Raw genomic sequence first — 60,948 nt, forward strand, 5'->3', positions numbered from 1 at the left:
GGATGATCAGTAAGGATGTTTTATTGATATTGTAGTGCTCTATCCATCCATGTCTTTGTTTGCAATTATGGAGCACCCTAGCTTGAGTCAATCGAGCTCTACTTTTGCTACTTCGTGAATCTGGGCAGATTGTCTACTTGTTAGCAATTTTGCCGGGGATGTTGTAGTTGATCCGTGCATGCTATGTTATTGTTCTTGCCATGTCTAGCTTGAATTTTGTGTATTCTTGATGGGTGTATGCTTAGATTATCATGACATGCTCTTAGTGAGTGCATCGAGCTCGTAAACATGCCTACTTGATATCTGTTTTCAGCATGCTCCAGTTTTCACTAAGTCTGTGATCTGATTATGTTTTTGCCATGTTCACATGCTTGCAAATGTATTTTCTAATCCCTTTTGGCTCAAGGTTACTAAGGGACTTTTGTTAAGCTCTTTTAGTAGATCCATGCCATGCTTTAATTTGCCATGTTAAGGTCCTGTAGCATGTAGTTTTGTTGCTCCAAAGAGTGCTATCTGATCTGAAATTCCAGACAAGTGTTAATTTCACTAAGTCTGAGATCTGTTTACCATATGCATTTTTGCCATGCTTGTTTGAACCTGTTAATGGATGAATTGGCCGTAGCTCACTGCTAGACTTTTGTTAAGCATCATGAATGAATACCTGCCATGTATTTTGTTGTCAGGTTTGGGTGCTGTAGCATGTTCATCTTGTTGCATTTAGATGGCTACTTGCTGTAAATCGCAGATCGTGGTCATATTTGAATTGCTTGCCATTTCCTAACCGTAACTCCGATTCCAACGTTCTTTATATCGTTTTCAAGCGAATTCATCTCATCTTTCCAGTGGCACACTTGGATTTCCATGTTGAGGCCAGGTTCATGCATTCCTTGTCAATTCTTGCATATGCATCGCATCCCGCATCCCGCATATCATACCATGTTCATGTGTTGGTTGTTTACTATGTTGTGTGCTTCTTTCTGGTGTTTGCTTCTTCGGGTTGGTTTTGGTAACGTCGCGTTGTGAGGACCTGTTCGTCTACGTCCGTTTGTCTTCTTCATGAACTCGTTCTTTTTCCTTGCGGGATTTCAGGCAAGATGACCATACCCTCGAAATCACTTCTATCTTTGCTTGCTAGATGCTCGCTCTTTTGCTATGCCTATGCTGCGATACCTACCACTTGCTTATTATGCCACCCATATTGTTGAACCAAGCCTCTAACCCACCTTGACCTAGCAAACCGTTTATTGGCTATGTTACCGCTTTGCTCAGCCCCTCTTATAGCGTTGTTAGTTGCAGGTGAAGATTGAAGTTTGTTCCTTGTTGGAACATGGAGATGTTGTTCCTTGTTTGGAATATGTTTACTTATTGGGATATCACAATATATCTTATTTAATTAATGCATCTATATACTTGGTAATGGGTGGAAGGCTCGGCCTTATGCTTGGTGTTTTGTTCCACTCTTGCCGCCCTAGTTTTCGTCATATCGGTGTTATGTTCCCGGAGTTTGCGTTCCTTACACGGTTGGGCTTTAATGGGAACCCCTTGACAGTTCGCTTTGAATAAAAATCCTCCAGCAAGGCCCAACCTTGGTGACGGTGTCCTGGACTAGGGGGTACTCACCACGTCGTCTCCCGATCTATTAGATTGGGCCGAGGACCCCCGTGGCCGTATACTCATGGGCCAGTTCGGACGGCTGCCGCATACAAGGAAGATTCCACAAGACTTGGCGATTAAGACAAGGACTTCTCCCCACCGGCGTATTCGGCTAGGACTCTTGTTATCCTAGGCCCCCTGTGCATTATATAAACCGAGGCCAGGCTAGTCGATAGACAACTTCATCATACATACAATCATACCATAGGCTAGCTTCTAGGGTTTTAGCCTCTTCGATCTCGTGGTAGATCTACTCTTGTACTACCCATATCATCAATATTAATCAAGCAGGACGTAGGGTTTTACCTCCATTAAGAGGGCCCGAACCTGGGTAAAATATCGTGTCCCCTGCCTCCTATTACCATCCACCTTAGACGCACAGTTCGGGACCCCCTACCTGAGAACCGCCGGTTTTGACACCGACATTGGTGCTTTCATTGAGAGTTCCCCTGTGTGATCGACAAAAGGATTGATGACTCGCCGGCAGATCAACTGCGACTTCGGCGTCTCCGTCACCAGTTCGACTGGTCACCTTGGTTCGACCAAGAATTGCGCCCCGTGTTCGGATCACCATGTTCGGACGAGGGCCTTCATCAAACATCAACTCCGATCTCTATCAAGATCATGGAGGAATCATCTATGGAGCTCGGGGGCTCAACGTCAACATTGCCCTCAAGCGACCGTGCTGTTTTTTTTGGACAGCGAACTCGTATCTGCCGCCACCACCCCCTCGAGTATCGCTTTGACGGTTGCTTTGGTGGAATTGTGCGGAATTGAGTCTATAACAACCCTGGAAAATTTCGTCGAGTTCCGATGGAGGAATCTCTGGCAATCGACGATATACCAGAGCCCTGTCAAATTTGGATGGGAATTTGGATGAGTTTAGGGCGTGGTGTCCAGCTTCTAGCTCGGACGTCCTTTGGAAGATCCAACCGTTGATCGGCTGCGGAATTCCTATATCTACCACCTCTCAAAAATTCAGCTCGATCCGACCGTCCAAACTCAGGGAACCTTCCGATTAGTGCATCACTTTTCGGATCTGTTTTCTGCGCGAAAACGAATCCGACCTGAGTTCATCTTTTTTATGAACGGGATTTCGGACATCCCTTTTGAAGGAAGTTTTGTATGGGGTATTGTGTTTTGTTCCCGAACACATCCCACTAACTTTAAGATCTTTTGAACATGATTTTCAACATCATGCTGGTGTCAAACCAGTCCGGCAATATTACTCCACGGCTGCCGACCTGCGCTAGACACGTCGTCACTTTAGCCGAGCTCAACTTCTTCGGATCATCATCTCGGCAAGCCAAACAAGAGTCCGGCATCACGAAGGATAAATCATCATCAACATCGCTGCCCCACGGATTACACGGAGCGGGCATACCGGCATCGCCGCACGGTCGCTTCATCAAGCCGGCATCGACCACGTCACGACTTGCATCGACAGGGCCGCACTATTGCTTCTTCAAGCTGGTGTCCATCACGCCGACCTACTTCGACTCATCGGCTGACGTCGAGGCTTCGACATCTCGGCTGGACCGGGGGCTTCGCCATCTCTTCATCAACCTACTCCGGACACTTCGGCGTCACTAGCCGACCAGCTCCGTCATGTTAGCCGGGCCGAGGGCTTTGCCTCGGTGAGTCAACCTTTACCAGTTTTGCCATGCCATCGTTTTATCGCCCATCAGGCAATGGGTGTGCGGAGGGAGTCCCAATTTTGGGAATCACCTTCCTTCGGATTGCTACAACAAATAAACCAGGTGCTATTAATCCTAGTATTTTTTGCTTGTTTGGGTTCATTTTTCCCAAGGAATTATTACTCTAGTTTGTCCATGATATGTACACAGGTCTATCAAATGGTGACCGCATTAACGACGGTCGCATGGTGGTTCGATCAGTTTCCGTACATAGTCCGGCGAACGCCGCATCCGGAGCTCGGACCGACCTGTGAATTCAGGCTTTGGCACGCCTTTACTACATCACGCCGACGCCCTGCGTCGACATTGACTTCGGCGCCAGGCCATATTTCTTCTATTCCTCACTTTGCATAAATTATTTATTATGCAACATTTTTTTAATTATCATTATTACTATTATCTCTGGTTTGCACTATTTTTTGTGCACAGGAAAATGATCTGGGGACTTCGGCGTCACTCTGCCGGTCTGCATTGACCGTGTTATGTCACCACTTCGGCGTGTCGAGCTCTCCGCTCCGCCACCTCGGGACCAGCTTGGGGGATGGAACCTTGCCCCGCATCAAGCTCGGACCGCGTCATCAATACCGAACACATTAACTAGCTAAGTCGCTTTCATGCTCAAAGCTTTAATTTCTAACTTGCGTTCGGTTCGACCAAGCATTATAATTTTTTGGAAAAAATTTGCTTGTAAAAAATTTCCTTGTCCAAACTTTGTTTGTGACGCATAAATCCAAATACCCCGTTTACTTGGGGGCTTCCTTTATGAAGCTTTTCCTTTTGCATATGATTATACTTGTACGGCTTCGTTCCTTGTTCGTGTATTACGCCACAATATGCACCATATTGACTTAAGCGATTTGCAAGCTGGGTTGCCTCGCTCCTGTGTTTACCCCTGCGTTCCCGATTGTTCGGCTAGGGAGTAAAGGGAGCACCTCTGCGATTGTCACGATCGGGTCACCCGAGCCGGACCTCACTGGGTGAAGCCGAAAGCTAGCGCTCTTATAGTTATTCAATGATGGTCGGCACACAACGGAACTCGTGAGTACAAAAAATCTATTGCACAAGTCTCATAATAACAATGAGCACCGAAGAAAGGTATCAGTGGGGGTACTATTTTCTTCGAAGATGCTTCTTACTCTTCGCAGTAATATAGCATAAGTTCCCTGAGCGCGCTTTGTCTGTTACAGCCTTATGGCCTGATTGCCTGGTTATTGGAAACACCGTCGATATTCTCGACCGATGGAGTACATAACACTTTTCAGTCCTTAACCGAAGAGGGAGAAGCCGACGGTCGGTTAAGACGCGCTTAAAGTTCGGTTGAACATAGATATGATAGAAGTACTTCGGTACATGCAATCATTCTTCTACCCAAGTCACTTGGGGGCTCTTAAGTCCATTTGAGCCGTTTTATAATAAGTGTTCTTCTTCTCAGTCGTTGCAAAGTTCTATTATTATTATTATTATTATTATTATTATTATTATTATTATTATTATTATTATTATTATTATTATTTATCACTCCTTTTTTCGACGCGAGTGTGCGGTCACTAGCCGGGGAGCCTAATTTCTCTCCCAAAGCCGCTAGAGTTTAGTTCGCTAAACTGGCCTAATGAGAAGTACTCCGCCCTCGGGATAGGAGGTTGAAGCTGTAGGCCGACCCACTCGAAGTCTTGAGATAGGATGTGTCATGTTAAAGGACGACAGAAGCACTTCTTTTTTCTAAGACAAATTTTCGGATTGGCACCGAACACTTGATCTTGTTCGGACGTCATGTTTTTACTGATGTTTCTTGGTTTTCCAAGCTTTTTGGCACTTTTAAACTATTTGTGCTTTTCCAGCATTAGTCTCGCAGTGCAACGCCGGACACCTTTAGGGATTCGGCAAAAACATTCTCAGATATTGCTATATATGCATCGGTTTCGAATTGTGTCTTCGGTCAATAGTTGGGTTGCCCGGCTCCTGCACTTGCTTACTACGTTCCGTTTTGTTCGGCTAGGCGTGCAAAGGGAGAACCACTGCGATTGTGCTTCCAGCTCACATGGTTAAGCACCTTAGTGGAGAAAGCCGAAAACTGACTGTCACAATAAGCGTAAACTGGTCAGCGATCCGATGACTATGATGGGCCATTCATAACATTGGCCGAAGTGTTTACGGCTTGACCTCGATTGCCGCCGAACACTACCGGGGGATATTAACTGGCCTCCCAAACTAAATCCTCGATATTTTGCTCTTACATTTGAGCTGAGGTTTCATTATCATGCATAGCATGACAACCCAAAGAAAGGAACCGGTAGCGGGACTATTTTCTTTGGAATACATTTCTTCTGTTAAACAGTAATATAACATATCTCTCTGCGTACCTTTGTTTATAAAACTGTGTGGCCAGATTGCCTTGTTTTTCTTAAATCTTTGCCCTCATAAAGGCTTTATAAAGTAGGACAAACACTCCTCGGCTACTGGCCAAGGAGGTGGAAGCCGATGGTCGGTCAACAAGGTTTTGTACAATGCGGATCCGAGCATTAATGACGTAAAGTACTTGGATACATAGAGTCATTACACATAATTTGTGATTTTACTATGGATATTGATCCTTAATTCGGCCACCCGTGCCCGCATTAAGGCTCGAGGGCTACTGGCCTTCGGACTTATTATTTACAAATATTAAAGGGGTACATCGATCCCCTGATCTGGTGTTGCCACCCGACCAGTGTCTCGGGGGCTACTGCATTGCTTGTCCAATGCAGAAAATTTTATGTGCAATATAGTTTCCAAGGAGATTTTGATCCTCAGGTTGGTCGGCCGCACCCAACCTGAGTCTTGAGGACTGAGCACGCCGCTTTTGTCTCCCAAGTATTCTGCCGAGCTAGGACTTGATCCTCAGGCCGATTTTGCAAATCAACCTGAGTCTCAGCGGCTACTGGGATCAGCGGTCTTATGTCATCCTTCATGTGCATCTCGGGTTTTAGACCGATACACACCTTGAGGGCTACTGGCTATATATCTCGGCAGAGAATAAATTGCACCAATAAAAAATATTAACAAAAAATCGGCCCATAGTCGGGGTGGTGCACCACCTCGGAAGCAGTCCGACATAAAGCTCGGGCGCTAGTGGCTGGCTCCATAGAGGGCATTTCCGGCATTAAGCTCGGCTAAACTCCTTCAAATTTTTTGAACCAAGGTGATATGACACCTCGGATATAGTCAGGCATTGGAGCCTGGACACAGTCCGGCGTTGGAGCTCGAATATATTTCGGCGTTGGAGCTCGGATATACAGTCCGGCGTTGGAGCTCAGATACATAGTCCGGCGTTGGAGCTCGGATACATTCCGGCGCTAGAGCTGGGAAGCGGTCCGGCGTTGGTGCTCGGCTGCAAAAGATACCTCGAATGCAGTCCGGTGTTGGAGCTCGGACGCAAGAGGACCCTGCCTCCCGGGAACAACTTCAAACCCGAGGTCTCCCGTGGCCGTATACTCATGGGCCAGTTCGGACGGCTGTCGCATACAAGGAAGATTCCACAACACTTGGCGATTAAGACAAGGACTTCTCCCCACCGGCGTATTCGGCTAGGACTCTTGTTATCCTAGGCCCCTGGTGCAGTATATAAACCGAGGCCAGGCTAGTCGATAGACAACTTCATCATACATACAATCATACCATAGGCTAGCTTCTAGGGTTTTAGCCTCTTGATCTCGTGGTAGATCTACTCTTGTACTTCCCATATCATCAATATTAATCAAGCAGGACGTAGGGTTTTACCTCCATTAAGAGGGCCCGAACCTGGGTAAAACATCGTGTCCCCTGCCTCCTGTTACCATCCACCTTAAACGCACAGTTCGGGACCCCCTACCCGAGATCCGCCGGTTTTGACACCGACACTTGGTTTTACCATTCGCCACCTAGCCTTTTTCCCTTGGGAGTCGCGCATCCCGAGGGTCATCTTATTTTAACCCCCCCGGGCCAGTGCTTGTCTAAGTGTTGGTCCAAACTAGAGCCCCTTGCAGCGCCACCTCGGGGTAACTCGAGGGCTGGTTTTAGTTGTACGGATTGCTTATCCGGTGTTGCCCTGAGAAGGAGATATGTGCAGCTCCCATCAGGATGTCGGCGCATCGGGCGGTCTTGCTGGACTTGTTTTACCATTGTCGAGGATGTCTTGAAGAATCGGGATACTGAGTCTGATCGGAATGTCTCGGGAGGAGGTCTATTCCTTCGTTGACCGTGAGAGCTTGTGATGGGCTAAGTTGGGACACCCCTGCAGGGATTTGAACTTTCCAAAGCCATGCCCGCGGTTATGGGAAGATGGGAATTTGTTAATGTCCGGCTGTAGAAAACTTTAACCTTAACTTAATTAAAATGAATCAACCGTGTGAGTTACCGTGATGGCCTCTTCTCGGCGGAGTCCGGGAAGTGGACACGGTGTTGGAGTAATGCTTGCGCAGATTGTCCTTTAGTTTCTCGCTCGCGCTTTGCCTCCTCTTCTCGCTCTCTTTTGCGAATAGGATAGCCACCATATATGCTAGTCGCTTGCTGCAGCTCCACATATATTTTTACCTTGCCTTACCTATTAAGCTTAAATAGTCTTGATCGCGAGGGTGCGAGATTGCTAAGTCCCTGTGGCTCACAGATTACTATTACACCAGATGCAGGGCCTGATGATTCCGCTCCAGGTGACGCGCTCGAGCTCAAGTGGGAGTTCAACGAGGACTCTCAACGATACTATGTTTCCTTTCCTGATGACCAGTAGTGGTGCCCAGTTGGGGTGATCGGGACCGTGTCGCATGTTGGGTTATTTTTTATTTTGGCGCCGTAGTCGGGCCATGATTGTTTGGATGATGTAATGTTATTTATGTACCTTGATTGACGTGGCGAGTGTAAGCCAACTATGTTATCTCCCCTTTATTATTTATATTACATGGGATGTTGTGAAGATTGCCTTACTTGCGACATATGCCTTCAATGCGATTATGCCTCTAAGTCGTGCCCCGACACGTGAGAGATATAGTCGCATCGAGGGTGTTACACACATCTTCTGGTAGTGGGGGTAGTTCTGCTTGGAGGTCGACAGTACCTCGCTCAGGTAATATACTGATCTCTGGACAGGTAGCGCCTTGCCTTCCTCCTTGCGCTCTACTACAATGACTGTGCTGACTACTCGGCTGGTGGCGGCTATCGGTGTCAAAACTGGCGGATGTCGGGTAGGGGGTCCCGAACTGTGCGTCTAAGGTGGATGGTAACAGGAGGCAGGGGACACGATGTTTTACCCAGGTTCGGGCCCTCTTAATGGAGGTAAAACCCTACATCCTGCTTGATTAATATTGAAGATATGGGTAGTACAAAAGTAGATCTACCACGAGATCGGAGAGGCTAAAACCCTAGAAGCTAGCCTATGGTATGATTGTATGTATATGATCTATCGACTAGCCCGGCCTCGGTTTATATAATGCACCAGAGGCCTAGGATAACAAGAGTCCTAGCCGAATACGCCGGTGGGGAGGAGTCCTTGTCTTGATCGCCAAGTCTTGTGGAATATTCCTTGTATGCGGCAGCTGTCCGAACTAGCCCATGAGTATACAGCCATGGGGGTCCTCGGCCCAATCTAATAGATCGGGAGATGACGTGGTGAGTACCCCCCTAGTCCAGGACACCGTCAGCGGCGATGTACAGGAGCATAGGTTCCTTGGGAGTCGGAGCCGCTAGGACGGGTGGAGTAGTCAGCATCTTCTTCAACTGGTGAAAAACTTCGTCCGCCTTATGGTTCCACTCGAAAAAAGTGGTCTTCTTCATGAGTTGGTATAAGGCGAGAGCTTTCTCGCCCAGCCGACTGATGAATCGGCTGATGGACGCCAAGCAGCCGGTGAACTTCTGCACATCCAGCAGTCGGCTGGGTACCTCCATTCTCTCGATGGCCTTGATTTTTACTAGGTTGCATTCTATGCCACGTTCAGAGACCAGGAAACCTAGCAGCTGGCCGTCTGGTACTCCGAAGACACACTTCTTGGGGTGGAGGTTGATCTGGAACCGGCGCAGGTTCTCAAAGGTCTCCTTGAGGTCTTCCAACAGTGTTCCCCGCTTTTCCGTCTTCACCACCACGTCGTCCACGTAAACGTGGGTGTTCCTGCCGAGCTGCTTGAGGAGGCACTTCTGCATGCAACGCTAAAAGGTGGCGCCGGCATTCCTTAAGCCGAACGTCATGGTGAGGTAGCAGAATGCTCCAAACGGCGTGATGAAGGCGGTCTTCAATCTGTCAGCCGAATTCAGCTTGATCTAGTGATATCCTGAGTATGCATCCAAGAAGCTCAACAACTTGCATCCGGCTATGGAGTCTATCACCTGGTCAATTCTTGGTAGAGCAAATGGGTCCTTGGGGCAAGCCTTGTTGAGGCTCGTGTAGTCAATACACATTCGCCACTGCATGTTCTTCTTTAGCACCAGGACCGGATTTGCCAGCCACTCCGGAAAGAAAACTTCTATAATGAAGCCGGCTGCTAGGAGTCGGGCTATCTCTTCTCCGACGACTCTTCTCTTCTGATAAGCGGCGCAGGGGCTGCCTGACCGGCTTTGCATCAGATCGGACGTGTAACTTGTGCTCGGCGAAATCCGTCGGTACACCTGGCATGTCTTTGGGAGACCATGCGAAGATGTCCCGATTCTCACGGAGGAAATCGATGAGCTTGCCTTCCTATTTGCTGTCGAGGTTTGCACCTATGACGGCGTACCTCTCTGGGTGCTCCAGATCCAAGGGTATCTTTTTTGTCTCTTTGGCCGTCTTGAACGAACCTTCGGCTTCCGAGTCCTTTGGGTCGGGCGATATCTCCAGCTGCTTGCCGGCCATCGCCACAACTCGCTCAAGGAGTCGCTTCTCGGCTGCGATCACCAGGGACTCGGCCAGCCGACTGCTCTCGGCCGCGCAAGTGGACGACTTTCGGTAGTCGCCGGCCATAGTCAGAATTCCCCTGGAACTGGGCATCTTCATCTTGAGGTAGGCGTAGTGGGGGACCGCCATGAACTTGGCCAAGGCGGGTCGGCCAAGCAACGCATGGTATGGGCTCTCAAGGTCCACCACCTCAAACCAAACAGGCTATCTTCAGAAGTGATCTTTGTCCCCAAAGAGGATGTCAATCAGGATCTTGCCGATTGGTGAGCAGGAAAGCCCAGGAACAATGCCGTGGAACAGAGTCCGGCTGTTCTGAAGCTGTCTTCGCTTGATTCCTAACTTCTCCATGGTGTCCTTGTACAGGATATTGATGCTGCTACCCCCATCTATCAGAACTCGCGAGAAACGCGCGGCCCGTTTGTTCATGGAAAAGGTGGCGTCCAGGACCAAGGCGTAGGAGCCCAGACTCGGCATCACTTCTGGGTGGTCAGCCCTGCTCCAACTGATGGGCCTCTCAGACTAGTGCATGAACTCTGGCGTCTCTGAGGCTACTGCGTTCACCTCTTGCCGCTGTAGCCGCCTGCTGCGTCGATCATCAGCCACACTAGTGAACACCACATAGGCCCCATGCTCCTCAGGGTATTCGTCTTGTACTGCACCGACTGGCCTGACTACCGACTGCTGGGGCGGAGGCGGAGGTGGCTCCCAGCAGGCGGGGGTGGCAGGAGGCCGTCTCCCTTGGCGATCCTGGTGAGCCAGTGGCACTTTCGGGTGGTGTGATTCGACGGCTTCGCACCGCTGTGGAATTTGCAAGGTCCATCCAAGGTCTACTCATAGGAGAAGGCCGGCAACCAGTTTGGCTTGCCGCCTTTCTGTTGCTTGGGTGGAGGCTGCTCTTCATGCTGCTGGGCTTCAACGGTCGCGACCTGCCTGCTGCTGGAAGCCGGCTGCGAGGCCTTGCGCTTGTTGTCGCCCTGCTGTTGTCGCCGGCCGGCGTCCGCCACCGTAGTTCTTGGAGCCTGAGGAGCTACTTTTCCAGTCGTGCTGATTTGAATTTCTGCCTTCATGGAGGAGTCGGCCGTAGCGTACTTGTCCGCTATGATCAGCAGCTCGTCGAGGGTTTCTGGCTCGTCGTAGAGGAGCTTTTGCTTGAGGAGGGTGCCTTCTCGGCACCCGGCTGTGAAGTACTCGATGGCCTGCACCTTGTGCACGCCCTCGCAGGAGTTCCGGAGCTCAGCCCAACGCGTGAGGTAGTCGCGAGTTGTCTCGTCAGGACCTTGCACGCACAAGGAGAGATGACGAGGCTTGGGAGGACGCTTGTACGTGCCGGTGAAGTTGCAGACGAATGCTTCAGTGAAGTCGACCCAGCTGTTGATGCTGCGGGGCTTTAGGCTGTTCAGCCATGTCCGGGCTGTGCCCTGGAGCATGAGCGGAACGTACTTTACGGCGACATGCTTGTTGCCGTTTGTTATGCTGACAGCCGTGGAGTAGTCGACTAGCCAGTCTTCCGGCTTCACGGAGCCGGTATACTTGGGCGTGTCTCTTGGGAGCGTGAACCCTCTGGGAAAGGGCTCATCCCGAATGCTGGGCCCGAAACAAGGCGGACCCAGCTCGTCTTCTTCTTCCAGCGCCAGGGACCGGTGAAGTTGGTCGATCCGGTGGCTGGCATCATTCTCTCCAACCCCCTCTCGGCGGCCGAGGCGGTCGCCGAGAGTCGGATGGTCAACTGGCGGCGGGGAGACTCGCCTCTCCTTGCGGGGAGGGGGAGGCGGACAGTCGTCCCGTCGTTCCACTGCTCTCGGGCGGCCAGCTCGGTCGCGCTCTATGGTAATGCGAGTCCGACTGTGACTGACATCCGGCTCCTTGTCCTTTCTTCCTCGGGCGCCGCCAGTCGGCGTCCGAGACGTCGCGCCTTGATCTCGGTGCGGGTCGTCGTTTGGTCGCTGCGGCGCCTCCTTGCGGCAGCCGGCCTCGTTCTGCGCGGCGGCCGCGTCGAGGAGCCGCTGGACTCGCTCCATCATGAGGCGGCGTTCTTCGCCCTCGAAATTGTCCAGCTCATCTGCCGCTGCCTGGGCGGCTCGGATGTTCTCCGCCGGTGTAGCGTACACGGGGCGGCTAGCCCCAAACAGGCTGGCGATGGCTGTGCCGCGCTGCTGGACCGCGCCAAGGAGGCTGGGCCCTGCCGGGGCCGGCGAGCCGCCAACGGCGCGATCCATCTCCCGCTGGTAAGCTTCTGACAGGCGTCTCATGCTGGCCAGCTTCTTCGCGCCTTCGACGAGCTGAAGGCGGCGCGCTTCTAACGTCTCTGCGTCAGCATCTTCCGGAATGGGCGCGGCTAGGTCCTGCAGCGCCGCGCCGAGTGAGTCGGGCGCCCCTCCGCCAGGGAACTCGTCATGACTGATGACTAGCACCGCGGTGACGGTGCTTCCGTTGCTCTCCGCGTGGGGGAGAGGTTCGTCGTAGACCACCACGTTGGTGGGGAACGCATCGATCGATGCGGTGTCGGAGTCGACCAGCATCGGGTCGGTGGAGCCTACGGACTCCAAGTCTACGGCAGGCTCGCCGGAAACATGGAGTTGATCGAGGAGGCCCGCGAGGAGGTTCTCGGGGCCGCCCGCGCCTGCGTCGGACGCAGGTTCGTCGGAGAGGCGAACCTCGCCGACAAGTTCGGCCAAGGGGCTGGCTGCGCAGGCGATCTCAACGCCGCGCAGCGCATCGATGCAAACTTCGCCTGGCGTGCCTGGCTAGCTGCGCTCGCCAGGGAGGTAAAGGGTTCCCGTCCAGAACAGATCACCGGACGGCGGTGCACCAGGCCCCATGGTGGGCGCCAAATGTCGGGGGTTTGGAGTGACATATGCCAATGGATGGCTTATCATGGTGGGGGCGAGTAGAACGTCGCCGGTGCCTAGAAACGGGATGAGGCGAAGACATGCACGCCGGCGAATCTTACCCAGCTTCGGGGCTCTCCGGGAAGATAATACCCCTACTGCTGCTCTGCGGGGTCTCCGCATGATCACTATGGTCAAGTGTTTACAGGGTTGCTCCTTGAGCTGTGTCTGGTGGTAGGAGAGGGCAAGGCTAGCTCTCTCCTTCTATCTGGTATGGTATCGAATTACTGGGATCCAACCCTTTGCATGGGTGCCCTGGGGGTTTATATAGGCCTACCCCCCAGGGGTACAATGGTAATTCGACTGGGCGCGGGCCCAGCCGTCAGTGCCTCTGACCTCCGACTTCTCCGCCGACTACTGGGGCCCACCAACTGGTGAGCCCCGTTGACTGGTCTGGTACGGAGCCGACAGGCCGCGTCCGCCGCGGGCGGGTCTTGCCGACCGCTGATTACTATAGTCGTGCTTCTGATGACGCAGGCTTGGTCATGGGGTCGTGGCAACAGCCCCGCCGCCTGGCGGGCGATCACTGTGGCCACTCCCCATCTCATCTTGATTAATGGCGCGTGGGCCCCGGGGGAGGGCTCTGCCGACTCCCCCGGGCCGACTCCCGACGGGTCTGACTGGCGGTTCTCCCGCTGTCTCCCGAGGTCTCGCTGACTGGTGGGCCTCGCTGCCTCCGGGCCGTACAAACAAGCCGTCGTGGGCGTAGGACTTGGTACTGTGGTGCTGATGTCAGGGCCGGCCGGGCAACAGTGCCATGCCGCACGGAGATCTTCCCGAGTACGGCGTGCTGTGGCCATGCCTGCCCTTGGTAAAGGGCGGAGCGGGCTTCACTGTAGCCACGCCTCTGCCCCACCCCCCTCGATGGGGTCATGGTCGTCGGAGTCGCCGGCCGACTCCCCAAAGCCGGCTTCTCTGGAAGTCGTCCCTGGGACTCGGCCGTGAGCAGGCAGTCGGCCGCCCCGTCGTCGACTCCTCAGGAGACGGCTCTTCGCCCTGGGGTCTTGAGGGGCGCAGCCTGCCCCGATGTCTTGAAAGGTTACGGGACTCGGGTTGGCCTACCCGTGGCCCATTACTCTGACAGATACAGAAAGTTGTAGCAGTGGAATTAGGTTTTTGGCTTTGTCCCCGATCGTTTGGGGGTACGTGGCTATATATAGGAGGAAGATGTAAGTCGGTGGAGCTTCGAGGGGCCCACGAGGCAGGGGGCGCGCCCTAGGGGGGGCGCCCTCCACCCTCATGACCGCCTTGTGGCTTTCTTGACGGAGGGTCCAAGTCTCCTGGATCTTATCTGATGAGAAAATCACGTTTCCGAAGGTTTCATTCCGTTTGGACTTCGTTTGATATTCCTTTTCTTTGAAACCCTAAAACAGACAAAAAACAACAATTCTGTGCTGAGCCTCCGGTTAATAGGTTAGTCCTAAAAATAATATAAAAGTGGATAATAAATCCCAATATAGTCCAAAACAGTAGATAATATAGCATGGAGCAATCAAAAATTATAGATACGTTGGAGACGTATCAAGGATCATGCGGGTATCTTGGAATCGTTCCGATGGTTTTGTGACGAGGACATTGTTCTTGGTGCCTCCTGACATTAGGGGTTGTGGTAGTGTCCCGGGGAGTTAAGCTCCGAGGTGTTGTCGTCACAATTTTATCGTTGCAGTTCTAGAATACCTGAGTTTCGCCGACATCGAAAATCTCCCTTATGCAGTTGTTGGTGAGATAACCTCGATGCCACCCAGTACTGGGGTGGAGTTCGGGAGTATTGCCATAACTCGTATAACAGATGCTTTTCGAAGGTTAAGGTAAACGATTTCCGAAGGTTTCTTGGTTTGTGTTGAAGGGTGGATACAGCTGGATGTAGGATTTGCTAGTTTTGGGTGAGATATTATGCTTCCCTTGTATCCCCAACACCTGATTGCATAACCAAAAAGTTTCGGGAGTTTATAAGTGGGAATTCAAGTAGCTCCTAGGATATGTTTCTGACAGATGTATGATATGAAATTGGGGTTCGACGTCTAGTGGTCCGCCTATCCACGGTTGGTTTTATAGTGGTCTCGTTTTATCTTAAAGAGTCCTTGGCTATGCTGACTCGGGGACGCTTCGTATGTCATGTGCACTGCCTTGTACATGATGGTGCTGCACGATCGAGCCCGTGTGGGCCCCAACATGAAAACTTCGGACGAAATCTCTATCATATGTTTGTTCCGACTTATTTTGCAAGCCAATCCTTTGTTTTTCGTTTTGATTTGTGGTATTCGAGTTGCTTTGAAGTCAAGTGTTGATTCCATACGTTTCCTAAGCGGTGTTCTCATATTTCTATGTGAATACTAATCCTTCCTAATAATCGAGTTTGTCATGTCAATCCTTTTCAACCGGTGTGCTTCTCTTCAAGTGGATCCGATCATTTCAACATCCGCAAGATCAATTCTAAGTTTCTCAACAATGTTTGTTTCATCCGTCCGAAGTTGTCCTTGTTTTTCCCGCCCTCCCACCATTTTTCTTCAAGGATTCAGATTTCTTAATCTTGTATCATTTTATTTGTGAGAAGTCTCTTTAGTCTTTTCTTTCAATGTGTTACCCGGTGTTTCTTATGAAGATGCTAAGGGAGCTTCAAGTTCATCATTCTTCGTTCTTTTTCTTCTCCGGTGGATTCTATTCAATCTTTTGGTGTTGATCACGTCCCTTTCCTTGTTTCAAATGTTGTCTCATGCCGGTGCACCTCTTAATCATTCCCTGCTTGCTATTCAATTGTTCCGGAGTGCCGAAGATTCACGTTTCCATTCCCGATCCATTCAAGTTATTTTGAGGGTGTTATCTCATTCAAGCCATTTAATTCAACTGGCGCATTCTCTCTTTTAAATTGTTCAACGGTGTTTCTTTTGAGTGGGCCCTAACTCACATGTCTTTTTCCAGGATCTTACCTGACTCTTCTAATTTTCCCGGAGCTATCCTCAAATTTTCTCAAAGTTTGACATAAGAATGAATTATCATCAGTCATATGTATTTCTCCAAGATCTGTCAAATTCTTTTCATCGTTGGCTCAACCTTTCTATTCGTCATCCCGGAGTATCTCAACTATTCATGGTGGTGTTTCTCATCGTCATTCTCAGATTTTGAAGACCGAAGAAGAGTTTTCCTCCATATCTTGCTCCATTCTCTTCAAGATTCATGGCTCTAGCTTCGTGCTATCCTCTCATAATTGTTTTCGATTGTGAGAATTCTTTTCACCCATCCGGAGCAATTCAGGAGTCTTTTCAGTTTGATTCTCCGGGGGCCATCATTTCAGAAGATTTATTCATTCTCAGCTTTCAACTCTCATACTCTAAATCTTACCGGTGCATCATTCAAGTATATTCTAATTAGTTCATGATCTCTTCGTTCTCTTGTACCAAATTCCCTCAAGTATCTTCATTCGTTCTCTAATTCTTACCGGTGATTTATCCCTTTACTTCGTTCATTTCCAATTCTTATGGTGGTTCGTTCAAGATCTCTCTTCCTTCGTTATCATATCAATTCATTCATTGTCCCCAATCCTACTGGTGGTTCGTTGAAGACCTTCCCAAGTTAGCGCTATATCTCTCTTAATCCTTTCTACGAGAATAAGTAGTATGCAAAAATCCGTTGCTTGTCATCAATTTAAATTGGTGAAGGATAAGCATAATGTAATTCTTATTCTTGTTTCATCGAGTATATTCAACTCCTTATTCCGGAGGCTCATCAAATTCTCGGTTTCAATTGTTCATCTTTCTTTTCCGAGTTCCAAGTTTTCTCGGTTATATCATCATGAAGCTCCATCTAATCATTGCAAGGCTGCACCTTGTGTTTTCAACTCCTCTTCCCTTTCATTTGATCATCCTTTTGTTACCGGAGTTCTTCATGGAAGTTCTACATGTTGGTTCACCAAGGATTTAATTCCTTCTCGTAGTGCTCATCAAGATTCATTTCAGAGGAGTTCAAACATTCTTCATCTTGCATTTCTAAGTGCAGTTCTTCCTATCTTATCTTTTGAGGTGGTGTTATGTCACTATTGACAATTTGAGTTTGTGTTTCATGATTCCCATGTTGTCAAGATTGAGATATTTTTAATCCACCAATCTCTTCGTTGGAGTTATCTTGTGTCATATTTCACCTAAAGTCTTCCCTAAGGAATGTTGCTATTGTGGTGCTTATCAACGATTCAAGTTATTTCTCTATCATCTTGGTGGAAGAAGTTTTCATCTCTTCTTTGTTCCCCATCAATCATTACTTTCGGTGGCATAATTTCACCTCAAGATTTTGAGATGTTTTCCATAAGCCCACAACAAGCTTACTCTTTTCGTTGTTGGTTTTCCAACAACTCTGTTCGACCCTTCTCCTAAAGATGCTTTTTCAAGCTCATTTGTGGCAGAAGTTGGCATTTTCTTCTCCATTCTTTTATTCCAATGATCTATCTTCTATTATTTCTTCCGGAGACATTGTGATGTTGCTCTCTTCGACCCATCATCTTGTTTTGTCAAGATCATGTTCCTTTCCTTGCTTATCCGTTTAAACGGAGTGTGGTGTTCTCCTTTCAAGTTCTTTTCATCTTATCAAGTTTTGCCTCCCTTCTCAACCAGAGTGCTTGCTTGTACTTCTTGTACATTGCAACCCTTTTCTTTTGTCTTTCAACCTACAAGGTTCTCGCAAGGTTCCTTGTTCCTCTTTTCTAACGGAGTTTTTCAACTTTGTTCATATTCATAGTATTCTTTCTTTAAATTTGTTCTACCTTGCAAGGTTCTTTGGTCTCACTCATTTGTCAAAGAAGCAACTTAGTTTTACCTCTTCATCTTCCGTTTCTCTCCGGTGCCATCCTAGATCTCGGGACGAGATCCTCTCATAGTGGTGGAGTGTTGTGACGCCCCGAGATCGATGCGCTAGGTGTCTTCTAGTTATTCGTTGTTGTTGCCTTGTCATTTGTTTGCATATTGCATCTTGCCATGTCATCATCCGCATTGCATCATCACGTTTTTAAAACTTGCATCTGTCCGGATCTCCCAGTTCTTTCCGTCGTCCGTTCTGAGCCCGTCCACACTTGCACGCGCCCGCGGCATGTCCGAAATAGTATTTTATAAGTGGACGGAAAATGTTCTAGGAATGGGTTGAAACTTGGCTGCGGTGTTGTTTTGTTGTCAGTAGACCGCCTGTCAAGTTTCCTCGCATTCGGAGTCCGTTTGATGCCCCAACGGTTAACTATAGCGGCATTATAGCCGGTCTAACGTCGGACGTTTTCAGTCTCCAAAAACTGTTACCGGCTTTTCCCTCTCATTCCTCCCTAGTCCGCCTACACAGTCCACTACCTACCGCTAGGCCCAACCTAATCTCTCTCGTCAGCCCGCGGCCCTCCTCACGCGTGCATCTGAAAACTGTCCCGAACCCGACTCGGACTGTCGCTACCGTTGTGTCCGGATCATCCCCAAACATCTAAAAAACATCTTCGTTTTGTTCATCGAAATCCCTAGCCCATTTTTCCCGTCCGTCCGATTACGATCGAAGGGACCATATACCCCTAACTCTAGCCACCTATTATATATAACAGTCCAAACCCTAGTCGCTAGTTTGTCCCATCGAGCCGTCGCCGGCCATTTCCCCTCAGGATCCATCCCCACCTACCAGCAGCCAAAACCCCCGATCCAACAAATCCTTCCCCTTGCTCTTTGTGCCCAACCAATCGCCGTTGTCACCAGCCACTGGACCGATCCCCTTGGCCTCCTCTCCTTCCTTGGCGCCTCCTCCTCCTTACCTTGCTCTTCCAGCAAGTCAGCGCCTCCTCCCGTCGCCGGCGACCGCTTCACCAGGACCCCCGCGCCTGCAGCCACACGCACAAGCTCCTCTGCTTCCTCACGCGCCACGGCAAGAAGCAGCACCACTGGGGCCCTTGCGTCGTTGAGCACCACTAGGACCAGCCCCGGTGCCACTCCGGCCGCCCGAGCACCTCCTCCTCCTCCTTCCATCGCCTCGCTGCTCCCACAACCAGATCACGCTGTCGCTCCCCATGTCTTCTATCTTTCCCCCGCTGCTCCTCTTGAATCTTTCCCGCCGTGGCCGCCTGTCTGCAGGTCGCCGACGCACCCGACGGGATCAAGCCCCTGGAGCTCCTGCACCAGCCCTGCGTCCCCTTCCCCCGCGTCGTTCCTGGACGGCCACCTCGCCAGCATCCCAGGGCCCGAGCTCCACAGCGCCATGGCCTTCCTGACATCGCCCATTGCCTGCAGCTGCCAGATCAGATCCGTCCCCGAGGGATCCACCACGGCCCGCCGTTCCATCTGCTGCTCCCCTGCTTCGCGCCGCTGTAAGTCCCATGTCGCCGCCTGCTGCCTCCTTCAGCGCGCCGCCACGAGCCACCTCTTCTGTGAGGACGGCGCCAACGCCAAGTCTCTGCTCGCGCCTCCTACCTGCATTGACCCGCTCCTGTTTCTGCCTCGGTTCGTCTGGAACGCCAGCACGAGGCCCCCCCATGCCAGATCCACCAGCGCAAGCCGGCCCGCTACAGTGACTGGGCCGTAGCCCATGGTGAGGCCGCCCCCCGTGCGCCATCCTTTTTTTCTTTGTCTGTTGGGCCAACCAGTTTCGGCCCAACAGCTATTTTTTTAGCGGACGAATTTCTCTATTTTGTAGAAAATTGCATTTTTACAGATTAGGCCCTTAACTTCATGCATATTATAACTCCTCAACCGTGCATCGGATTAAAATAAGTTATATATGTAAAATGTCTAGAATTTTTCTAGTTTAATAATATCCAACTTTCATCTATGTTTAAAATGTTGTTTGTGTAATTTTGTCCTTATAGCATGCTAAATTGATTTAATTCATAACTAAGTAACCGTAGCTCCAAACCTAACAAACTTTATATGTAAATGCGGTAGAAAAATGCCTAGTTTAACATGGTGGCTTTACTTTGCATGTTTAACAACCCTAAAATTGTGTTTAGGGCAGATCAGTACCAAATCTAATAAATGATCATGAGGATTTCTCCGGACTTGTTGCTTGTTGTTCCGGCCTCATTTAAACTTGTCTAGATAGGTAGTTTATTTATGCTTCATCTCTTGCCATGTTAATCAACATTTAATATTGTTGGGTACATAAACGAGATCAAACTAAATAAGTCACGTGGTGTTTCGTCAATATGCAACTCGCTGCATATTGAGCTCCACTTAATTTGTAGTGTTGTTTGTGCACTTTGCCATGCCATGCATATTTAAACCGTACATGCATCATACTTGGTTGTGCATCATGCCATGTTTGTATGATGGTTGTTTACCATGTTGTTTGCTTCTTTCCGGTATTGCTTCTTCGGGTTAGTTTCGATAACGTCGCGTTTGTGAGGATTTGTTCAACATCGTCCGTTTGTCTTCTTCATGGACTCGTTCTTCTTCCTTGCAGGATCTCAGGCAAGATGACCATACCCTCGAAATCACTTCAATCTTTGCTTGCTAGTTGCTTGTTCCATTGCTATGCCGCGATACCTACCACTAGCTATATCATGCCTCCCATTTGCCATGTCAGCCTCTAACCCACCTTTCCTAGCAAACCGTTGTTTGGCTATGTTACCGCTTTGCTCAGCCCCTCTTATAGCGTTGGTAGTTGCAGGTGAAGATGGAGTTTGTTCCTCGTTGGAACATGGATATTGTTGGGATATCATTATTATATCTTGTTTACTTTAATGCACCTATATACTTGGTAAAGGGTGGAAGGCTTGGCCTTATGCCTGGTGTTTTGTTCCACTCTTGCCGCCCTAGTTTCCATCATACCAGTGTTATGTTCCTTGATTTTTGCGTTCCTTACGCGGTTGGGTTAAAATGGGAACCCCTTAACAGTTCGCTTTGAATAAAACTCCTCCAGCAAGGCCCAACCTTGGTTTTACCATTTGCCACCTAAGCCTTTTTCCCTTGGGTTCTGCAGACTCAAGGGTCATCTTTATTTTAACCCCCCGGGCCAGTGCTCCTCTGAGTGTTGGTCCAAAACAGAGCCACTTGCAGCGCCACCTCAGAGAAACTTGAGGGTTGGTTTTAGTTGTACGTAGTGTTCATCTGGTGTGCCCTCAGAACGAGATATATGCAGCTCCTATCGGGATTTGTCGGCACATCGGGCGGTCTTGCTGGTCTTGTTTTACCATTGTCGAAATGTCTTGTAACCAGGATTCCGAGTCTGATCGGGTCTTCCTGGGAGAAGGAATATCCTTCGTTGACCCTGAGAGCTTGTGATGGGCTAAGTTGGGACACCCCTGCAGGGTTTTGAGCTTTCGAAAGCCGTGCCCGCGGTTATGGGCAGATGGGAATTTGTTAATATCCGGTTGTAGAGAACTTGACACTTAACTTAACTAAAATGAATCAATCGCGTGTGTAGCCGTGATGGTCTCTTGTCGGCGGAGTCCGGGAAGTGAACACGATTCTTGTGTTATGTTTGAACGTAAGTAGTTTCAGGATCACTTCTTGATCACTTCTAGTTCACGACCGTGCTTTGCTTCTCTTCTCGCTCTCATTTGCGTAAGTTAGCCACCATATATGCTTAGTGCTTGCTGCCGCTCCACCTCACTACCTTTTTCCCTACCCATAAGCTTAAATAGTCTTGATCGCGAGGGTGTGAGATTGATGAGTCCCCGTGACTCATAGATTACTTCAAACAGTTGAAGGTGCCGATGATAACCATGCAGGTGACGCAACCAAGCTCAAGGAGGAGCTCGATGAAGATCGTGTTTGTTGTGTTGTTTCATTTCTAGTTGATCAGTAGTGGAGCCCAGTCAGGGCGATCGAGGATCTAGCATTAGGGGTGGTCTTCTTTTATTTTGGTTCCGTAGTCGGACCTTGTTTGTATTATGGATGATGTAATGCTATATTCATGTATTGTGTGAAGTGGCGATTGTAAGCCAACTCTTTATCCCTTTCATATTCAGTACATGGGATGTGTAAAGATTACCCCTCTTGTGACATGCCTACAATGCAGTTATGCCTCTAAGCCGTGCTCCGACACGTGGGAGATATAGCCGCATCGTGGGTGTTACAATAGCACTTTCCATATAAAACTGGAATTAGTTCTTGTGAGCGCTAAAGTTTCTGTTTTTCACAGCAAGATTAACAAGACTTCCCCCAAGTCTTCCCAATGGTTCTACTTGGCACAAACACTAATTAAACACAACAAACACAACCAAAACAGAGGCTAGATAAATTATTTATTACTAAACAGGAGCAAAAAGAAAGGAATAAAAATAAAATTGGGTTGCCTCCCAACAACCGCTATCGTTTAACGCCCCTAGCTAGGCATAAAAAGCAAGGATAGATCTAGGTATTGCCGTCTTTGGTAGGTAATTCTTCAATGAGGCATCTACCACCCTTAGGAATTTCTTTCTTTTTATTGATTATCAAACTTTTAGGCACAAGATCGAAAAATTCATTTGTAACAAATGGTTCCTTAATGATAGAAAAAAGATTGGGGTGAATACTTATAGATTTGAGATCCACAGTTTCCTAAATAGAGGATTCACCCTTATTTTTAGGAACATACATAAGCTTGGCAATTTTAGTAGGAGGACTTGGAGTATTCTTTACGGAAGAAAAAGCGGTTCCCAAGTTGGTAATAATACCCTCAAGTTTATCAATTCTAGTGGAATCCTGATTTATTTTCTCATTAACTATAGGTTCATTTTCTTTAATATTTATCAAAGTGACTCCTACTTTAGATCCATATTGAGTGATTCGGTTGTGGATCTTTTTATCCAAATTTTCAATTAACTCTACAGTAGCAACCTTATTTTCAATAATTTTAAGTCTTTGCATTACATGCTCCAAAGTTAACATAGTTCCATTAACCAAAAGAGGTGGTGGGCCAAACAAATCTAACATAGCATTATAAGAATCAAAAGTATGGCTACCCAAGAAGTTCCCTCCGGTAATGGTATCAAGGATATATCTGTACCAAGGAGTGGTGCCTACATAAAAACTGCGAAGAAGAACGGAAGTAGATTGCTTCCTAGTAGATCTATTTTGAGCATTGCAAATTCTATACCAAGCACCTTTTAAATTTTCTCCCTCCCTTTGCTTAAAACTAAGAACTTCATCCTCGAGAGACAACGGAGAAGATAAGGGACTAGACATAACGACAAGCAAACGGAAAAGAGGTGAACGGAAAAAGAGAGGGAGGAAGGAGAGAGAGAGGGCGAATAAAACAGCAATGTGAAGTGGGGGAGAGGAAAACGAGAGGCAAATGGCAAATAATGTAATGCGGGAGATAAGGGTTTGTGATGGGTACTTGGTATGTTGACTTTTGCGTAGACCTCCGCGGCAACGGCGCCAGAAATCCTTCTTGCTACCTCTTGAGCACTGCGTTGGTTTTCCCTTGAAGAGGAAAGGGTGATGCAGCAAAGTAGCATAAGTATTTCCCTCAGTTTTTGAGAACCAAGGTATCAATCCAGTAGGAGGCTACGCGCGAGTCCCTCGCACCTGCACAAAACAAATAAATCCAAGCAACCAACACGATAAGGGGTTGTCAATCCCTACACGGTCACTTACGAGAGTGAGATCTGATAGATATGATAAGATAATATGTTTGGTATCTTTATGATAAAGATGCAAAGTAAAATAAAAGGCAATGAAAATAACTAAGTATTGGAAGATTAATATGATGAAGATAGACCCGGGGGCCATAGTTTTCACTAGTGGCTTCTCTCAAGAGCATAAGTATTTTACGGTGGGTGAACAAATTACTATTGAGCAATTGACAGAATTGAGCATAGTTATGACAATATCTAGGTATGATCATGTATATAGGCATCACGTCCGAGACAAGTAGACCGACTCCTGCCTGCATCTACTACTATTACTACACACATCGACTGCTATCCAGCATGCATCTAGAGTATTAAGTTCAAGAGAACAGAGTAACGCTTTAAGCAAGATGACATGATGTAGAGGGATAAATTCATGCAATATGATAAAAAAACCATCTTGTTATCCTCGATGGCAACAATACAATACGTGCCTTGCTGCCCCTGCTGTCACTTGGAGAGGACACCGCAAGATTGAACCCAAAGCTAAGCACTTCTCCCATTGCAAGAAAGATCAATCTAGTAGGCCAAACCAAATTGATAATTCAAAGAGACTTGCAAAGATAACCAATCATACATAAAATAATTCAGAGAAGATTCAAATATTGTTCATAGATAAACTTGATCATAAACCCAAAATTCATCGGTCCCAACAAACACACCGCAAAAGAAGATTACATCCAATAGATCTCCACAAGAGAGGGGGAGAACTTTGTATTGAGGTCCAAAAAGAGAGAAGAAGCCATCTAGCTAATAACTATGGACCCGAAGGTCTGAGGTAAACTACTCACACTTCATCGGAGAGGCTATGGTGTTGATGTAGAAGCCCTCCGTGATCGATGCCCCCTCCGACGGAGCTCCGGGACAGGCCCCAAGATGGTATCTCGTGGATACAGAAAGTTACGGCGGTGGAATTAGGGTTTTGGCTCCATATCTGGTAGTTTAGGCTACGTAGGTATATATAGGAGGAAGAAGTACGTCGGTGGAGCAACAGGGGGCCCACGAGGGTGGAGGGCGCGCGGGGGGGGGGGGGGCAGGCGCGCCCCCCTACCTCATGGCCTCCCTGTTGGTTGCTTGACGTAGGGTCCAAGTCTCCTAGATCATGTTCAGTGAGAAAATCACGTTCCTGAAGGTTTCATTCCGTTTGGACTCTGTTTGATATTCCTTTTCTTCGAAACCCTAAAATAGGCAAAAAAACAGCCATTCTAGGCTGGGCCTCCGGTTAATAGGTTAGTCCCAAAAATAATATAAAAGTGGATAATAAAGCCCAATAATGTCCAAAACAGAAGATAATATAGCATGGAGCAATCAAAAATTATAGATACGTTGGAGACGTATCAATCACCATCGTTACCGGCGCGACACCTTGATCTCCATCATAGCATCGTTGTCGTCTCAGCAACTATTGCTTCTACGACTATCACTACCGCTTAGTGATAAATTAAAGCAATTACAGGGCAATTGCATTGCATACAATAAAGCGACAACCATATGGCTCCTTCCAGTTGCCGATAACTCCGTTACAAAACATGATCATCTCATACAATAAAGTATAGCATCATGCCTTGACCATATCACATCACAACATGCCCTGCAAAAACAAGTTAGACGTCCTCTACTTTGTTGTTGCAATTTTTACGTGGCTGCTATGGGCTGAGTAAGAACCGTTCTTACCTACGCATCAAAACTACAACGATAGTTTGTCAAGTTAGTGCTATTTAAACCTTCTCAAGGACCGGGCGCAGCCTTACTCGGTTCAACTAAAGTTGGAGAAACTGACACCCGCCAGTCACCTGTGTGCAAAGCACGTCGGTAGAACCAGTCTCGCGTAAGCGTACACGTAATGATGGTCCGGGCCGCTTCATCCAACAATACCGTCAAACCAAAGTATGACATGCTGGTAAGCAGTATGACCTGTATTGCCCACAACTCACTTGTGTTCTACTCGTGCATATAACATCTACGCATAAACCTGGCTCGGATGCCACTGTTGGGGAACGTAGTAATTTCAAAAAAAAATCTATGCACATGCAAGATCATGGTGATGCATAGCAACGAGAGGGGAGAGTGTCGTCCATGTATCCTCGTAGACCATTAAGAGGAAGCGTTATAACAACACGGTTGATGTAGTCGTACGTCTTCACGATCGACCGATCCTCAGCACCGAACGTACGGCACCTCCGCGTTTAGCACACGTTCAGCTTGGTGACGTCCCGCGAACTCACGATGCAGTAGAGCTCGGGGAAGAGTTTCGTCAGCATGACGGCGTGGTGATGATGTTGATGAAGGTACCGACGCAGGGCTTAGCCTAAACACCGCTACGATATAACCGAGGTGGATTGTTGTGAAGGGGGGCACCGCACACGGCTAAGAGATCAACATATCAATTGTTGTGTCTATAGGGTGCCCCCTACCCCCGTATATAAAGGAGCTAGGGGGAGGCAGCCGACCAAGGAGGAGGGCATGCCAAGGGGGGAGTCCTACTCCCACCGCGAGTAGGACACTAGTAGAAAAAGGGTCAAATGTGCGATACATTAGTCCCGGTTTGTAACAGAACCGGCACTAATGTGTCCATTAGTGCCGGTTCCAACGGCTAGGCGGGAGGAGCTCTTTAGTACCGGTTCGTGGCACGAACCGGTACTAAAGGTCATCCTATATAAACCCTTCGTCCACCAGCACTCTGTTCTTCCCCCTTTCCCCTCTCCCTCTCCTCTGTTCTTCCCTTCTTCCTCTCGAGTTCATCACAAAATTTGCCCCAAATTTGTCAAGATTTGCAGGCCCCCATCCATTCAAATGATCACAAAGGTTAGCAACTTTGTCCTTTCATCTCTCATTGCTAGATTAGCTCTTGCATTGGTTTATATAGTGATTAATTGTGGGTTTTAGTAATTTGGGAGGAATTATATGTGGTAGTATTTGATTTATATGCAAATTGAGGTCAAAATAACACTTAGTTTGCATATGTAGGTGTGGTTTACTTAGTGCCTTCTAAATCTCCGTCGTAACCACCGTCGATCGCTCGCACCGTCCCGTCGCCGACACCACCTTGTGGTGAGCCTCTTGTTCATGAAATTTTATATAAAAAATTGATGTTTGTGTGATTTGGATATATAGTTAGTTGTATAATTATCTTACCCGTGCGTTGTTTTTCATACATAGTGCCATGGTTTTGATATCCGTCCCCGTCGGCCCTCGCCCTTGTTATGATTCGGATGTGGTATATTCTCTTTTAAAACTATTTGTTGCATTTCGTGTTTATGACAAATTATGCCCATCAAGCTAACATAGATATTTGTATGTAGGAGGTAGTTGAACCGGAAATTCCAACCGACCCTATTGTTGAGAGGTTAAATTTAGTTGAAAGAGAAAACGAGGATTTGAAAAAAAATTGAAAATAATTGAGGGGGAGAAGATGGAATTGGAGTTGCATGTTGCCGATGTCGTTGATGATCACAAGATTAAGATGGAGAAAATGCGCTTGAATATTAGAAAGATTAGAAAATATGCCATTCATAGTGAGGCTTGGTATCATTATGCTGTTGGATCAATTGTTACCTTAGTTGCGATCTTGATCGCATTTGTTGTTGCATTTAAATTCTTTAGCTAGAGAGTTACTTGTTTGTTGCATTTAAGTGTTGTATGAACTTTATGTATTGTATTAATTTGGTGTTTTCGGTGCTGTGTATTGAAGATGAGCCGGCAATGGATGTACGATGACCGATGCTCTCCCGAGTTCATTAATGGCGTGCATACTTTTCTGCTTGCGGCTGAGGAAAACAAGCGGGCAGATGGTTTTATGCCTTGTCCATGTGCTGGCTGTAAGAATGGTCACAATTACTCTACGTCAAGAACCATTCACGTCCACCTGTTTGAGTCCGGTTTCATGCCCCACTATAATGTTTGGACCAATCATGGAGAAAGAGGGGTTATGATGGAAGACAATGAAGAAGAAGAGGACGACGACAGCTATCCTGGCCATGGGTTCCCTGAATACGATGATACAACAATGAGGGAAGAAGCTGAGCCGGTAATGCGGGAAGAAGCTGAGCCGGCAATGCGGGAAGAAGCTGAAGAAGAGGCATCGGATGAGCCCATTGATGATCTAGGTCAGGCCATTGCCGATGCAAAGAGAAACTGCGCAAGTGATTTGGAGAAGAAGAAGTTGCAGCGCATGTTAGAGGATCACAAAAAATTGTTGTACCCGAATTGCGTAGGTGACAAGAAAAAGCTGGGCACCACACTGGAATTGCTACAATGGAAGGCAGAGAATGGTGTATCTGACAAGGGATTTGGAAAGTTGCTGGTAATGATAAAGAATATGCTTCCAAAGGACAACGAATTGCCCGAGACTACGTACTAAGGAAAGAAGGCTCTCTGCCCTCTAGGGTTAGAGGTGCAGAAGATACATGCATGCCCTAATGATTGCATCCTCTACCGCGGTGAGTACGAGGATTTGAACGCTTGCTCGGTATGCGGTGCATTGCGCTATAAGATCAGCCGCGATGACCCTGGTGATGTCGAGGGCGAGCGCCCCAGGAAGAAGATTCCTGCCAAGGTGATGTGGTATGCTCCTATAATACCACGGTTGAAACGTTTGTTCCAAAACAAAGAGCATGCCAAGGCGATGCGATGGCACAGAGAAGACCGTAAGAAAGACGGAAAGTTGAGAGTACCCGCTGACGGGTCGCAGTGGAGAAAAATCGAAAGAAAGTACGGGAAGGAGTTTGTAGATGACGCAAGGAACGTATGGTTTGGTCTAAGCGCAGATGGAATTAATCCTTTTGGGGAGCAGAGCAGCAACCATAGCACCTGGCCTGTGACTCTATGTTTGTATAACCTTCCTCCTTGGTTGTGCATGAAGCGAAAGTTCATTATGATGCCAGTGCTCATCCAAGGCCCTAAGCAACCCGGCAACGACATTGATGTGTACCTAAGGCCATTAGTTGAAGAACTCTTACAACTGTGGAATGGAACAGGTGTACGTGCGTGGGATGAGCACATGGGGGAAGAATTTGACCTAAAGGCACTGCTGTTCGTGACCATCAATGATTGGCCTGCTCTCAGTAACCTTTCAGGACAGACAAACAAGGGATACCGCGCATGCACGCACTGTTTGGATGATACCGACAATATATATTTGGCTAATTGTAAGAAGAATGTGTACCTGGGACATCATCGATTTCTTCCGAGCGGGCATCCCGTAAGAAAGAACGGCAAGCATTTCAAAGGTGAGGCGGATCACCGGACGAAGCCTCGCCACCGTACAGGTGCTGATGTACATGATATGGTCAACACTTTGAAGGTGGTCTTTGGAAAGGGTCCTGGTGGACAACCTGTTCCGAATGACGCTGACGGACGCGCACCCATGTGGAAGAAGAAATCTATATTTTGGGACCTGCCCTATTGGAAAGACCTAGAGGTCCGCTCCGCAATCGACGTGATGCACGTGACGAAGAATCTTTGTGTGACCCTGCTTGGCTTCTTGGGCGTGTATGGGAAGACAAAAGATACACCTGAGGCACGGGAGGACCGGCAACATATGCACGGAAAAGACGGCATACATCAGGGTCATGCAAGCTACGCTCTTACCAAAGAAGAGAAGGAAATCTTCTTTGAATGCCTGCTCAGTATTAAGGTACCGTCTGGCTTCTCGTCGAATATAAAGGGAATAATAAACATGGCAGAGAAAAAGTTCCAGAACCTAAAGTCTCATGTCTGCCACGTGATTATGACACAACTGCTTCCTGTTGCATTGAGGGGGCTTCTACCGGAAAATGTTCGATCAGCCATTGTGAAGCTATGTGCATTCCTCAATGCAATCTCTTAGAAGGTAATCGATCCAGAAATCATACCAAGGTTAGAGAATGATTTGGTGCAATGTCTTGTCAGTTTCGAGTAGGTGTTCCCACCATCCTTCTTCAACATCGTGACGCACGTCCTAGTTCACCTATGCGAAGAGATTAGCGTTTTGGGTCCTGTATTTCTACACAATATGTTCCCCTTCGAGAGGTTCATGGGAGTCTTAAAGAAATATGTTCATAACCGTGCTAGGCCAGAAGGAAGCATCTCCAAGGGCCATGAAAATGAGGAGGTCATTGAGTTTTGTATTGACTTTATTTCTGACCTTAAGCCGATTGGTGTTCCTGAATCGCGGCATAAGGGCAGACTGGATGGAAAAGGCATGCTAGGAGGGGAACAAATAATATGTATGGACGGACATTCTCTCACTGAAGCACACTACACAGTTCTACAGAATTCCGCCTTGGTGGATCCGTATATGGATGAACACAAGAATTTGCTACGCTCCAAACACCCGGAGCGGTCTAATGACTGGATTACATGTGAACAAACCAGCAGTTTCGCCAGCTGGTTGCAGACACGTACCATGCATGACGCCTCTATTGAAGATGACATGTACTTGCTGTCCCAGTACCATCTTCGAATATAATGACTTTCAAAGGGTACGAGATAAATGGTAATACATTTTACACGATCGCCCAAGATAAGAAGAGCACCAACCAAAACAGTGGTGTCCGCTTTGATGCAGAAACCAAGACGGGAAAGGAAACATATTATGTTTATATACAGGACATATGGGAACTTGACTATCGACGTGGTTTGAAGGTCCCTTTGTTTCGGTGCAAATGGGTCAATATGACACGAGGCGGGGTAACGGAAGACCCGCAGTACGGAATGACAACAGTGGATCTCAACAATCTTGCGTATGCAGACGAACCATTCGTCCTAGCCAATGATGTGGCACAGGTTTTCTATGTGAAGGACATGTCTACCAAGCCGAGAAAAAGAAAAGATAAGGAAGCGAATGCATCGTACGATGAGCCAAAGCGGCACATAGTTCTTTCTGCAAAGAGAAACATCATGGGAGTGGATGACAAGACAGACATGTCAGGAGATTATGAAAAGTTTGATGAAATTGCTCCATTCACAGTGAATATTGACCCGAGCATCCCGTTAAATGATGAAGATTTTCCATGGTTACGGCGCAAAGGGACACACACGAAGAAAAAGTTTCACACCCAAAGATCTGGGATGTGATCGGCTTCACTATCATCACTTTCTTCTGTGTTTCACACCCAGGAGGGAATCTCTGTAATAGTTAGGGTAGTTATGTGTTTTGGCATTTGAAACGTGAAGAAATTTTATGTGCAAACAAATTCTTTCATGCCTTTACTGATTTATTCAGCTAAAAAGGCATTTCATTTTTTAAATAACCTAAGCATTACCAAATTGAATATAATGATAAAACACACTAATATTAAACATAATAAAAAAGAATCAATGAAAAATGTATTTTTAAAGTTAAGTTATTCACAAACTAGTGATTCACACAAATTTCAAATAATTCAAAATTTAAACTATTCAAATTTAAAAACTACCGGCACTAACTGAAAGTTTCTAAAAACTATCAAAAATATTCACAAAGAAACTCTAAATACAGAAAAAACAACTAAAAATAAAATAAAACAAAATAAATAAAACAAAATAAATAAAACAAAATAAATAAAGCAGAAAAGAAAAAACTAAATGAAAAAAAGGCCACCTACCGGGCCACAGCGGCCTGCATACGACTAGAAACCCAACCTGTTGTTGGGCCAGGATGCAGGCCCGCAAGCCCAATAGGCCCCACAGGGCAGAGTAGCAGAGATATGCCCACAAGGCCTGCTTTAGAGAGGAGCTCGAGACAGCAGCGGCGGCGGGGCTTATAAGCAGGTGCGAGCGCCCTTCGGCTAGCGAGGTGGGACTAAACTTCTGCGCCCCTCGCCTGGCAGCGCACCCCCTTTAGTACCAGGGTGGCATCAATCGGTACTAAAGGGGGGGGGGTCTTTAGTACCGGTTGGAGCCACCCGGTACTAAAGGCTGCGCTTCCGCCTTGGTCTGGCAAACGGCCTTTAGTAGGTTGGTGGCTCCAACCGGTACTAAAGGTGCCTTCTATATATACATCACTTCGAAAAAAATTCATTCTCACTCTTTCTTCCTCTGTTTCCCCATTGAAGCACCACCCGCCCCGATTCGTCGCCGTCCCGTCCCATCGCCGCCCGTCCCGCCCCCGTCGCGCGCCGTTTACCATCTGCCCATCCCGTCCGCCCTTCCCTGTCGCCGTCCCCGTCCCCGTCCCCGTCGCCGCCCTCGTCTCCGTCACCGTCCCGGGCCCGTCCCCGCTGCCCTCGTCCGTCGCCGCCGGCGCGTCGCTGCCGGCCCGCGTCGCCCCGTCACGCCCTGCCGTCGCCGCCGCCGGCCGTCGCTCCGTCGCGTCGCTCCGCTGTGAGCTCTCCCCCTCTCCTCCTCGTCCCCGGCGGCCACCATGGGCGCCGCCCCTCCCCGAGGCCATACACACACAAGCTAATGAACACACACACACACACACATTTCCTTAAGTTAATTAGTATATACGTATTTTGTATGTTTAATTAGTTTAGATTTTTTTAGATTATTATTTTTTCACTAGTATATATGTATGAATGCATGTTAGATGGATATAATTAGTATGGATTTTTTTATATAATGTTGTTTTTCTGTTTTTAATGGATGTATAGAAGTTGTTTTTTCTGTTTTTAGTGTTAGATGCTTAATTAGTATGAAATAGCATATAGAATTTTGACATATGCAATGATAGCATAATTAGTGTTACATTTGCATATAGTATTTGTTGTCGACGATGCCCGGCCCGCATCCTCGCCGTCGACCCGTTGCGACGACGTCCTGCTTCAGAGGACCCATGTCCGGGACTGGGCTCCGCCGGGCTGGCACTGGGAGGTGCTACCTTCAGGGGCGCGGACGCTTGGTGAGGAACCCGGCCCCGGGTCCCGTCGTCGACCCTCATCTCCTTTGGTGGCGATTCGCGTGGGCCACTTTCGGTGCGGAGGGAGCCGGCCCTGCTGGAGGTGGTACGTCGCCGTGTCAGGGAGGAGGACGAGCACATGCATCGCTACATGGCTGCTATGGACGTCAGGTTCTCCAATACCTGGCAGGTTCTTTGGGGAGATCACCCGAGCTATGATCCAGTGATGGTTCCTTCACTTTGGTTGTCCACCGCCTAGATTACTCTCTAGTATTCGATCTTTATTAGCTAGCTAGCTAGCTAGTGATGTATTCGATATATAATATTTGAGATGATTTATTCGAGATTATATATATTATTCGAGACGATGTATTCAAGATTATATCTATTATTCGAGACGACGTATTCGAGATTATATTCGATGATGCTTATATGTACTATGATTGATTCAGTTTTTCCTTATTAATTGATTGCATCCATGCATTGTAATTTGAATATATTTCTTTTGGATTAGTTAAACAAAACCTATGGCGGACAATACCGGCAGAGAGGGAGAAGAGGCCTGTTCAATATCATACGCAATCCTCGCGGGCCAGATGATGATCAGAATGAAGAAGATTATGACGGCTCCGAATATCTAAACAACACCGGGGAGGGTGATATGATATTCGATCGCGACGACCGAATTGATGAAGTCATGAACTATGAACATGACGAAGAAAATGTTGATCTTGAAACAACAAAGACCGGCGAGGTATATTTATATAAGCAGGCATCTGGTGATCATCACATGTTTTAAATGACTTGAAGATATATATTAACGAATCGATCTTTCTTCTTTCAGCCATCGGATCGGGCAAATCTTCAGGCAACAGGACGTGAGGCCCGAACAAAAGTTGAAGGAGGGCGTAAAGTACAATATCAAGGCATCACCTAATGGCGAACCATTAGCGCCTAAGAAGATTGCAGACAGTCATTCGTCAGTGCGGAGTTCTTGTGAAGGACAACTCCCGATCTCCTACAAGAATGGAGAGCCAGCAAGCCACGTCCAGGTTACTTTTTGTGACGACAGACAAAAACTTCTGCTTTGGGAAACGCTCATGGACATTTCACCTACCATCATTTCACAGATGGCAGATGTGGAGAAGTCAAGGACGCTGCTCTTAGGAAGATGCGGTTGCATTCAACACACAGATCGTGTATGGGACAAGTACGTCAAGGGAGGAAGGAAGACTCCAGTATTCGAGGGAACACTAGAGAAGCAAAGTGCTCATTGGGACGATTTCGTGAAATTCAAGGATTCGGAATTATCTAAGGAACGGTCGAGAATAAACAAGGCCAATGCCGCAAAAAAGGATAAGTTCCATAAGCTGGGGCCAGGTGGCTATGCGGTGGGAATGCCTAAGTGGGATAAGTCTGAGAAAGAGATGGAGGATGCAGGTGTCACTCCAGAAACATTGAGCTGGCCCCCCAGGTGCAGGACTTGGTTCTATGCGCATGGGGGGAGTTGGACCCGAAGACAGGCAAAGTTTCGAAGAAGGCATGTCTGGACGGAGCCGAAGATAAGCTACTTGTTGCAATAGAAGAGGCTCGATCGGGGTTGTTCGAGCCCAACAGAGAGAACGACGAGCTTACGCGTGCCCTGGGAAATCCTGAACACCCGGGAAGAACACGAGGCATGGGCGCTATTCCATGGTATGAGGGGTTTTCGGACTGGAACGCCGACTACAGAACCCGTGCGAGAAAGAAGATTGCGGAGGAGAAGAAGAGGAAGATGGAGGAGGAGCAGAGGAAGCTGGACTATGAACGCCTTCAAGGCCTAGAATCAGCGCACGCGGACTTGGCAGTCAAATTCCAGCGGCAGCAGGAGCAGATCGACTCACTTAGCCAGCAAAGGGGGTCTCACTGCAGCAGCTAGCGGATGATCCAGCATTGGATAGCACCGTCCCATCCATGCCGAGAAGCAGCGTGGGTTCCGCCCCGGGCGACGCATTGCTGGATAGCTACCCAGTGGATGACATCATGGAGAACACTAACTGCGAGCTACACTTCAAAATGAAGAACATATCCATGAAGGTGGCGGACACCGTTGCTTTTACAAATCCCCCCGAGGCAACCTTCCATTGCAACCCGATTCCAGCGGGCTATGCTCGTGTCTTGGTTGATGAGGTGGTGGACCAATATTCGGGGCTAGAGCTTGACATTCCTGGAGGTGACGAGGAGCACACACTGGGAGAGGCCAACCATCGTATCATCCTATGGAGAAAGGATTGCATCATCTTTCGAAGGCCACCGACACCGCGTCATCCGACTCCTCGTCGAATTCCGCCACCGAGTCAGCAGACTCCCGCTTCTCCAAGTCCACCACGCGTAGGCTTCCCCCGTCCGGCACAGCTTCAGGCCACTCCTCCTCCTCCAAGTCCGGCAAAGCGTCAGGCCACTCCTCCTCCAAGTCCGGCACAGCTTCAGGCCACTCCTCCTCCTCAACTCAGCCACGTCAGCCGTCTTCGCCGCCTCAGCAATCATGGAAGAGAGCTGCCTCAGCTATGGTGCGTAGCGGTACAAGTCGAGGTAGTACTGGAGGTACAGGCAGAGGCAAGCAATTTCAATATGGTCCAAGCAGCCTCGTGCCTGTTCCACAGAGGCCTTACGACAAGTCCGAGGAGGAAAACGCAACCATATCGAAGGCCGAGGTGGAAGCCCATTTTGCACTAAAACCGCTGATAACCCACAAGTATCATCATCGTATTCAGAAATTCATGTAAATTAAAAAATATCAAGTATTTCAGGTTTCTTAAGAGGATGATCAGGCAAAGCATTAAGTAACTTGAGAAGCCTCCCCCAAGCTTATGGAAGACTCTCTTCTTTAATTTACACGAAGTTGTATATTTCCCTCAAAGCAGCTTGTTTCTTATGAGCAGGGAAATATTTAGCAGAGAAGTAATAAATCATATCCTGGGGACTACGCACACAACCAGGATCAAGAGAATTAAACCATATCTTAGCATCACCCTTTAATGAGAACGGAAATATTTTGAGTATATAAAAGTAACGCGATCTCTCATCATTAGTAAACAGGGCAGCTATATCATTTAACTTAGTAAGATGTGCCACAACAGTTTCAGATTCATAGCCATAAAACGGATCATATTCAACCAAAGTAATTATATCAGGATCAACAGAGAATTCATAATCCTTATCAGGAACACAAATAGGTGAAGTAGCAAAAGCAGGGTCAGGTTTCATCTTATCTCTAAGTGATTCTTTGTTCCATTTGACTAATAACCTCTTAAGCTCATATCTATCCTTGCAAGCTAAAATAGCGGCAGAAGATTCCATATCAAAAAGATAATACTCAGGAATAACAGTCATATTTTCATCATCACTATCATCATCGTATTCAGATTCAATAATTTCTTTTTCTCTAGCCCTAGCAATTTGTCCATCAAGAAATTCACTAAGGGGCACAGTAGTATCAGACATAGAAGCATTTTCATCATAAGTATCATGCATAGCATAAGTGGCATCATCAATAACATGCGACATATCAGAACGAATAGCAGAAGCAGGTGTAGTTGTCGCAAACTTACTCATAACAGAAGTTGAATCAAGTGCAGAGCTAGATGGTAGTTCCTTACCTCCCCTTGTAGTTGAGGGATAGATCTTGGTTTTTGGATCTCTCAAGTTCTTCATAGTGATAAGCAGATATAAATCCCAAGTGACTCAAAGAATAGAGCTATGCTCCCCAGCAACGGTGCCAGAAATTTGTCTGTGATAACCCACAAGTATAGGGGATCGCAACAGCTTTCGAGGGTAGAGTATTCAACCCAAATTTATTGATTCGACACAAGGGGAGCCAAAGAATATTCTCAAGTATTAGCAGCTGAGTTGTCAATTCAACCACACCTGGAAACTTGGTATCTGCAGCAAAGTGTTTAGTAGCAAAGTAATATGATAGTGATGGTAGCGGCAACAAAAGTAAAGATAGCAAAAGTAATGTTTTTGGTATTTTGTAGTGATTGTAACAGTAGCAGCGGGAAAGTAAATAAGCGAGAACCAGTATATGGAAAACTCGTAGGCACCGGATCAGTGATGGATAATTATGCCGGATGCGGTTCATCATGTAACAGTCATAACATAGGGTGACACAGAACTAGCTCCAATTCATCAATGTAATGTAGGCATGTATTCCGTATATAGTCATACGTGCTTATGGAAAAGAACTTGCATGACATCTTTTGTCCTACCCTCCCGTGGCAGTGGGGTCCTATTGGAAACTAAGGGATATTAAGGCCTCCTTTTAATAGAGAACTGGAACAGAGCATTAGCACATAGTGAATACATGAAATCCTCAAACTATGGTCATCACCGGGAGTGGTCCCGATTATTGTCACTTCGGGGTTGCCGGATCATAACACATAGTAGGTGACTATAGACTTGCAAGATAGGATCAAGAACTCACATATATTCATGGAAACATAATAGGTTCAGATCTGAAATCATGGCACTCGGGCCCTAGTGACAAGCATTAATCATAGCAAAGTCATAACAACATCAATCTCAGAACATAGTGGATACTAGGGATCAAACCCTAACAAAACTAACTCGATTACATGATAAATCTCATCCAACCCATCACCGTCCAGCAAGCCTACGATGGAATTACTCACGCACGGCGGTGAGCATCATGAAATTGGTGATGGAGGATGGTTGATGATGACGACGACGACGAATCCCCCTCTCCGGAGCCCCGAACGGACTCCAGATCAGCCCTCCCGAGAGGTTTTAGGGCTTGGCGGCGGCTCCGTATCATAAAACGCGATGATTTCTTCTCTCTGTTTTTTTCTCTCCGAAAGCAAATATATAGAGTTGGAGTTGGCGTCGGAGGGCATCCAGGGGGCCCACGAGGTAGGGGCGCGCCCTAGGGGGGGCGCCCCCCACCCTCGTGAGAAGGGTGTGGGCCCCCTGGTCTTCATCTTTGGCGAGGGTTTTTATTATTTTTTCTAAGATGTTCCGTGGAGTTTCAGGTCATTCCGAGAATATTTGTTTTCTGCACATAAAACAACATCAAGGCAATTCTGCTGAAAACAGCGTCAGTCCGGGTTAGTTTCATTCAAATCATACAAGTTAGAGTCCAAAACAAGGGCAAAAGTGTTTGGAAAAATAGATACGACGGAGACGTATCAACCGCCACTGCCGCCAAGGGAGAAAGTGCCTGGGGAAAAGATTGACCACTTCATTCGTATGGCTAGAGCACCAGCTCCCAAGCCTGTTGACACAGACTATGAGCGCCACCTCAGGAAGTTAAATCGATCATGTCTACAGAAAGAGGCGAGCTCGAGCTCGAGCAAATCAGCTGGCAAAAGGAGCGGTAAAACCGTTCCCCAGCTGGGAGAATAGGCGGCGCAATCAATCCCCCCCGCTTGTTGTGCCAACAGCACATGAGAGTACGCGCGCCCAATATTATTGTGGGCAAACCGTTTACGTTCCTGGGCTGGGCGATGTGGTAATAACAGAGGAGCATATTGAGCGGGATAAAAGGCTCATGATCACTGTTGGACAACTCCTCGATATCGAGCCCATGCCTCTGATTAGAGAGGAGGAAATAAAACGGAAATATGTCCGGGGCCAACCTTTGGTCGAGCCAGATGAGGTCAAGAAGCTCCCAACGAGAATGTATGAATTGCATCAATGGTACATGGACATTACCAAGATTTCCAATTGAGAGTCCCTCATGGTGAATGTCAAGAAGGATCATTACTACCATGAGAAAGCTGTGTCCCTTGAGTATTCAGAACTATTTCAGTTATTCAATCAAGACGCACTCGACAAATCTATCGTCAGTTGCTATTGTCTGTAAGTGATTTCTTTCTGTAATTTAAGTCTCAAGCTAGCTGTAGTGATCATTTTGATCAATCATTACCTGTAATTATCCTCACTATATTCTTTTTTATGGTATTATGCAGGATGAAGATTTATGAAATGCAAAAAAGGTGGACGCTATAGCATTGGGTTCATTGACCCAAATACCATTAAGACCTTTAGTACCGGTTCATGGCATGAACTGGTACTAGAGTTTCTTAGTAAGCTGATTTTTAGTCCCACCTCGCCAAGAGAGAGGCAGTATGAGCGGTTTATAAGCCGTGAGTGCAGAGACAATGACGAAGAGGTGCAATGCTCACCTGCACGTTGATTAGCTTCAAGCCTTTTGGAATAGCATAGATTGCACTTAGCTATATGCAGTGCAGTCTACACTATTCCGAAAGGCTTGAAGCAAATTAACCAGCATTGCACCTCTTTTTTATTTTTTAATAACTTATCTGAACTCCAGACTTCTTGTGGTCCGTATGCACCATTCAAAGTGACGTCATCAATTTCCAACATGTTCTGACTTCATTTGTTGTTTTTCAGTCATTTACCTAATTGTTTAGAGAGCTAAATGACCGTGAAATTGAAAATCACTACAAAATGAAATATGAAAATGTTGAAATTTAGCATGGTATCATCATTTCACCCGCATAGCATGTGTGAAAGAGTAGAGAGGGTCATGGCAAAAACTGGACGCACTTCGTGTACAAACTGGACAAACTCTTTCGGAGTATCAGGGTTTCGGACGAGAACTCATCTGTTACACGGGCACTTCAATGTTTTTTAAACTTATTTGAACTCTGGACTTTTTTAGTGTTCAGTATGCAACATTCAAAACGACGTCATCAATTTTCAACATGTTCTCACATCATTTGTTGTTTTTTCAGTCATTTACCTAATTGTTTAGAGAGCTAAATGACTGTGAAATTGAAAATCACTACAAAATGAATTATGAAAATGTTGAAACTTGGCATGGTATCATCATTTCACCCGCATAGCATGTGCGAAAGAGTAGAGAGGGTCACGGCAAAAACTGGACGCACTTCGTGTATAAACTGGACAAACTCTTTCGGAGTATCAGCGTTTCAGACGAGAACTCATCTGTTACACGGGCACTTCAATGTTTTTTAAACTTATTTGAACTCCGGACTTCTTTTGTGTTCAGTATGCATCACTCAAAGCGACGTCATCAATTTCCAACATGTTCTGACATCAGTTGTTGTTTTTTAGTCATTTACCTAATTGTTTAGAGAGCTAAATGACCGTGAGATTGAAAATCACTACAAAATGAACTCTGAAAATGTGGAAACTTGGCATGGTATCATCATTTCACCCGCATAGCATGTGCGAAAGAGTAGAGACGGCAAAAACTGGACGCACTTCGTGTACAAACTGGACAAACTCTTTCGGAGTATCAGTGTTTCAGACGAGAACTCATCTGTTACACGGGCACTTCAATGTTTTTTAAACTTATTTGAACTACGGACTTCTTTTGTGTTCAGTATGCAGCATTCAAAGCGACGTCATCAATTTCCAACATGTTCTGACATCATTTGTTGTTTTTCAGTCATTCACCTAATTGTTTAGAGAGCTAAATGACCGTGAAATTGAAAATCACTACAAAATGAACTCTGAAAATGTTTAAACTTGGCATGGTATCATCATTTCACCCGCATAGCATGTGTGAAAGAGTAGGGAGGGTCACAGTAAAAACTGGACGCACTTCATGTACAAACTGGACAAACTCTTTCGGAGTATCAGGGTTTCGGACGAGAACTCATCTGTTACACGGGCAATTCAATGTTTTTTAAACTTATTTGAACTCCGGACTTCTTTTGCGTTCAGTATGCAGCATTCAAAGCGACGTCATCAATTTTCAACATGTTCTGACATCATTTGTTGTTTTTCAGTCATTACCTAATTGTTTAGAGAGCTAAATGACCGTGAAATTGAAAATCACTACAAAATGAACTCTGAAAATGTTGAAACTTGGCATGGTTATCATCATTTCACCCGCATAGCATGTGCGAAAGAGTAGAGAGGGTCACGGCAAAAACTGGACGCACTTCGTTACAAACTGGACAAACTCTTTCGGAGTATCAGGGTTTCGGACGAGAACTCATCTGTTACACGGCACTTCAATGTTTTTTAAACTTATTTGAACTCCGGACTTCTTTTGTGTTCAGTATGCAGCATTCAAAGCGATGTCATCTCAATTTCCAACATGTTCTGACATCATTTGTTGTTTTTCAGTCATTTACCTAATTGTTTAGAGAGCTAAATGACCGTGAGATTGAAAATCACTACAAGATGAACTCTGAAAATGTTGAAACTTGGCATGGTATCATCATTTCACCCGCATAGCATGTGCGAAAGAGTAGAGAGGGTCACAGCAAAAACTGGACGCACTTCGTGTACAAACTGGACAAACTCTTTCGGAGTATCAGGGTTTCAAACGAGAACTCATCTGTTACACGGGCACTTCAATGTTTTTTGAACTTATTTGAACTCCAGACTTATTTTGTATTCAGTATGCAGCATTTAAAGCGACGTCATCAATTTCCAACATGTTCTGACATCATTTGTTGTTTTTCAGTCATTTACCTAATTGTTTAGAGAGCTAAATGACCGTGAAATTGAAAATCACTACAAAATGAACTCTGAAAATGTTGAAACTTGGCACGGTATCATCATTTCACCCGCATAGCATGTGCGATAGAGTAGGGAGGGTCACAGCAAAAACTGGACGCACTTCGTCTACAAACTGGACAAACTCTTTCGGAGTATCAGGGTTTCAGACGAGAACTCATCTGTTACACGGGCACTTCAATGTTTTTTAAACTTATTTGAACTCCGGACTTCTTTTGTGTTCAGTATGCAGCATTCAAAGCGACGTCATCAATTTCCAACATGTTCTGACATCATTTGTTGTTTTTCAGTCATTTACCTAATTGTTTAGAGAGCTAAATGACCATGAAATTGAAAATCACTACAAAATGAACTCTGAAAAGGTTGAAACTTGGCATGGAATCATCATTTCACCCGCATAGCATGTCCGAAAGAGTAGAGAGGGTCACAGGAAAAACTGGACACACTTCGTGTACAAACTGGACAAACTCTTTCGGAGTATCAGGGTTTCAGACGAGAACTCATCTGTTACACGGGCACTTAAATGTTTTTTAAACTTATTTGAACTCCAGACTTCTGTTGTGTTCAGTATGCAGCATTCAAAGCGACGTCATCAATTTCCAACATGTTCTAACATCATTTGTTGTTTTTCAGTCATTTACCAAATTGTTTAGAGAGCTAAATGACCGTGAGATTGAAAATCACTACAAGATGAACTCTGAAAATGTTGAAACTTGGCATGGTATCATCATTTCACCCACATAGCATGTGCGAAAGAGTAGAGAGGGTAACGGAAAAAACTGGACACACTTCGTGTACAAACTGGACAAACTCTTTTGGAGTATCAGGGTTTTCGACGAGAACTCATCTATTACACGGGCACTTCAATGTTTTTTAAACTTATTTGAACTCCGGACTTCTTTTGTGTTCAGTATGCAGCATTCAAAGCGACGTCATCAATTTCCAACATGTTCTGACAACATTTGTTGTTTTTCAGTCATTTACCTAATTGTTTAGAGAGCTAAATGACCGTGAAATTGAAAATCACTACAAAATGAACTCTGAAAATGTTGAAACTTGGCATGGTATCATCATTTCACCCGCATAGCATGTGCGAAGGAGTAGAGAGGGTTACGGCAAAAACTGGACGCACTTCGTGTTCAAACTGGACAAACTTTTTCGGAGTATCAGGGTTTCAGACGAGAACTCATCTGTTACAAGAGCACTTCAATGTTTTTTAAAATTATTTGAACTCCGGACTTCTTTTGCATTCAGTATGCAGCATTCAAAGCGACCTTATCAATTTCCAACATGTTCTGACATCATTTGTTGTTTTTCAGTCATTTACCTAATTGTTTAGATTGCTAAATGACCGTGAGATTGAAAATCACTACAAAATGAACTCTAAAAATGTTGAAACTTGGAATGGTATCATCATTTCACCCGCATAGCATTTGCGAAAGAGTAGAGAGGGTCACGGCAAAAACTGGACGCACTTCGTGTACAAACTGGACAAACTCTTTCGGAGTATCAGGGTTTCGGACAAGAACTCATCGGTTACACGGGCACTTCGATGTTTTTCAAACTTATTTGTACTCCGGACTTTTTTTGTGTTCAGTATGCTGCATTCAAAGCGACATCATCAATTTTCAACATGTTCTGACATCATTTGTTGTTTTTCAATCATTTACCTAATTGTTTAGAGAGCTAAATGACTTAGAAATTGAAAATCACTACAAAATGAATTATGAAAATGTTGAAACTTGGCATGGTATTATCATTTCACCCGCATAGCATGTGCGAAAGAGTAGAGGGTCGCGGCAAAAACTGCACGCACTTCGTGTATAAACTGGACAAACTCTTTCGGAATATCAGGGTTTCGGACGAGAACTCATCTGTTACACGGGCACTTCAATGTTTTTTAAACTTATTTGAACTCCGGACTTCTTTTGCGTTCAGAATGCAGCACTCAAAGCGACGTTATCAATTTCCAACATGTTCTGACATCATTTGTTGTTTTTCAGTCATTTACCTAATTGTTTAGAGAGCTAAATGATCGTGAGATTGAAAATCACTACAAAATGAACTCTAAAAATGTTGAAACTTGGCATGGTATTATCATTTCACCCGCATAGCATGTGCGAAAGAGTAGAGAGGGTCACGGCAAAAATTGAACGCACTTCGTGTACAAACTAGACTAACTCTTTCGGAGTATCAGTGTTTCGGACGAGAACTCATCTGTTACACGGGCACTTCAATGTTTTTTAAACTTATTTGAACTCCAGACTTCTTTTGCGTTCAGAATGCAGCATTCAAAGCGACGTCATCAATTTCCAACATGTTCTGACATCATTTGTTGTTTTTCAGTCATTTACCTAATTGTTTAGAGAGCTAAATGACCGTGAAATTGAAAATCACTACAAAATGAACTCTGAAAATGTTGAAACTTGGCATGGTATCATCATTTCACCCGCATAGCATGTGCGAAAGAGTAGAGAGGGTCACGGCAAAAACTGGACGCACTTCGTGTACAAACTGGACAAACTCTTTCGGAGTATCAGGGTTTCGGATGAGAACTCATCTGTTACACGGGCACTTCAATGTTTTTTAAACTTATTTGAACTCCGGACTTTTTTGTGTTTAGTATGCAGCATTCAAAGCGACGTCATCCATTTTCAACATGTTCTGACATCATTTGTTGTTTTTCAGTCATTACCTAATTGTTTAGAGAGCTAAATGACCGTGAAATTGAAAATCACTACAAAATGAATTATGAAAATGTTGAAACTTGCAATAAATGAAAATAAATAATGCAGAAAAGAAAAAAAACTATATAAAAAAATTACTCAAAAATAAATAGAAGAAAATAAATAATGCAGAAAAGAAAAAAAACTATATAAAAAATTACTCAAAAATAAATAGAAAAAAATAAATAATGCAGAAAATAAAAAACTATATAAAAAAATTGTTGGGGCGCTGCCCAGTGGGCCTGCCAGACCTAGGTTGTGCAAATGCAGGCCTAGAAGGGCCAGCAGACTCACAGGGCAGCGCGCCCTAGTTAGGCCCAGAAGCCTGCTATATAGAGAAGTTCGAAGGAGCAGTCGCGGCTGGGTTTAAAAACCAGTGCGGCTGCCCTTCGCTCGGCGAGGTGGGACTAAACATTGTGCACCGCCGGTGGCAGCGCACAATCATTAGTACCAGTTGGTGGCTCCAACCGGTACTAATGATTGGGTCTTTAGTACCGGTTCGTGGCACGAACCGGTACTAAAGGGGCCGTTTCCCGCCCCTTGGCCTCGCGAAAATTGGCCTTTAGTATCGGTTGGTGGCTCCAACCGGTACTAAAGGCCCCTCCTATATATATGACACTTACGAAAAATTCAGTTTCATCGACCCACTTCTTCTCGATCCAAATTCTTCGCCGCGCCCGTCGCCCATCGCGCGCCGGCCTCGCCGCCCCCGCCGCCCTCACCCGCCGCCCGTAGTCGCCGTCACCGTCGTCGCCCCCGCCACCCGCCGTCGTCGCCGTCACCGCCGTCGCCCCCGCCACCCGTCGTCGCCGTCACCGCCGTCGCCCCCGCCTCGCCCGCCGCCGCCCGTACACCGCGCGCCGCCCTGCTCGTACACACACACACACACGAACACACACACACACACATACACACACATTGTTTTTACTTATTTTCTATTTTTTGTTGTTTAGATTAATGTTAGATAAATTACGTAGATAATAATGTTAGAATGTTAATGTTAGCTAGATGAATTATATGGAAAAGATGTTAAATATTAATGTCAATTTTAGATAAATTAGCTAGATATTAATTAGGTATATATATGAGATTTAAAGTAGTTGAATTAATATAACTAGTTTATTTTTAGTATGAAAATTAATAGAACAAGTTTATTTTTAGTAAGAAAATTTAGGTATATGAGATTTGATGATCTAATTAAAATATTACTATATAGAACTACCTACTTTATTTTAGTAAGAAATTAATACAACTAGTTTATTTTTAGTAAATTCTTAGTTGAATTAATAGAACTAGTTTATTTAGTTGAATTAATAGAACTAGTAAGTGTTTAACGTTTCACCTATATATGAACATATGTTAGATATTAATGTCTAATGTTAGATGAATTAGATATAAATTATATGTTAGATATATATTTAATTTAGTTATATGAGATTTCATTATCTAATTAACATTTTATTATATAGAACTAGCTACCTTATTTTTAGTAAGAAAATTAATAGAACTAGTTTACTTGAATTAGTTGAATTAATTAGTTGAACTAGTTAGTTGAATTAGTTCAATTAATTATGTATATTTTTCGTAAGTGCTTAGTTGAATTAGTTCAATTAATTAGTTGAACTAGTTGAATTAACAGAATTAGTTGAATTAATAGAACTAATAAGTGTTTAATGTTTCACCTATGAACATAGGAATGTCGTCTGACGACGAACACGATTTCATTATGTGCGAATACTACGAAGACCAGCGCGGCCTGTGCAGCAGAAATTTTCTAGTTGATGATAGACGCTTCAGCATCAAGCTGGATGAGAACTTCGAAGTGGATACAATAAGTCACAACGACAAGTCTTTTTTCGTAATTAAGCATGACTTATGCTTCATTTGCTTCAGCTTTTAATTTTAATTTTTCACTATTCTACTAGCGTATCCCCTGCCATGCAAGAATTTTTGTTTTGGATAAGATAGGTTTCAGTCCTAACGAAACTATGGAGGTAAAAAGAGTTTACTTGAAGACCGAGCATGGTTATACCTTCAACGTCAAATTATACAATGCAGACACATACACCTATTTTGAATGCAAAACTTGGCAAGCACTATGCAAGGCTTATGCATTTGAGCCTGCTATGGTTATCACCTTTGATATTCGTCCGAAAGATGATATTGAAGGTAATAGAGACATCTGGGTTGATGTGCAGATGCCTCCAGTTCTACCATTATGTGAGTTTCTCAACCATATTTATGTTTTCGATATGAGATTATTTGAACCAGTTGAATAATTAATAGATCTCAATTTATATTGACAGCTTACTTCCAATCAAGCAAACATGTCCGGCGCTTGGTAGACAGGACCGTCCACTGTCCCGGGGCTGAACTAAACTGCGAGGAGACAAGTCATTATGTTTCATGGCTTGAGGATCTTGATGCTGTCAAGACAAATTTCTTTCCTGCACTTAGAAATGTTAGTACTCAAAACGTGCGACCAATAGTGTTCGTACTGAACTACGGTCACATATATTTAGGAAAGATGGTAAGATTTCTACTATTTCTCCTCAGTGCATCTTTTGCATACATTATTTTTTAAGCTAAACTTCATTGCTAAGTATGTTACTATACGATGTTCTTCAACAGGGACTCCCGATGAATCTTGTGCCTGATTGGATCGAGACTAAAGGTACCATGAATATTGTTAGCTTACGGCCAAGATATCCTACAATGCACTTTAGTGCATTCAGGATTTCTAATAGCGAGAATGCTTAATAGTAAAAGACTGGAGCAAAATTGTGAACGATCACAGAGAAGTACTAGGGGGCAGCAATGAGAAGCGCAACCCACGATTAGGAGACAGGTTCATCTGCATGCTCCAATATGATGAATCAGCAAAGCTATACATGTTCTATGCTATTTTACCTGAGAGAGAGCAGCAGGAGTGATTAATTAGCTAGTTCATGCTCTTAGTACTTGTCCTCTCATGTCCGTGTTCTTCGTCCTGAACTTAATCTCAAAGAGTGATTTGCTTTTGTGGTGTTATGAACGCTTATAATATCATTACCATGTTGAACTCGATGATATCTTTGCTATGAAAACCATTGGTGATGATATATATGATGCAAGAGTTTTTATATTAATATGATGATGATGAGTTATTATATCATTTATGAAAGAAACTGCATATTAGTTTCAACTGGATGGATTCTAGCTAAGTGATCAAGTATATGCCATATCCATATTACCTCGATCACTTGAGTAGGTGATCAAGTATATATAATATGGATATGACATATACTTGATGACTTAGCTAGGATCCACCAACCAGCCAAACTAATCTGCGGTACATTCACCTAATGATTTAACAACTCATTATAATATAAAACAATCACTAAATTAAATTGAAAACACAAAATTAAAGTAAAAATAAAAAATAAAACCAAAACACACCCAAACATTTAGTACCGGTTGGTGTTACCAACCGGTACTAATGTCCTACGCGCCCACGGAGCTGGCTCGTGCCACGTGGTTGCTCTTTAGCACGGGTTCGTGCTGAACCGGTACTAAAGGGGGGGGGCCTTTAGTGCCCACAATTTAGTGCCGGTTACTGAACCGGCACTAAAGGCCCTTACGAACCGGTGCTATTGCCCGGTTCTGCACTAGTGACACATGGAAATTAGATCCATATTACGAAAAAAGTGTAGAGGAAATCATGCTAGAGTTCTTCAAGCGCCTCAAATACAATGAAGATATACTACTTCCTTACAACTTCGAGTGAGTCACACTGTCTTGTACTACAAATTCTGTTTTTGCCTACTAGCTAGCTACATGTTTTTGCTTACATATGCCCGCTTAATTAAGACATGCAAACGTGTGTGCATGCAGATTTCACTGGATCTTGTTAATCATTAAAGTTGATGAAGGAACAGTTGAAGTACTAGACTCACTACTTAAGAAAGCAAGTGACTACACCATCGTGAAGGGGATAGTCAACAGGTAATTTCAATCATTATTAACTATATCTCGGCCTATTTAATTAGTTCGTCATTTCCTGATAACAACTATTTAATAACCCATTTATTCATTTTCTTTGTCGGCGGGTAGGGCTTGGGCAAAGTTCATCAGCGTCACTCCAGGAAATTGAAACGAAATCTGAAATTGTATCGACCCAAGGTAAGTAATTAAGTAGTACTAGCTAGCTAGCTGCCATCTCTTTAATTATCATGCTTGATTAATTATTATCTGATCAAATTCCATTCTCGTAAAGGCCCTGAAGCAGGCGCCGGGGAATAATCTGTGTGCATACTGCATTTGCGAGAACATTCGCATGATGGCGTCCGAAAGGAGCAGATCTCAAAGACAGGAGTGGGTACGTTTGTCAAAACACTATTCACAATTTTTACACCATTATCGATATCTAGTCACACAACTAATACACATGCATATTGATCTCCTTCTTAACAGTTTAAAGAGGTGCGGGAGCAGCTCCTAGCAGAGGACCGCATAGAAGCAATTCAAGAGGAAATAGCGGGATTTTTGCTCGACCAGGTCATAGATCCCAAAGGAGAATACTTTTATCCGCTACCGCCCCCATGAACCACTTCCAATTGTCATCGTGCTCCGAAGGCACCAATTAGGCTAATGCCACTGGCTCCGAAGGTACCAATTAGGAGAAATTGTATATAGCTACCTAATTGTATAGATATATACATGTGTGTATATATGTGTGAATTAATGGTGGTTGTGAGACATTCGATGATATATATATATGATCGGTTCTACTAGAAATTCTATTTATATATATGCATAACGGGTACAATATGTAGCATCGTAAAATACTAGCAAACGAAAAAGAATTAAATAAAAAACATAAAATTAAATGAAAAAGAAATCATAAACCCAAAACCCCCCAACCTTTTAATACCGGTTGGTGTCACCAACCGGTACTAAAGGGCTCCCTGCCCCCGGAGTTGGCTCATGCCACGTGGTTGCCCTTTGGCACCGGTTCGTGCTGAACCGGTACTAAAGGGGGGGGGGGCTTTAGTGCCCACACTTTAGTGCCGCTTACCGAACCGGGACTAAAGGGCCTTACGAACCGGTGCTATTGCCCGGTTCTGCACCAATGGGACTCCCTCTTTTCCTAGTTGGAGTAGGAGAGGAGAAGGAAGGGAGAGAGGAAGAGAAGGAAAGGGGGCGCCGCCCCCCCTCCTTGTCCAATTCGGACTAGATGGGGAGGGGGCACGCGGCTGCCCTTGGCCGCCCCTCCTCTTCTCCCACTAAGGCCCATTAGGCCCAATATACTCCCCAGGGGGATCCGGTAACCCCATGGTACTCCGGTAAATGTCCAAAACCTCCTGAAACACTTCCGGGGTCTGAACATAGTCATCCAATATATCGATCTTTACGTCTCGACCATTTCGAGACTCCTCGTCATGTCCGTGATCATATCCGGGACTCCGAACTACCTTCGGTACATCAAAACACAAAAACTCATAATACCGATCGTCACAGAACTTTAAGCGTGCGGACCCTACTGGTTCGAGAACTATGTAGACATGACCAAGACATGTCTCCAGTCAATAACCAATAGCGGAACCTAGATGCTCATATTCGTTCCTACATATTCTACGAAGATCTTTATCGGCCAAACCGCATAACAACATACGTTGTTCCTTTTGTCATCGGTATGTTACTTGCCCGAGATTCGATCGCCGGTATCTCAATACCTAGTTCAATCTTGTTACTGAAAAGTCTCTTTACTCGTTTCGTAATGCAACATCCCGCAACTAACTCATTAGTCACATTGCTTGTAAGGCTTATAGTGATGTGCATTACCGAGAGGACCCGAAGATACCTCTTCGACAATCGGAGTGACAAATCCTAATCTTGATCTATGCCAACTCAACAAGTACCATCGGAGACACCTGTAGAGCACCTTTATAATCACCCAGTTACGGTGTGACGTTTGGTAGAACACAAAGTGTTCCTTCGGTAATCGGGAGTTGCATAATCTCATAGTCATAGGAACATGTATAAGTCATGAAGAAAGCAATAGCAGTAAACTAAAACGATCAAGTGCTAAGCTAACGGAATGGGTCAAATCAATCACATCATTCTACTAATGATGCGATCCCGTTTATCAAATGACAACTAATGTCTATGGTTAGGAAACATAACCATCTTTGATCAACGAGCTAATCAAGTAGAGGCATACTAGTGACACTATGTTTGTCTATGTATTCACACATGTATTATGTTTCTGGTTAATACAATTCGAGCATGAATAATAAACATTTATCATGAAATAAGGAAATAAATAATAACTTTATTATTGCCTCTAGGGCATATTTCCTTCATAGGGCGCACCCTCGAAGTTTGACCAATAGCGTTGGTCATGCTTGGTGGCCAACCACATATCCTAGTTCGGCGAGTCCACGACGTATGCTAGGTTGCGGCGGAGGTTGGCCTAGAGTTGAGCACGGCGGCGGCGGATCTCCGCCAGCCACGCGTGGTCTGTGTTAGGCACCGCCTGCACCGGAACCCTATCGAGGATGAGATGCCATTGGTGTGGCCGGTTCACGTCGGGCCGCGGCACCGGAACACCATGCTCCCAGAAGTACCGACAACAATGGACCGACACATGGAGGCGAAGGTTAGCCGTGGTTTACACCTGACGACGCCATGGTGTAGTTGGCCGCCGGCCTCGTAATCATGCTTGCCGCGCTTCCCGAACCCCAATGTAGGCGGCTGCTAGGGCTGGGTGTCGGGCGGCTGGGACGCAAGGGGAAGAAGATGAGAGGAAGTAGACTGGGCGGCCCCCCTCTGCCGCACGCGTGGCATTAGAAGGACATGCATGTGTAGGTTGGGTGGCTGACGTGCGGAGTCCCTCGCATGCGTGGACTTAAAACGACCGGTGGGTGGTGGTTGGGTGGTCGACACATGGGCATGAGGTAGATACCTAGCAGATGCGCGGCCAATCCGTCTCATGTTTGTGTGAACGTAAAATGGGCACAAATTTGTGTCAGAAATGCATCCGGATGAACACGTGAGACGGACATAATTTGCATTTGCGTTCGCGTGTTGAGCATGGGTTTTGCTCTTACGGAACCAAATTTACAAAATTGGACAAAATGAGTCGGCATGGTGGAGTTGGTCTTACCTCCGGAGGCCCAGGTGGTAGCTCATTATCCCTACCGCCAGCCTGTGAGGCAGAATTTTTTTGGTCGGATCCAGGCAAACTTTCAAAGCGGGGTCAAATGATGCGGAATTTTGACCATAATGTTAAAACTGTGATTTTGGCCTCCATCTGTTACAAATACATGAGCAATAGGAGTACATCGGCAGGGAGGGTCTGGGGTTCCATCCATCCATGTGCTTTGACTCCCAGTAAGTGAAACAGCAGGCAACGTGTTTGTTTGCTCACGAATAAGAATATAAATATTTGATCCGATGCATATTACTTGTCGCTCAAATGTATGTATCTAGATATAGATTAAAGAGAGTACAACATTTTGGCCTACTCCACGTGTTAGAGATTTTCAATAACTGAGTAATTTGCTAGAAGAAACATAGCGAAGAAACTAATAAAGGTACTCTGGCCAACTAAGGATAAATGTTACTCTTTTTTTTAAAGGAGGCATCTTCGGCCTCTGCATCGGAGAGATGCATACCACCACATTTATTAAACAAGCAAATAGGTTTAACACAAGTCTAAAAGTCTCAAATAAAGCTGCTCAGAGAGAGCTAAGGAGCAAAAACAAAAGCCACAGCCGGCCGGCAAGAGAAAGACAGGAAAACTAATTGCCTATCCTATTACATGACCGCCGTCCAAACCGGCTGAAAATATCCCGTGCTACCATCTTCCATCGGATAGATCCAGTAACAAACGCTCCCTAGCCTCCGTCGGAGTGAGTAATGACCACATACGGATCAACGCAGTGGCTCGGAATATAACCTGCAAAAAATGAGTATTTGATATTCTGTTAAAGACTAAATCATTTCTGCAGTTCCAGATAGCCCATAATAATGCACATACTCCTACACGAATGTGTCTCCCTATTTGGGGCTTAATCCCATCCAACCACGTTTCAAATAAAGTGTTAATATTATGTGGAGGAGTAATATTAAAGGCTATGTTCACTGATTGCCAAAGAATTTTTGCCATAGGACAATCGAGAAAGAGGTGCTTGATTGTTTCATCTCTATCACAAAAGCTACACCGACTGGACCCAATCCAGTTGCGTTTAATCAAATTATCCTTAGTTAAAATGACTTGTTTATGCACAAACCACATGAACACTTTAACACTCAAGGGAAGTTTGACATGCCAAACATGTTTCGACGTAGGAATAGAACTAGAATTAATAACATTCAAGTACATCGATTTGACCGTAAATTCTCCATTTCTAGTAAGCTTCCAACACAACTGGTCTGGACGTTGAGAAAGTTGAATCTTCATCAGTCTTCTCACAAGATGGAGCCAAGCTTCCCAATGGTTACCGGCTAAAGCTCTCCTGAAGCTAATATGTAAAGGCGTGGACGGACATACCGTCTCAACGGTCGCATCTCTCCGTTGAACAATGCTATAGATAGTAGGATACTGTACCGCCAATGGCGTATCCCCTAGCCAGGTATCCTCCCAGAATCTTGTAGAAGTACCGTTACCGATAACCACCTTGGTCTGGTTAAAGAAGAGCGATTTAACTCTCATCGGGCCTTTCCAGAAAGGCGAATCCATCGGCCTCACTGTCACCTGGGATAAGGTCTTGGACTGAAGGTACTTATTACGCACAATCTGAGTCCAAGTGGCCTCGGTCTCTCGAGAAAGCTTATACAACCATTTGCTGAGGAGACATTTGTTCTTTACCTCAAGATTTTTGATACCAAGACCCCCCCTGGTCCTTTGGTCGACAAATAATGTCCTATCTAGCTAATCTATACTTTCTCTTCAACTCATCACTTTGTCAGAAAAAACAGGATCGATAGAAGTCGAGTCTTTTCCGAACTCCCACTGGCACTTCGAAAAAAGACAAAAGGAACATCGGCCTCACTGTCACCTGGATAACTGTTACTCTTGGAACATATACATACACAAATAGATAAGGGATCAATCTAAACGTTGATTAGGTCTTTTTTTGTGAGTGTCGATTAGGGTTCCTCTAGTGTACAAGAGCAAGCTCGATCGGTACAGAGTTGTGCTCTTGTTGCTGGCATCATCGAATTGAAGCTCACACGTCCTCTCGCTACCTTCGGGGGAAACCCTTCACCAGTCGATCAGATGATGGCGGTGCTCTTGTGTCATTCCCTCCTTGGAACATCATTGTTGAAAGTGTGCATTGGCTCGAGGGACCAGTGGACGATCTTAGCGGTGGAGCGGTGTCCCATGTCACGCATCGATGGTGTGGAGTTTCGGCAGCATGTCGTAGCAGGGTCTCGGCAACGGATGTATGATGATGGACACATGTAGGGAGGAGGCGTTGTCTAGCGCCATGGTGGTGTCGACGGCATACCTGTCAAGGTCGATGCGTCAGTATCTGCTCTGACGATGGATCGATGGAAGGCGGTGGCGGCCTCTTAGAGTGCGCTGGACCGGTGTGTGCCCTAGACCCGCCAAGAGGCTTCGCTGGGGCCATCGGCTTTATATGTTAGATTTTGGTGCGAGGTCTGTTTGGTATTCCGTTCGGACTTTCGGCACCCCTTCATTAAGTGGTTAAGAGTTGTGACAGATGTTGCCATGATGGTGGCTTCGGACTTACTGAAGTATTACTTTATAATGTCTTTTTGAATAATTAATAAAATGACTCCATGCATCGACTAGATGCAGACCCCGGGGGTCATCCTATTTTTCTAAAAAAAACATTGTATGGCCAGTAGTGCATGTGCATGCGCCCAGAAGAAGTAGCAGCAGCAGCATCAATGCATTGTGTGTCCCGATCTACTTAGGCCGTATTGTTTGATCAGGCATGTACCAGCTGCTACTACTTGCTCAATGTTCCCAAGACCGGCGTGTGTGTTGAACTTGAATCAATGCATGTGTTTTCTGTTTGCTTGCTCGTCAATGGAGTAGTTGGAAAGCGAAACAGACGTCTTGTACTCTTGTTTGAGAGTAGAAATCTCTCTTTTGGGGGAATCGATGTAAAAGGCTGTTCGTGGATATTTGTAGCATGAGGCTTTGTACCTACAGAAAATGATTTCTCATTATTCTCATTTGATCTAAACCAACCCTCTCCTAGCTACCTGTATTGTCTCTTTTGTTTTTTCCTATATACACATTATTTCCTTTATTGTGTATGCATTTCATATTTCTTTCATGGGTTTCATTGTCGCTTTTGACGTACCTAATTTAATATCTGCTTAACTAAAATTTCACAACAATGATTTTCGATATTTCTAAAGAGAAAGAGATTTTATAGGTACATTTCTAGTGATCTGTACATCGTTTACGATTCATGTCCTTTTGGTGCGCGATCATGCATGAGTCAATGGTGCTGCTTCAACTTTGGTGTGATCGATCAACTCTTTGGGCGTGCCTTATCTGTCTCAAGAGAAGTACCACCACCCAAAGTGTGTGTTGAATGCATGTAAATAGCTTGTATATATTTGCTGGATTTTCACAGCCCGTAAAATTCTTTACTCCCTCTTTTTTCTTGTTATGGAATTTACTCACTCATTATTTCTTTTATTATGAACCTAAACCATGTTTCCCTTTTTTTTCTTTTGCCGCATGTGCAGTTGTCCTTGTTGTGTTTGTGTACTACCACCTCAAAAAACTTGAAGATTCAATTTTTTTCCCTTGCGGGTTTTCCATTAGCGCGTTTTACATGATTTCATGGTTGCTTACCGAGATTTAGATTGTAGAAGGAACAGGTGATTTGCATATCACTTATATTAGGTGGGCAAGAAACAGAGATACTATTGCAAATGGAGACCACCACACAGGAGCATAAGCCAGAATTACTGCTAGAACATGACTAATCTCTCTTGAGCCGAGCTACTAAATAAGACAGACTAATGATAGACGACACGAACTCCTCGCTGCCGTCCTCCCTTATTTATTCCGTTCAATGACCTCGCCGATTAGGTACCGACGATGCTCCTAAAGATCCTTGACGTCATGCTGAGAAGACAATCACAAGGGTTAATACAACATAAGTTGAATCTCTAATGCAGTGCCGGTCGGGTTAATCTACCTCGGCGCGAGAGTGAGGCTCCTCCAGGTTCTTCTTCTGCAGATCATCGTTTTCGTTCGGCTTGGACGGACGAGGTCGAGAGTGGAAGGCATCCACCACCATTCTGCCAAAGCTGCACTCCAGAAGCGAAATTCAACATGCATGTTTAGTGGTAGGGGTAGCAAGCAGGGCAAAATTCAGTATGTGGACATGACGGATGTGATGTGAGGAGGGTACATACGGGTGGTCGTCGTCAAACTCGATGTGGCCGTCGTAGCCGACGCCGGTGAACATGCTGTTCATACGCGCCGACTCCTCGTCGGTGGCCGGCTGGACCTTGAAGCCTTCGCCGGACCCTTGAGCCTTGTACTTCTCCGCCCAGCGGTCAAGCCACCGAGACTCCTCCTCGGTTGCGTACTGCACGCTGATCCTGAGGTCCCCTTCCTCTGGATCCGCAGCTGCTGCTGCGGCGGCGACGAGGCTGGCTAGCAGAAGGAGGGAGATGGGGACGAAGGACAGCCGGGCGCGGGCCATCTTGCTTCTCTGGCAGACTGATCTTGCGCTGTGCTGTTTCTTCAACTGAGGTGTGGCCTGGCCTGAGCCGCCTGGATGTGTATATATGGGCGATGGTGCACCTCAGTGCTGCATTGCTAGTACAGTTGAACAAGTTGTGTTGGTAAGATTTGTAATTTTCTCTAAGACTATAAAATTGAGGGCCACCTATTTATCAGTTGTCCGATTTTTTTTTAAATAAGTCGACCTTTCAAATCCAACGGTTAGCGGTTCGTCTTTGTCCTCAACACTACTGGAAAATCGTTGTACGCCGAGCGTTGTGGACTATACCGAGAGCTAAATCACCGGCTGTTGACAAACGCGTTGTACCCTGAGAGCCGAACTCGGCAAGACATGGAGCACGACAAAGACAGTACATTACCGACATGCAAGTGAAAAGTACATGTCAAACTAAATAAACTAGGCAAAGACCCCGTCACTACTCGGAAAAGACTTATAGGTGTGGGCTCAATTTAGTGGCTGGCGAGGACGAGTAGGCACTTGCCACTGCTATTTTGAGCGACGAGCAAAAATTACAACCTGCCACTCGTAAACTTTTACAAATTTACAAGTGAAACAAAAACAGCAGTGGCGGGCAAAGAAAAAGTGCCTGCTACTGGTTTGTTATGCACCAGTCGCGGGCAAAAAACATGGCCGCCACAAAAATATTTCGGCAACCCGCGTCAAAATTGTAGAAAGTTTCCAAAACTTTACGGTTGCAACGGTATCGGCCGCCCGCCACACATATCTTAAGTCCAGAAAAGTGCTTAAAAATCATGTTTACTAAACCTAGAATAGTCTCAATGGTGTGTATTAATCGTGAAAAAAGGTTTGAAGAAGTTGAAATGATGTATAAAAATTGGTTTGTGTTTGGCAGGCGGTGGTTTCTGTTCGAAACCCTGAAACTTCACCGGAGAGTGTTTTTTTCCATCAAGTCCTCAAATTTTTACCACACCCTACATGGGTCCAACGAAGACAACATGCCAAGTCTCATTCTTTCCGAAACTCGTTTGCACGCTGTGTAGAATCAAAGAGCGCTTTTCTCCTTTTAGTGGCCAGAAAACAAGCTAGTGCTTTGAAAATAGCAAACCAATAAAAAAACTGGTCAAATTTGAGCATGAGAGTTCCAATGGTGTGTATTAATCGTATCAAAAGTTTGAACTTGAAATCACGTAAAAAATATAGTTGTGTCTGGAAGGGGACAGTTTCCAGACACTTTGTCGGAGAGTGTTTGGTTCATACATGAAGAGCGTCTTGTTTTTATCATAACACTCTCAAATAACTCTACAGCGGTCCAACGGAGACACCATGTTAAGTTTTACCCCTTTCAGAGCTCGTTCAACCGCTCGCGCCTTCTGGGAGGGGGGGGGGGGGGGCGGATAGTGCCGGCGCTAGGGTTCACCTTCCTAATGGTCACGGGGGTGGGGGGAGGGAAATATTTCTCCCAAAACTTCTACGCATCTTGTCTTCAAAATCTAAGCCGTGTTGGAAAACAAGACCCGAGAGCGCCATGTTGGTGGTTGAAGGGATCGAGTAATCACCCTCAGGGAGTGTAGGTGGCTGACACGGCCAGAGTGGTGCACGTCAGGGGGCCGGTGGCCACTGCTGGCCGGGGACCAACAGTGGGAAAGGAGGGGCTAGGGAAAGTGGAGATTCACTTTGGTACATGGGCGCATATGGTCTTTCCACCAATAAAAATATTTCAAAATGACAAAAATCCGTAAAAAAATTGCTACGTACATCTTGACATTCTAAGTGCGCACGCCGAAATTCACAGAAAACCAACATTTTTTGTGGCGGTGTAAAAGAAAATTGTACCGTGAAACTTTTTGTCAGAATTTTGTGACATTTCAAAATACATATAAAATTCTTTACAAAAACCAAAAGCATATGCTTCCGGGTGCCAAAACTCTCCTCTCCTCTCTCGTAGGGAGAGGGGCTACTCAACGGCCTCCCTACGATGTGCACAGTTGCATGGCGAGGTGATCATCTATCAACCTGATGGGATTACAGCTAAAACCCTTTCACGTTAATTTAATGAAGAGGAAATGCCTTTACTAACCCAGGGAAATTAACCGTGGGCTTTTGTTATACCGCTCTCCTCACCGCTAGCAGTATAGTGTACCGTAAAAATGGTCATTCTATTTCACCCTCGACTCTCAATACTGGCTTGATGACATTCTCGCTCGTATCCTTCGTTCTTCTTGACACTGTGAAGTTATATGCTATATTTGGTTGATGTTTTTCAGAAACAAAATTAATTTCCTCCACTTGACAGATATTGGCTACAAGATTCATAAAATAGAAGACACACGAATATATTTTGTTTCTCGAACCCGGAAGAGACTCACACAATTGCCTCTTAATTATGTTGAGTGACACACACAATCCACGATATATTCGCATAGAGATACATGAAGATCGGCGTACTCCAGCACCCTGCACAGTACTACCATACTAGTACGGATCGCTGCAGATACTACGACACAAAATAAAAGGCGCCTAAAATATTTTCCCTTGGAACGAAAAGAGCAGCTCCTTCTCCAATAATCTCCAGTGGGTACCTGCTACTAGAGCTGAGAAACAACGAGGCAAAGGTCAGGGTCAGCACTTCACATTGTGTTCTGAAATCAGCAAGAACTCGGAACAGTAGGGTGGAGCAAACTCTACTCTAGTTACCTGGGATCGAGACTCCCGCGCATCTCGTATCCCCTCCAGGGTCGAGAGAAGGTACTTCATGCCGAAACCGAGGCTGGAGTTCAATCGCAAGCTTAGCTAGAATTTTTTTTAAACCAAGCGAAGTCACACGGAGAGAGAAACAGAGAGAGATACATACGGCTCGTCGTCGTAGCAGTCGAGGTTGAAGTGGCGCTCGCGGCCCCCGTGCTCGTCAACGTAGTGCGCTGAGATCTTGATCTTCTCGCCCGGCGGTGAGTCCACGGCCGGGTACTGGACGGTCAGGGTCACTATCTTCCCGACTTTCTTCCCTCGGGACAGATGAGGAGCGACAAAGCAGGTGAGGAGCAGGAAGGAGAAGACGGAGAGGAGGGTCAGGTGGTAGCGCCGAGCCATGGTAGACTTCTTCCCTCTTCTCATTTGGCAGCCTAGCTAGGGACTGAGGAGTGAGCGAGCTTGCACAGAAGAACCCAGTGATATATATGGAGAGGTAAGAGCAGGGCTGAGTGCTGCTGTTGCCACTTGCCAGCATGGTTTTAGGGGCTAAATCACCATTGGTGAACTTCATATTCAAAGTAGGGGCATGAGTGCAAAAGCCCCATCACGGTTTTATGCCCCCTCACTCTCACGCGGTGCGCGCCGTGCAGCTGTTACAGATGCATGGGCAGCAGCAGTACATCATATGCTTTGGGGACGTTGCGGTCAAAAAAGCAGAGCACTGCGCGTGACTTTGTATGGCCAGCCACGCATTGTGCGGCACTCAACCGTCAAACAAATACCGGCGGTGTGAGTGTGCGTGTGCTCATCTTGATGCAAGAATAACTGAAATAATTAAGACAATAACAGCACAATTATGTTAGATTTGATCATTTGTATTACAATGCTTCAGTATAGGTGTGAGATGTTTGAAGTTCTATATTTGTCCAGAGTCACTGAGATTCAGACGCAAATTTTCACGCTTCAAACACGAAAGTAGGCAACATATCCATTTCACTTTCCTTCTCAATCTATCTTGATCGGATGTTTTCAAAAATCCTGTCAACCAATCGATGTACGCGTCGATCAAACGGTTCTTGACGTGTACATCCAAGCTCGACCCATTTTTTAACAGAACAGAAGCAGACATTTATAAACTACTATTACAAGAAATTATGCGTGCATCAGAACTAAATAATTAATACAATATCACCTCTGCGTTTACTTACTCTGCATATTACCTTTTTCATAAGAAAATATTTGTAAACTGCCACCAACTTTATGGAAAAATTTATTAACATCCTCAATACTAGTACAGTACCATTAAATTCATCATTGCTTGACCTAAAGAATTAATATGGAGCAAAAATAAAAACAAAGGTACAGTAGTACATACCTTCCATTCACCACAGATAGGGCAAAAACAGCCCTCGCCCTAAAATGGTGCCCAACGACAACCCACCACCTCAAAAAGGTGATCAATGCAACACTTCCCCCTCATATTAGTGCCCCGTGAATGAACACTTTGCCAGCGAACTCAACTATGTGGAATTGCTTATATACTACCCCTTTCTTTTCGGTTTATAGGGCTCAAATCTGAAATCTCATCAACCAAAGCATATGATGAGTGGAGGAATATTTCTCGTACTTTACGAAACTACTCAAATTAAACTGATGCATTTATTTGAATTAATTGCAACACATGCATGCTTGGCTACTAGATGAGTAGAAACATTACATACATTGGTGTGTTCCTTTTTAATTCTTGCATGCAGAGATTTAATGCTTCTCGGAATCTTCAAATGAGATGGAGATGAGCCCTTTAAATTGGAAAAACGAAAAAAAATGAAATAAGCCCTATAAACCGGAAAGGAGGGAGTACTGCCAGAGTATTGGAGGCGGTTTAAATTTGACGGGCGGTAGGACGGGACCTTTCATTGGGACCCATGCTGCCTCGCATCGCATGCTTGACCATTCCAAGCTCGATTCGGGTGGGTACATTGGATCTCCATGCAAAGACAAAGCCAGACTGGGCCTGGAGCATTTAGGCCTGACGTTCAGGAAGACATCACTCAAAGATCCACAACGCTTTGCCGTTTCACTGAAACCAGCTCTCTGGAAGTGGGCATCTTCAACGACAAACCAAGATTAGGAGGTTAGACGCTCGCCTGGAAGGTTTCACCTTCCTCCTCACGGCTTCCAAGCCCCGCTTAGCATATCGTTCTCCTGCCTCACGGAAGAGCAAGCAGTCCAAGATGGCGTGCAATATTTCACTTCAATTCGGACGCTGTCGAGCTTTTGACAAGCTCAGGATACTGACGCTACCACTTAACGGGGTTCGGGCGTATATCACATGACGGTAAGTCAGTCAACCAGTCCCACATCGAGACCCAGCACGCCGTAACTTGGCCTAGTTCCCTTACCCTGCCGATAGTCCTCCTCTAGAAGACTCCACCAACTTGGTATGCAAGACCAAGATCACGGCGCCCTCCCAAGTCGATTGTAACTGAATAGGACTCCCGTAAATCCTTCGCCTCGTCCCTTGCCCCCTATATAAGGCAAGGCCAAGGCTAGCTCATAGCATCCAATCTGTAGTTTGGATCAGGTTTTTTTCTTGGCCGATATTTTTGAAAACCGATAAAAAAAACCGGAGCTTCCGCTGCTCACCAAAAAATTGAATACCAAATGAAAATTTTGAATTTATTTAAATTTAAACATCTAATTTATGTCAAATAGGGATTTTAGGGCTATTCAGATAGAGTTATCTCTTGGTGTGGTAGTAATGTGCTTGCTGTAGCTTCAGGGGTCGCAGGATCGAATCCCAGTTTTGCCAACTTATTTTTAATAAGTGTTTTGCCGTACAAAAAAATTATTG

General features: G+C 45.7%; 2 protein-coding genes and 1 pseudogene across 2 annotated transcripts; 1 reads left to right on the forward strand and 2 right to left on the reverse strand.

Moving 5' to 3' along the window:
- The first annotated feature begins 27,361 nt into the window (after positions 1 to 27,361).
- On the forward strand, positions 27,362 to 51,724 carry LOC125516769 (annotated as a pseudogene).
- Positions 51,725 to 54,552: 2,828 nt separating this feature from the next.
- Positions 54,553 to 55,472, reverse strand: LOC125517447. The gene is made up of 3 exons (XM_048682649.1): positions 55,111 to 55,472; positions 54,891 to 55,002; positions 54,553 to 54,817 (listed from the first exon to the last, which is right to left on the reverse strand). Exons 1-3 carry the CDS (start codon positions 55,401 to 55,403, stop codon positions 54,797 to 54,799), a joined length of 426 nt encoding a protein of 141 aa, XP_048538606.1. The 5' UTR covers positions 55,404 to 55,472; the 3' UTR covers positions 54,553 to 54,796.
- A 2,490-nt stretch (positions 55,473 to 57,962) lies between these two features.
- On the reverse strand, positions 57,963 to 58,594 carry LOC125517448. The gene is made up of 3 exons (XM_048682650.1): positions 58,258 to 58,594; positions 58,101 to 58,173; positions 57,963 to 57,997 (listed from the first exon to the last, which is right to left on the reverse strand). Exons 1-3 carry the CDS (start codon positions 58,515 to 58,517, stop codon positions 57,992 to 57,994), a joined length of 339 nt encoding a protein of 112 aa, XP_048538607.1. The 5' UTR covers positions 58,518 to 58,594; the 3' UTR covers positions 57,963 to 57,991.
- Between the last annotated feature and the right edge of the window lie 2,354 nt (positions 58,595 to 60,948).

The sequence above is a fragment of the Triticum urartu genome, chromosome 6 (assembly GCF_003073215.2).
Source record: "Triticum urartu cultivar G1812 chromosome 6, Tu2.1, whole genome shotgun sequence".
Taxonomy (NCBI): Eukaryota; Viridiplantae; Streptophyta; class Magnoliopsida; order Poales; family Poaceae; genus Triticum; species Triticum urartu.

Excerpts from the sequence above, each read along its gene's own strand:
- LOC125517447 (XM_048682649.1), bottom strand. The coding sequence starts at position 55,403 with ATGGCCCGCGCCCGGCTGTCCTTCGTCCCCATCTCCCTCCTTCTGCTA. Across the intron at positions 55,003-55,110 it reads GAGTTTGACGACGACCACCC|CTTTGGCAGAATGGTGGTGG; the intron begins GTATGTACCCTC and ends TCTGGAGTGCAG. Across the intron at positions 54,818-54,890 it reads AGCCTCACTCTCGCGCCGAG|CATGACGTCAAGGATCTTTA; the intron begins GTAGATTAACCC and ends TTGTCTTCTCAG.
- LOC125517448 (XM_048682650.1), bottom strand. The coding sequence starts at position 58,517 with ATGAGAAGAGGGAAGAAGTCTACCATGGCTCGGCGCTACCACCTGACC. Across the intron at positions 58,174-58,257 it reads GACTGCTACGACGACGAGCC|CCTCGGTTTCGGCATGAAGT; the intron begins GTATGTATCTCT and ends ATTGAACTCCAG.